The sequence below is a fragment of the Macrobrachium rosenbergii genome, chromosome 8, assembly GCF_040412425.1.
Source record: "Macrobrachium rosenbergii isolate ZJJX-2024 chromosome 8, ASM4041242v1, whole genome shotgun sequence".
NCBI classification, from domain to species: Eukaryota; Metazoa; Arthropoda; class Malacostraca; order Decapoda; family Palaemonidae; genus Macrobrachium; species Macrobrachium rosenbergii.
Window position 1 is genome coordinate 23,150,399 of NC_089748.1, and position 72,089 is coordinate 23,222,487.

The window sequence follows — 72,089 nt, forward strand, 5'->3', positions numbered from 1 at the left end:
GAGAGAAAATTGCAACAGCAGAAGCAATTTTTGCTGGTTATTTTTCGGAACATAATGTCCACTTTGTTCAAATTGATCACCTGCTTGAAGTTTGCAAAAGAGCTTTACCAGATAGTGACATCGCCAAAAGATGATTTTTAAAAGAACAAAACTTGCATACATTATTCAAGATGGCATTGCACATTATGAAAATTAGAGATAAATGACATATGTAGAAATCAAAAATTTTCATTGATAATTGATGAAAGTACAGATATTTCTGTAACCCATGTGTTAGCTGTCGTGGTTCGGTACTTTGATTTCGCCAAGATAGATGTAGCTGATGCACTTCTCGATATAATTGTTGTAGAGAATGGAAGTGCTCAAGGTCTGTTTGATGCAGTTAAAAATATGTTTGAAGAGAAAAACATTCCACTTAGCAATATCACTGGATTTGGGAGTGATGATTGCTCGACAATGCTCGGTAAAAAGGGAGGATTTCAGAAGCTACTAAAAGATGTCATTCCAGATGTTTTTGTATTAGGCTGCATGTGCCATTCTTTTGCACTCTGCGCTAGCCATGCAGTATCTGTGCTACCATCATATCTATAGTCTTTACTAAAAGATCTAACTTCTTACTTTTCTAGAAGCAGTAAACGCCAAAACGACTTTGCCATGATTCAGGATGCAGTTAAACTTGTTCATCACCAAATACCAAAACTTGCCCAAACTAGATGGCTGTCTAGAGAGAATGTTATTTCAGTAGTTTTGGAGCAATGGGAAGCACTTCTCATCTACTTTCAGTCAGAATCAAAGAATGATAATGTAGATGGTGCACAACAGATATACAAGACTCTTGTCAACCATGGCACAAAACATATGCTATGTTTCCTGCATTACGTTCTTTGTAAAGTGAATACCATGAACTTTGAATTCCAGTCTGAGCATTTTAGGCTGCATAAATTACATGCTATGTTGTCAGCAGAGTATACTAATCTTTTGAGTCTTTTTATTAAAGAAGAGTACCTAGCACAGAATAAGTTGTCTGAAATAGACCTCAGCAACAAGCACATCCATAAACAACTTCAGAGCATATATCTGGGTGGAAGAACGATGTTTCTGCTTGAAAGTGAACCATAAGAAACTCAAGTTGCAAGTGACATTTAAAATGGACTGCTTGAAATTTTTAACAGAATTATGCATTCAAATTAAACGGCGATTTCCTTTCAATGAAAATAATGTAATTGCAAGGCTGAAACTGTTGGAGCCAAAGATTGCATTAAATCATAATTCACCCTTATCCATTGCAAATCTGGCAGCTCATTTCAAGTCACTTGTCTCTGACGACAAACTGAACGACCTTGATGATGAATACAGGAGCTTCCGCATGGCAAAAGAACACCTTGACATTGATGATAACATGAAAATTCCTGAATTTTGGTACAGGTTGAGGGACATCAAAGATGGTTTGGGTCAACCCAAATATGAAAACTTATCCAAGTTCATGGCAAACCTAACTGTCTTACCCTACTCATCAGCTTGTGTAGAGAGGATTTTCTCTCAGATGAACACCATTAAAATAAAGAATACCAACAAGTTAAAATCAAATACGACTAGGGACAGAATCTTAGCTAAGCAATCAGTAACAAAATATAACAACTCATGTGTAACATGGCAACCAAAGCGAGCCCGACCACTATGTTAATAACCATACTGTTCAGGCATGGGCCAGTCAGGCAACTTTCATATTTGAATAAATACACTGTCTACTTGACCATAAGGAAAATATTCAACCTGTGCATGTTAGTTATAAGCATTTTGTACTCATCATATCAGGGAGGATTTGTTTACTTTGTCTCGGCGCTGAAATTTATAACAGCGTCATATTCTGTGCATTTGGTTACCTTCGTACTGCGCTCAGCTCAGTTCTTTTGCCAAGTACGGACGTGTGTTACCGAAACTTGTTCAAATCTGTTCAATTATGAATGCCCACGTTCTACGGACATGCTGTATTTATTTCTTTGAGAATTTTCCCCTTTTGTCCAAGAACACGCCAGAGTCGTTCACTTACGAACACTATTTACGTTCTCAGAACATCTTAAATTCTTTCATTAACTTTCTAGGACATGCCAGAGTCGTTCACTTACGAACCTTTACGTTCTAAGAGTAGGCCTAAGTCATTCACTAACGAACCTTATTTACGTTCTCAGAACATCTTAAACTCTTTCATTAACGTTCTAGGACACGCCAGAGTCGTTCACTTACGAACCTTTACGTGCTAGAGCACGACAGAGTCATTCACTTACGAACCTTATTTACATTCTTAGAAAATCCTGGAGTCGCTCCCTTGCCAACCTTTACCAATTAAGTAATAATTTTTCTTTATTTTTTACTCATTAAATGCTGTTTAATATCACTTACTTAGAAAAGAAAATTATTACTGGTGTTCACAGCATATTAAATTTGCAAAACAGAGTAAAATTCGTAAGTGATGTCTTTTGTTTCTAACTGAAGTTCATCTTTCGCAAAGATATTACATTTTGAGTTCTGAGAACCCCTTCAATTCGTTCAATTAAGAACCTTACATTCAAGAACCCATTACGCTCTTCAAGCTAATAGTTAACTTCATTTAAGAGCACGCTCTTCGAACTATTTATTAATTACGTTCAACTAAGAACCCAATAAGCTCTTCAAGCTATTAGTACTTCACTGAAGAGCACGTTCTTCAAACTATTTATTAATTACATTCAACTAAGATCCCATTAAGCTCTTCAAGCTTTTAGTACTTCATTTAAGGGCACGTTCTTCGAACTATTTATTAATTACGTTCAATTAAGAATACATTAAGCTCTTCAAGCTACTAGTTGCTGCAGTTAAGAGTACGTTCTCCAACCAGCTTACATAAGGAACTGTCCTTCAAACCTGCGAATTACGTTGAGCTGGGATAATGTAGCCTGCTCCCTGTAAAAAGAAAACTTCCCTCGACGCCTCTACAATATGGTTTCCTACTCCGACGAAACCACAGCCCTAGTCAATGACGGGAAAACCATTGGGCTCAAGGGCCAAGAACTGCTAGATTGGGTTGATAAAAAGGAGCAAGAAAGAGAGCCAGCCAGGCTAGACAGGTTAGAGCAGGAAGAACAAGAGAGGCAAGACAGGTTAGCTAAGGAAGACTGGGATCGAGCCCATGAACTCACCATGACTACCCAAGGGGTCCGTAGCCCTGCAACCACACCTTCACCGTCCTCTATCACTGCCGCCAGCTTCATGATGCCAAAAAGGAGTGACCCGGAGCCCAAGGCCTGGCTCGACCAAGTGGAAGAGGTCCTCAGGAATTTCAAGCCCCAGCCACCAGAAATCTCTATGCTGCTGTCAAAACATCTGGAGGGAAAGGGCCAAACCGCATTCCGCTCCGTCCCGTTAGCAGAACATGGAAATCTTGTGGAGGTACAGAAGGCCATAATTAAGGCATACAAGCTCACCCCTGAAAGATGGAGACAACGTTGGAGAGGACACCCAAAGGAGGCAGGTCAAACATGGGCTGACTGGGAATACCATAAGTCCCGAGCTCTCAAGTGGTGGCTAGAATCCCACAATGCTACCTCTGCAGAGGAAATAATAGAAACTTTCCAGCTCGAGAACTTCCTACACTACACCCCTCCGGCCATCGCTACCTACCTCTGCTATAAGAACCCTCTGACACTAGATGAGTGCTGCTGTTTGGCAGATCACTGGGACACTCACCATCCTACAGCCAGTTCCTGGGGCCATACGATTTGGACCTCTTCCCCTACCTCCAGTCAGCCTCTGCCCAAGAATGGGCACCCTCACAAGAAGCCCCGTGTGCAGCTATTGTAGAAAACCTGGGCACTCCACAGAACAGTGCCGCTCGAAGGCTGAGAATCAGCCAGACACTCCCGCTAAGTCCCCCAATGAGATCATGCCAAACCGAGCCATGTCTAGCTCTGGAATAAACAACAAAGGGCCTGTCCCCTCCAATGGGACAGTGCCACGCTGATATTACAGCAAAAATTATTGCACCGCCTGTCAGGTTCAAGGACATTCTGCTCTATGGGCAAAGTGCCCTAGTAAAACAAAACCAACCGTCACTGCTATGGCAGTGACAAATCCAAAAACCCTAGGCCCTCCAGCTGAAGGCCCTGTATCTGTGGCACCTCTCAGAGGTAGCTACCCTGCATGCCAGGTCACAGCATTCGATGACACTGGCATGCAAATCTCCCTCATAAGAGAAGATAAGGTCCCCTATGGGGCCACCATTGACAGACATAAACTTATTACAGAGGAGGGTATCAATCGAATGAAGATGATTCTCCCCACATTCAAGCTAAGGGTCACAAGACCTCAAAGATCAAAAATCTGTGCTCTTGCAGTAGCTTCTTACCCTCCTGGAGGCTATGACCTCCTCCTGGGACAGGACTTCCAGTCCCCTGCTAAGTTACAGAAATCCAGGGGTCCTAACCCCTCCACAACTAAATAAAAAACCAAGAGTCCTCAAGGACCCGCCTTAAACCCGCTGCCAGTGCCACCTGAGTGCCCTGAGCAGTGCCAGGCTCCAACTGTAAAGTCCCTGAAATCACAATCCAGCGCCAGTGCCCAGGCACACCCTGAATCCTACTCCAAGGGATCCCAGTCCAGGTCACCTCTCCCCCTCTGGTTTGGCACTGCTACCAGTGGTGGTGAGAGAGCCAATCCACAATATACTCGGGTCCCCTCTGGATCCCTCTGACCAAAGCAGAAGCTCACCCGAAGGTGCGGCCTCACAACCTGTGCCTGAGCTGGTCATGGCAACCTGCAAGCTTCTCATGCCCACCACAATCTCTTCTCCTCCTTCCCAGTCCTCACCAGACAAACCCATGAATATGGATTCTGCCACATCACAACTGGCCGATGAATCCAAGGAAGTGCGATGACTAGTAGTGGAGCTTGTAACGAATGCCCCTACGTCGGCTATCAAAGAAACCAGGACAGGTGACACTTCTATGTCTCCCTTGGACCTGGTTCCACCGATTCCCCTACCAAGGAGGTCCACCGAAGAAAGGTTACGGGCACAGACAAATCCAGGTAGCCCAATAAGAGCTGTTGAGTTCTCCTTGCACTAGTGCCCTCTAGCACAGTACCTCACCATTATCTTACGAAGAACTTTGGCACCTCTGTCCAGAGGAGGATGCCGGGTTTCTTCCCGTTTATTCTTCTCACAACTGTGTAATTTAATTTCTTCTTGTAATGTTTCCTTCTACTACTCTGATTGTTTCTCTCTCTCTTTTCACTCTTCTAATTTAATATTTTCCTGGCAATCTTCCCCTTCATGAACCCTTTGTATAAGCCTATAAATGGCTCCTCATCTTAATTCCCTTTCCACTTTGCCAATGCAGAGTGCAATCGCCAGATTTTTTTTTCTATACTGTAAGTCTTTTGGCATCCTATTTAATGCCTACAACTTCATGGTAACTTTTACATTGAATATAACAGAGCCTTTCGGCCTAACCGCATGAGTGCCATACCTGGCACAGTGCCATTACCATCGCCACTGGCAGTTGCTTGGGTGCCCTCTGAATGCCTTTTGTTGCCATATTTGGCTGAAGAACGAACCTACCCAACTTCCATAGGTTAGAAATATAATCCTGGTATATTAATCATAACTTTTACTTACTCTCTCATCTGACATTTATTTTTACTTGTGACTCGCAAGCCCATGTACTTCACATACTTGACTGTCCTTCATTGTACTTAGCTTCGTGCCGCAAGGCACCCGTGTTGTTAGTGCCACATCTGGCACCATGCTGACACATACAAGTATAGTGGCATCACCTAACCTAAGCCCATGAATACTTCCTTGTAATGCCTCCTCAAGGCACCCTAACAGCATGATTTTGGACTGTCAAAGTAACCTTATTAATTAAGTACAATCTAACCTGAAGTTTAACGCCGTACTAATCCTATTATTGTTCTCCGTGTTGTTACCTACATTCTTGACATATCAATTCACAGACCTTTTAATTTTGTATTTGCTATAATGCTGCTTTAACGTAATAACATGAGAGATATATGACTAACTTGCACCGTAATGTAAACTACATAAAGTCCAATTTAAAAATCAGTGATATGTACCTTGCTTTTAATTTACTTGCAGAATCAATTATTTTTCTGAAATGTAATGTTACCACAAAAGGGAAGTAGAAAGTTATCAGTCTGTTCAGTTGAGTTCACTTAGTTCTTGACATTTCCACCCAATTCAAGGTGCAACTGTCAACTTCGCAGGGGAGCTGTTAAGTGGGAAACCACTTCTGAAAGCAAACCCAAACCTCCAAACAGTTTTGCACCCCAAAATAACGTAATTTTGCACTGATACCTAACTGAGGAGGAAGTGAGAAACTCAGTCCCTATGCAAATTCCTCTCCATGCTCCCCTTTTTGGTGCATCTGTTTATCTTTTCTAAAGACCTGGTGACAGCTTGAATGACCTCTTTTCAGATAAAAGGCGAATGGATACAAAGCCTGCCAAAAATCCACCAGAAAGGCTGAGTCCCCCATAAAAACAGGCAAATATGGGTTGCCAGAAGTCACCAGGATTTGGGACAGATCCCAACACAGAAAACGAGGACAGTGACCACTGGTAGGAGCAAGAAAATAAGCCCCCGAGGTCATATAAGGCGAGAAACAGCGGCTGTTGCACTCAGAACACCCCATCACAAGACCGACACACTACCCCTTGCATGCTCCTGAGCTGACTCCTCCACGTGGTCACCTTTTGACCACCCAGTCGCATTACCCGTGCATTTTCCCATTAAACTCGTCCCTCCAGAACTGGTGAAATTCGATGAGGCCCCTTCATCGCTCCATTATAAGGTAATGTCCTAACAAGAGGTTTTTTTCAACAGTCACATATCTTTAATCTCCAACTGCACTCTCATTTTCTTTTCTGAAGTGTGAATTATCACAAAGTCCTGACTCACTTACCTCAGTGTGAATTTTAATGCTAGTATATCATACCAGAATTGAGTCACCTTGGCGCCCTCTGTGCAGCCCTTGATTCACGCGAGATCATTACAATTATCTTTGTGTACCGCTGGCATTATCAAATTGCAGACGGTACATCGGCTGTGGAAACATCGACTTGACTTGTGCTTCTTGCAGTGAAAAGGCCACTGCGATCAATTCTTCAGTGTCCCTTTCAAGAGGATTAATCATAGACTATTCAAATTTTTAACAGTGATAGCATAACTAACCACATGGCAACCCTTGTTGGATCTGCCTATCATTCCCGTCTTCTGATTGATGTGTTTAATTGTAATTATATTCCATTTAAAGTAAACCTAAGCGTTTATCTGTAAGCCCCTTGTTGAAGTATGGCCCTCAGCCCAACTGTTTTTCTATTACATTTCCTGCCTGACCTAGCAATTGCAGTCAGATTTTTTCAAGGTATACAAGCAAGCCCCCTATTCAAAGAGCTCGACCCTAGATTGGACCCCTGAACTAGGAAAATAGTAAGTAGGCCAGGTGAGAATGTAAATATATATATATATATATATATATATATATATATATATATATATATATATATATATATATATATATATATATATATATATATATATATCAAGTAAGGTGAGTCTCGACTCAGGATACAGTCTCGAAGGCGAAGGGAAAGGGCACCATTATTACAATACGTTTATTATGCCGACGTTTCACGACAATTGCTATAGTCGCATTTTCAAGGCTGCAATGATTAAAAAACTTCTTACAAAAAATCACATTAAAACATCGATATATAAATTATAAAACAAAATAAAAACGGGGGGAATAGGCACAGGACATATCTAAACCGTAGCAGTAACAAGACTAAAACAAAACAAAAGAACACAGGAAGAGCAAGAAAGGACGAGAGAAGAAAGACATAAACAAAAGGTTAAGCAATGAACAATTGAACAGGGTTGTTTGAGTATCTAGTGTTGGGACCGTCTTCTTTATAATAATAGATTCTAATATATTGAGGTCATTTTCATTTTGGGCTTGTCTATTATAGAAAAATTTTTATAATTAATATCAATTTTGCACATTTTTACATGATTTCTTATATTTGAGTGGTCTGGATTAGACAGTTTTACATCCAGTTCTAATCCAGACCACTCAAATATAAGAAATCATGTAAAAATAATGCCAAAACTATTATTAATTATAAGATTTTTCTATAATGAAACAAGCCCAAAATAAAAATGACCTCAATATATTATCTATTATTAACAAAAGACAGTCTCCCAATCTTTAGATACTCAAACAACCTGATGGATGTTCAATTTTCATTGCTAGTTTTTCTTCTCTTCCTTTTCTTAACTCTTTCCTGTGTTCGTTTGTTTTAGTCTTGTTACTGCTACAGACTAGTATGTCAGCGTGCCTATTCCCCGTTTTTATTTTGTTTTATAATTTATATATCGATGTTTTAATGTGATTTTTTGTAAGAGTTTTTAATCATTACCTGGAAATAACTATAGCTATCGTGAAATAAATAATAAACGTATTGTAATAATAATTGCCCTTTCCTTCGCCTATTGTATATTTATATATATATATATATATATATATATATATATATATATATATATATATATATATATATATATATATATATATATATATATATATATATATATATATATATATAAAGATAAAATCACAGAAAGGAAACAGAAACACTGGAGTGCTGCGAGGCCTTTCGACGCTAGGTCCTTTACTTAGCAGACTGAAGAAATATAAAAGTATGTTTACAAAGAAAGCTCATATAAATGACAGATGGGGATTATAAAGGAAACATATGTACCTGGAATCCAACAAAACTGAAGAATTAGTAGAACTGCCAAAACAGGATTAAATATTTAAGAGGTTTTTACAAAGGATTAGGAACAACCGTTCAGCAGCAGGGACAGGACAATTAAAGGATTATACAGGTTCGTGACTGACCACCTAAAAAAGTTTTGTTTTTTAGTACAACACAATAATTCTCTTCTTTTTTTAAACAATAATAACTTTTTGCAAGATGAACATTTTTACAAATAAAAAAATTATATTAAACATACGGATATATAGAAATTATATATCAAGTAGCTAACTTGTAATTAAGTCAGTGATTTTATGTTTTAGGTCATTCTTGAACATTTTCCTAATACAGGGGTCCAAATAATACATGCCAGGGCTAAGATTAAAATTACAACTGGAAGTAAGCTGGATAATGCAGACTCAATAGATTTCTTGAAGAGAAATCTTTCGATCTAACAATCACTGAACTTTCACTCCAATTTATCCTGTGAGTTTTTCACTTAAATGAATGAACATAGCATTGGATGCTTGTCAGTTTTGACTGAATACTTATGTTGCTTAATACGTACATCTAAATCTTTGCTAGATTGGCCAATATAAAAAGAGGGCAATCCAAACATGGAATTTTATATATTATGTTGTTTTTTTTCTTTAGGGCTATTTTTATTAACATTCTTTTGAGTGTGTTATTATAAGAAAAAACGAGGTTTACATTAAAAGGTTTTAACAATGATTTTATGTTTTCAAAACCACTAAAATAAGGCAAGCTAAGAATGTTCTTAGGGTTTCTTTCTTCATGTTACTTTCACTATAAAACTTTTTGTGGGCTTTGTTATAACAAATATCTAGTATTTGTGAATGATAACATAAATCTGATCCTATTTTTCTAATGTATTCAATTTCTTTATCTTCATTAGTTTTATCTTTATTTATATATTCATCACGTTCCATATTTTCGTGACTCAGTTATACATAAAGTATATATATATATATATATATATATATATATATATATATATATATATATATATATATATATATACATATATATACAGAATATTTATATATGTATGTATGTATGTATGTATGTATATGTATATATATATATATATATATATATATATATATATATATATATATATATATATATATATATATATATATATTTAACCACGTTTCAACTTTCACTTTTGAAGTCACACATGTTCTTGGTATCCAAAACAACGCCCTGAAATGGTTAACCTGTTAATCCCTTAACCAACCAGTACCCAGAACTCGAGGTCATTCTCCCCAAACGATGATATAAAAAGGTCTAAAGGCCGCATTGTAAGTCAGTATTCGCTTGATAATGCCATAAAGGCGGAACAGCTGTCGCGACAAAAATCAATAAATGGAAGAAGGAGGTCTGCGTATTTCTCATCAGAAATTGACGAACGAAAATCAGAAAAAACTCAGACGGTATGAAGACACCTGCAAGAAATTTACTGACTGCTTTCAACGAAAATTGTATGAGAGAAAGACTATGCCTAAAAAGTATACATATATATATATATATATATATATATATATATATATATATATATATATATATATATTATATATATATATATATATATATATATATATATATATATATATATATATATATATATATATTATATATATATATATATATATATATATATATTATATATATATATATATATATTATATATATATATATATATATATATATATATATATATATATATATATATATATATATATATATGTATATATATAAATTATATATTATATATATATGTGTATATATATATATGTATATATATATATGTATATATATATATATGTATATATATATATATATATATATATATATATATATATGTATATATATTACTGCACCAATCTTAGGTAATATACAGATTCGCATATATGGTATTTCCCATAAGAGCGTATTCCATTTGCCTCTTTTATTCTAGGGTCCTTTTGATTATTACCATTCTTTCTGGCATTTCTTCCCACCATCGACACTTCTTTTCCCCCCCTATAATAATTCTTTATGTTCATGTAGCTTTACCTGTTTCAGCACACACTACGTTACAGTTCGTACAATGTACACTCGGAAACCACAATCTCCGACCCACCTTAGGTCGTGCTCCGAGTTTATGAGCGGGGCCTTTTCGGACGGCGGGCAACGCCAACTATCACGGACTGAAACACACTCGAACACCTTTTGAACCCTTCCGGATTTTGCTTTGGGTGGTTTTGTTTTTTTTTTTATGATTTTACTGCATATAATGCAAAGCAGCCATGGTATGATTATATAGAAACACTGTGTTGAATTCTACAACCTGTATAATATCGAAACGAAGAAAAAATGCCGAAACTGCCGGGTCGTAGTTGGGGAAGGGTAGAATCTATGTGTTCTCTCTCTCTCTCTCTCTCTCTCTCTCTCTCTCTCTCTCTCTCTCTCTCTCTCTCTCTCATTATTTTTTTTTCTCTCTCTCTCTATGTCTGTCTCTCCTTCTCTCTCTCTCCCTCTATTTCTCTTATTCTCTCGCTCTCTCTCTCTCTCTCTCTCTGTCTCTCTCTCTCTCTCTCTCTATGTTCTTCATTGGACGGGTCGCTATCGTTCTCGGCTAGCACTCTGCTGGGCCCGCGTTCGATTCTCCGGCCGGCCAATGAAAAATTAGAGGAATTTATTTCTGGTGATAGAAATTCATTTCTCGGTAAAATGTGGTTCGGATTCCACAATAAGCTGTAGGTCCCGATGCTAGGTAACCAATTGGTTCTTAGCCACGTAAAATAAGTCTAATCCTTCGGGCCAGCCCTAGGAGAGCTGTTAATCAGCTCAGTGGCCTGGTTAACCTAAGCTATACTTCTGGTTAAACTAAGGTATACTTAACTTTTTCTCTCTCTCTCTCTCTCATCATCATCATCAGTTACCCTCTCTTTCACATCATCATTATCATCATCATCTCTCTCTAAATGACCACAAAAATGCATAACACTCATAAAATATGAGGGAGAAGACAGAGAGAGAGGCAGACAGACAGACAGGATGGCACGTCGACAAGCACACTACCTTTTCAGCAGACGTTTTAACCAAGACAAGATAAGGCAAGTCCTGCTCCTACTCATTACGTTAGCTTGGTCGGCGCTGTGATTCGTCCACTTGTGTAACGCTGCTTCAGATTTTCATTTCCACACACACACAACACAGATTCTACCCTTCCTCCCCTCCCCCACCTTTCCTAACTACAACCCGGCAGTTTCGGCATTTTTTCTTCGCTCCGGTATTATACAGGTTTTAGAATTCAACACAGTGTTGTCTATGTCTATATAACCATATCATGACTGCTTTGCATTATATGCAGCAAAATCATTAAAAAAACAAAACAAAACAAAAATACACCCAAAACAAAATCCGAAAGAGTTCAAAAGCTTTCAATCCATGATAGTTGGCGTTGCCCACCGTCCGTAAAGGCCCCGCTCATAAACTCGGAGCATACAGATAGGGTCTGTTCACGAGGTGGAGCTTAAACGTAGCCCCGCCCCTTGTGCAACGTCATCGTTGGACACGCCGGCCAGACTGTCGCCAGTCGCCTGACGCTATTCATTGTCATTGCTGTCCTATCATTTGACGAAATGAATATAGCAAGTGAATGGAGTTATGATAAAGGAGTGACACTCTGTACAAACCATACAACAATGTCCAGGTAATAATGCTAAGAGGTCTTATTGGCGAGTGGAAACAGCCTATCTTTTATGATTTTGATGAGTCAAATTTACACAATAAGTTGCTGAATATAATAGCTGAAATTGAAAATGCGGGTTATATCGTTGTTGCTATTGTTCATGACTTAGGACCTACTAATATGAGAATCTGGAAGCATTTTTGGTATAGACGCAATTAACTCAAATAGAATTTCGTTCAAGAACCCATGTGCAGATAGAGAAATATTCGTTTTGCAGATGCACCTCATATGCTCAAGTTATTAGAAACCATTTAATTGACTCAGGATTTGTTTTGTAATGGGAAGTACGTATCAGCACAGTATATTCAAGAAATGATACGGCAAACTAAAAGTGAACTTAAATTAGCTCATAAGATCTCAGAAATAAATCTTAATGTGTCAGGATCTCAAAGACAGCGCGTGTGTCTAGCAGCTAGACTTTTATAAAAATCTTGCGCTGCTTCTATTAGTTATCTAGGTGAGAATGGCATGTTAGAAGGTGATGACTGGGAACATACCTCAGACTTGTTAATGACTGGTTTGATGTTATGAACTCGTATGGAAAAATACGGAGATGTCGAGTCACGAAATGCATTTGGAGTTAAAATAGATGCACAAACTGGAATACTTGATAGGATGAGTGAAATGATGAAAACAATAAAAGTGAAAAGTGAAAACAAGAAGTCTTTACCCATTCCAAAAAGGGATAATATTATCCTGCAGAAGCATTAAAGGCTGTTTGAGATGCTGCAAAGGCTATTCCAGATAGAATACAATAACGAGACGACTCAATCAGGATTGTATTGAACATTTTTTTGGCTGCATCAGGCAAATGGCAGGGAATCAAGATCATCCAAACCCCGTCCAATTTAAGTATAGACTCAGGAAATATCTGCTTGGCAAGAATGTCTCTCTGATGAGTGAAAAGAGTAATTCTAGTAGGATTGTAGAGAATACGGAATGTTTCAAGTGGTAGTATTTCAGGTAGGCCTGATCCATGTACATCATGTAGTAGTTTCCCTCACAATTCGTGCATTGCATCAAACGCAACAGGACTATCAAATGACTCCAATCTTGCATTCGAATTATGTTTAACATCTATGCTATTCAGTGATTTTGAATTTCATAATAACGATGATGATGATGCAACAGCTTTATGTGATGATATCTGCCCTAATTTTGATAACCCCATATCAGATGTAGGTGATAAGATTGAAGAAGAATCTTTAAGATACATTGGGGGATATATGGCAAGAAAATTCATCACCAAATATCCATATCTAGGAACAAAAGATGGCACAACTACTGATAGCAACACATGGATTAAAGAGTGTCAGCCAGAGGGAATCTGTACTTTCCATCAGAACACTTCTACTCCCAACTACTTATTATGAGAAAATTATTCAAAGCTGTACATGGGAGACACTACAGGATGGCAAAGACTGCGTAGTGAATTTGGTTTCGCAGCTAAAGAAATCAGAAAAACTATCCTGCCTGATGAAATTGTGTATTCCTTTGCTAAAATTAGTATTTTCTTTAAAATCCGTCATTTAAATAAAAAACTTATCATAGAAAAAAAAGACAGTAGCACTAAGCGGAAGTTAACTAAGAAAATTAAAAAAACACTCTCTTGAAAGAATTTGATTTATTATATGTTGTACAAAAATTGTTCAAGTGAAGACTATCCTGAGTTGTTTGTTATTTGTTTCACCATTTTATTCCCTAAAGGACTAATATATTATATATATTTTTCTTATGAAGTCAAATAAATGCAAATACCTTTTTGTACTTTTTCCAGAAAATATTATAATCGTTCGATGCACCTATAATTATTATTACCTTAATGTATACAGCATGTCAAATGTCAACTTATGTGATATCGAGTATTTATGAGAAACTTTTTTGCTTGAAATGTGCTCTCTGTATCATATTCTTTATCATTTATTCCTTTGATTCCTTACATGCTTCATTCTTATACTTTTGATATTGTTTTTTTTTGTGTTTGTAATGAAGTCATGCAAATGCAACTTTTTTACACTGTCTATATCCATATTTTCTATGTATTTATTTTATAACAATTAGCATTCATAATAAGATTGAGAAAATATAATTAACCTATCATTCTAACCTTTATCATAAAACAAAACGTTTGTTTTTCAAAATAAGATATGAAAACAGTAAAAGAATCAAGTACATTTCTTAACAATTATTTATAATCTTGATGATATTACTACAGAGACAGAGAGAGAGAGAGAGAGAGAGAGAGAGAGAGAGAGAGAGATTATACGTGAAACCAAGTTGTCATGTTATAAAAATAAACATGAAGAATACACTTAACAGTATATAGGTAAGCAAATGAAAAAGTAAAGAATAAACATATAAAGCTGCAGTAGCTGTGTTGAATTTGCTATATTTTATGTGAAAATAAAACAAGGTTTGGTGACTAAATGAGAGAATTGGTATTATAAAATCATCATGCATGTAACCTCTTTGTGTAACCTCTTTACAAATTTTATCAAACACACCATTTAATGGATTAAATGTACAAAAACTAAAAGTTTCTTTAAGTAATTCAATGGATAAGCCCGGGAGCAGTCCACTTGTGACGTCACAGTACTAAGCTCCGCCCCACCGCCGAGTTGAACAGACTCGGAGCACGACCTAGGTGTGTCGAAGATTGTGGTTTCCGAGTGTACACCACTTGCACACAATCATTCAAAGCCCAGACTCTCTCTCTCTCTCTCTCTCTCTCTCTCTCTCTCTCTCTCTCTCTATGCTGCGATACAGGTAACATCTACGCAGGTACGTATGTATCCATGTACAGAAGTGCGTATTGAACAATAAATAAACTTACACATAACAGTTTCATTGAAACCCTGAAGATGAAATCCTAAGAATATAAAAGAATTTTATCTACAGTGCTAGGCCATTAGCACGTACAAGTATGCCAAAGAAACCTTTGTTTGAAAACTAATACAAAAATATGTTTAATTCAGCAAGGGCGACCATATATTCGCCTTTGAAAGAACTCGTGAGCTTCGTCAAGAATTTGATCGTCCATTTCCCGACATGAGGATAAAATATGCTGAATACAAAAATGTTCAGCATTTCTCTAAGCGCAGTAGAATTTATTTCTTCTTTAAAGTGATGGAGTACAAAAGCTGACCAAAAACCATTAGCAACCACGAAGCCTTTGTAGAGGGCAAGATCTTTTTAAAGATCTTGATAAAAATTTACAGCCACTGGAGACGGAGATAAGCAGGAAGGAATAGAGCAAATATACTGACCAGTAATCTGTCTCAAATCAAACATTTCTAATTTTGCATCCATGAAAAATGCTATCAAAGACATTTTTGCACCAGGGATTTTATCGCAAGAAAGGTAATATCAGGTGTACCAATAATTACAAAGACCATGGCTCTACCCCAAGCGCTTAAAAGAATAAAAAGCATTCAATCACAAAGCTGGCAATAAAAAATATCAATAAAGCATGCAATGTAACACTCACCACCCTCTGCACAGCGAAAAATTCGATGGCGAAGCGTTATCTGGGAAACGGTTCCAAGACAACAAAAACGCATAATGAAGCACTAATACAACGCGCACCTGCAATAATAAAAATATCTGAATTAAAAAAATCGATCTTTCAGACGTTCTGACTGTTTTGGGAGTATTATTAAACTCGTAAAATATATCGCATTAATCTTAACTGCTAACCCTTCTTACCCCAAGGTAGATTTATTCTGTAGGTCCATGACTAACCCTGGACTAGTTGTGAGTCACTGGCTATGGATGAAGTAAAGCCTGTAGGCTCAAGATACATTTTACATAGCACATTCAATAATTACCAACAATAGACATATAACATCACAACTGTATATATTCCAAAGCCAACAACTAGAACTGCCAATGGTTCCGAAAGAAGGGGAAAGTTATCAGTACACATCGGAAAAATAGGTTTCTTATACACCTACAATACAATGTCACTGGACGTAGGAAAAATAAAAAAGTCAGAAAACAATTTTCATCCAGAATTGCTTTTTGATAAATATGTTTTATTCAGCAACAGAATTCCAACGGAAATTATCCATACTGCATACGTCATTCTAAACCTACCATGAGTCTCAGAAGTTGAGTATATAAAAAAAAACAATCCATGAACGTCAAAATACCAAGTATTTGCACAGCATTAAAACACTGCTAAATTCGCATCAACAGTAACATATGACAACAACAATATTACCATTACTATTAAAAATATTGATAATAAATGTCATTATCACTAATATAAGGTAACAAGAAATTTAGGAAAATTTGATACCATGACAAAAAAACATGAAACTGAAAATAAGATAAAGAAATAAAACGCTTCGTATATTAAAATTTTGTACAAGTCTTGCTTGCAAGACTATCCAATCATTCCCTCTGTGAGACCTGAAACTTCCAGTCTGTTTATTCTGGAAACAAGTTGAAAATAAATCTTTCCTGACAGTTGCTTTCTTTGGTGATAGAATATGCTGCCAATGAAACAATAAATACAAATAAACCAACAATGGAAATATTGTATTTGAGAAAAACAAATATAATGAAAATCATGTTCATATGTATTGTACAGACAAAATGTCCTCCAGACAATTCGATTCCTACACATGCACACCTTCTTGATACGATAGCCACTATAAGCCTGGATCAAAACGTTAAACAGCAACTTGAAAACACCTAAAAGCATTTTAACACCACTACGACTAATATTCATGTAACATGGAGTATGGGTATTTTATTCAAGGACCACACTTTATGTAGGGCTAAACCAGCACAGGACGGTTTATGGTGAGCAGATTACTTGGGGTAAGAGCGAAACAATGATTACCCTGGTCAGTCATTCAATATCACTAAATATAGTATATATATATATATATATATATATATATATATATATATATATATATATATATATATATATATATATATATATATATGTATATATATATATATATATATATATATATATTGTGTGTGTGTGTGTGTGTATATATATACATATGAATGTACATACATACACATATATATATATATATATATATATATATATATATATATATATATATATATATATATATATATAATATATATATATAAAACTTACCCCCAAAAGGAATTATAGCATATAAAAAACGTAAATTATAGCAAGTTATTCCCAACGTAAAGTGAATTCCAGATATATTTAACATAACTTATGGGTTAACACCAGAGTGCACACGTAAATGAATTATATATATAATATATATGTTTCATGATATTGCCTTGTAAAATGTATATCTTTCTGTGATTTTGATATGTTAATATTCTATTTATAATGTGTTCTGTGTAGTGGTAATAATTTTTGTTACATTGTATGTAGAGTAATGTCAGATCTCAAAAGAGTTAGTGATTTTGATAACCTAACAGCATAATTGAGAATTAGTGATACGTTTTAATAATAACTTAGTATGTGATTGCACATTCTGACCCCAGCAACAAGTGTTCTGTACTCGAGATTTTGTATGTCGTGTTTTGGTTCGGTTGTCATCGCGACAGGTAATGCATTAGCAAGCGAGGGAATGGCAATTGATACGCTTTAGCAACTAGTATGTGATTGCTGATCGTGTAATATTTGTCTCATATGAGAAAAGGACGAATGATTTCACAATGTTTTGTGTACTGTTCTGAATACCAACTTTGATTCTTTGTCTTGTTTTGAAAGTGTGCCGTTTGTGACTGGCCAGCTGCCGTCTGTTTTGATCCTGTTGAGATTTCGTTAAGTGCTTTATCCCATACGATTTTCTGCTTGAATCATATGTCTTTTTGAGAGTAAATGCACATATCTCGATCAATTAAGTCATGTTTTGTAAGAGTGCATTGCCTTGATCATGTATTGTTCTGACATTGTCTGATTGTTTCGTTTCTAACTGGAATCCAAAAATTTGGTCATTCTGATTTTAGAGACTTTTCGTGTGGTACCCCTCCCCCCTCTCTCTTTCTTCAAAAGAGAGAAGTTATTAACGTAAAATATTTCTGTGGTCACTGGTATTAATTTAATTTTAGCTCTTTGAAATCTGAATGTAGGAAAAGTGTGTAATAGCACCTATCAAAAAAGTGTGTTTTGTGAATCTCAAGCAGCTCCATTTCAGGTGATTTTGCAAAAGTTTTCACAAGCTTGTGTAAGATAAAGCGAATTTTATTTATTATTACCATGGTATAATAAGGTATATGGAGAGAATTTTTGCCTTAGTGAAGTTATTATTGGTAAATCTTTTGTGTATTTTTGTGTTCTTGTATTTGCAATCTCTGAATTTTTCACATTCTATGTATTGGTGATTTAGCATTTATCTACTTATCATTTTAAATATTTCTTGATAATTTAACATTGCAAACTTGATTTAATTTTCATTTACTAAGATTTTCTTTCCAAATCTTGAGTAATTCTTAATAGCTTAAATTTTTGTTTGATTACTTTAATTTCTTGATAAATTAAAGTTTTTGTGATTTAGTTTTGTTTAATAATTTAACTCAAGAATTAATTAAATTTTGTGTTGTTTTCAAGTAATAGTAAATTTCTTCAGATTGTGAATTCTAATTATAAATTTTGAATTTAAAAATAAATTTTTGTATTTCAAATTTTTAAAAACAGTGTTTCATTTGTTGACCACCAGTGAATAGGATTAATTATGTGCATAAGGCAAAGTAATAAACATGTTTTGTTCCTTTAGTTTTGCTGAAGTGAATTAAGACCAGGGAAACAGTTAAAGTTGTTTGATGGAGTGATGCCATTTTAATCTAGTATATTTCTTATTTAACTGTTGATACCTCACACTTGTTTTGATAAGATTAGTTTGATTTTCACATGATTAATAAGCTTTTTAAGGGATCACTGTTACCATCAGAGTACTCAGTTGTAATTTTTATTGTCATGAGAGTTCAGGTATCTGGCTGAATTGAAGTAAATTTTTAATTCTGTGATTAGTTGTGTAATAACCAGGTACTTGGTACACATCGTGACAATATATATATATATATATATATATATATATATATATATATATATATATATATATATATATATATATATATCATATATATATGAAAATACCCTATATTCACTTAGAAAAATACCTAACACTATACAAAAACCAGTAAAACTTGTATAAATGAAACAAGTAATCAAATAAACCGATAAAAACGATGCAAGAGAAATAAGCAAAAAGGTTCCATCAAAGAATTTCAAAAGTACGAAAGTAAACAACGAACTTTAGCGCACATCGACTGGATTGCAAGGTGACGATAGTCAATTAATGATTAGGAATGTTCTTTTTGGTGAAATGGCATTCTCTCTCTCTCTCTCTCTCTCTCTCTCTCTCTTCTCTCTCTCTCAGCTCTCTCTCTCTCTCAGTAAGGGGGAGGGAGCAATTTATGATCCCACAACTATTAGCTAACTACGAGTTCCACCAACTTTCAATATACTTTATACACACGTGGAAATAACAAACGCGCAAAAACATAAAACATAGACACACAGAGAGAGAGAAGAGAGAGAAAGAAAAAAAAAAAAAAAACTTGGTTCAAGCAGCTTTGTCCCCAGATTTAAACTAATATCAGTTAACTGTTAACTGCATTAGTTAAAGTCTTTATATACAACAAAACCTGTTTGAAACTAATTGCCTGGTCCTATAAGTTTTCGTTGTCAGTAAATAAATAAATAATTATATAACAAATAAATAAAGCTAGAATTCACCATTAAGCCAGAAAGATCTACAGCAGACTAAAAAAAATTTTTTTTTTCCAGTACGTTGCTTTCAGTAGTATTATTTCCAGGCATTTTGGAATGCAGCAGATTATCGGTGAAGTAATTTTATTGAAAACTACGTTGTTGTTGACGCATACTGCAACGGGTGGCTTATAATCTGCCATTTTTACATTATTCAGTGAATCTTCTGTAAATATTTACAATCAGCTTTATGATTTTTACGTTGAAAATAACATTCGTTACACAATTTCCCCTTAACAATTAGCATTAATACAAAAGTAGTGAACACCTTATATGTTACTCTTGGATTATCATCGCTGACGCTATTCGTAAAATATTAAATTATAAATTGTCTCGCTTAAGTCTCTTCAAGAGCTGATAATACAGGAGGAACGTAGGGAGTGGAAGTATGGCTTTATACTGTGATGGTAGTAAGACTAAGTTGCTGACCAGGATATGTAAGGTGTGACTTGATGAAGAGAAAGTTCAAAAGAATTGTATAAAATGTATAAAAATAAATATGTGGGAATTCCTCCCATGTTACTTATAAATATACACACAACGTAGAAAATGCCTGACACAAGAGAGGTATATGTTAAATGAAAAGAACAATTTACAGTATGGGGAAATCTAAAATGTTTCCTACTCCAAACAGCAATGCTTACAGTCTTAATTGACAGGTCTTGAACCATCAGAGGCTTAACTGAAGGCTTTCTATCAATATTCGGTGTTGATCTGAATGACAATTTGTTCGATAACTACTATCTTCACAGCTTGGGGCTCCGCCCCAAAAAAAGACATATGAACGAATTCTTCGGAATCCGGACATTTCTGGCGAACAAACTCATAAAGTCTTGTCGCCAAGCAGGGATGTTCTCAAGTTTCAAGAATATCTGGCGCATTTGACACGCACACAGTTTTTCAGCAATCAGGGTGTGCGCCAGACACCAACTAAACATTCTCTCCAGGTTCTTCTGTACATGCCTTTAGCCGCACTTATTAATAAAAAAAAAATCACCGCTGTATTAATAAAAATATCTGTGACCTATATATTTTCATATATATATATATATATATATATATATATATATATATATATATATATATATATATATATATATATATATATATATATACATATACACACACACACACACACACACACACACTGTCTCCACCACATTGGTCTTCCATCTACTCTATAACAACAGAATCTAACCAACTCCATTCACTGGCATTTTCTGTTTCCCGAGCATATTCCTGAATATTCTTTGAGTGAAATCTCGTATTCCTTCCCCGTTCTAACACACTTCCCTTTCACTTTGCTCTTACTTGGTCTCATAACATCCAGCTTCCTTTAAACTGAACTGAATATAAGGTCATTCGGCGCTTAAACGGAAGTTGACAGTAAAAGGTTTGAAAGGTGTAACTGGAGGAAAACCTCCCAGTTGCACTATGAACCAGTTGTTAGGAATGGTTGGAAAGTCAGATAGAAGAAAGAGAATAAGAAAGGAAGTACAGTAAAAGGAACGAAAGGGGTTGCAGCTAGGGGCCGAAGGGACGCTGCAAAGAACCTTAAGTAACGCCTACAGTGCACCGCATGAGGTGCACTGACAGCACTACCCCACTGCGAGGCAGCTTTCTTTAAAAATATAGCTATCATGAATGTATTCTGTACGACATTTCCGCACATTTCAGACCCAAGACTTGATGCATTCTTTTTTTTTTCCTCCATTTCTGCAAAAAAAAAGCACATACCCCATTTCGGAACTTTTAAAAGCCGTGTACAGCACCGAGAATGTTTCAGGTATATTTCAGGACCCAACTAGGCTAAAACTGCAATTGCCTTGACCTCAAAAGGAGAGGGCATTTCTTTCCAACAAGTATTCACACCCTCCTCCGCCATGAGACACGGTGCTTAAGCATCCAATGCAGCAGTATTTTATACACAGACAAACGCGTTTATACAAATTATATATATATATATATATATATATATATATATATATATATATATATATATATATATATGTGTGTGTGTGTGTGTGTGTGTGTGTGTGTGTATGTGTGTATGTGTATAAATGTCTGTATTAGTATGAAATACTGCAGAAATGGATGCTAAAAGCTCTATGAACTGTGAATATGTATGTATGTATATGCTTATATATATATATATATATATATATATATATATATATATATATATATATATATATATATATATATATATATATATATATATATATGTGTGTGTGTGTGTAATATGTATATATATGTATGTATGTATATATATATATATATATATATATATATATATATATATATATATATATATATATATATATATATATATATATAATCAGTAAGCTACTAAACGTCCTTTAATATCAATTCACTCTACTCGGAAATAATATATTTTCATATATGTTACCGAAGGGGGAATTTTTTAGTTGATAATAAGTTCGTCGTCCCGTGGGGTGGATGAAGAAAAGTATATCCTAGTTTAACCAGACCACTGAGCTGATTAACAGCTCTCCTAGGGCTGGCCCGAAAGGATTAGATTTATTTTTACGTGGCTTAGAACCAATTGGTTACCTAGCAACGGGACCTACAGCTTATTGTGGAATCCGAACCACATTATAGCGAGAAAATGAATTTCTATCACCAGAAACAAATTCTCTTGTTCTTCACTGGCCGGTCGGAGATTCGAACTCGCGACCACCTGAGTGGTAGCTGAGAACGCAACCCGCTCACCCAGCGATGGATGGGTTAATGCGTCCACTGTAGTCCTGAGTTCTTGTCCTTCGCTGGTTTCGAGCCCACGGGACGACGAACTTATTATCAACTAAAAAATTCCCCTTCGGTAACATAGATGAAAATATATTATTTCCGAGGTAGAGCAATCTGGATATTAAAGGACGTTTGTAGCTTACTGATTGTATATGAATCACGGTGATGTGATAAAAAAGTCATATATATATATATATATATATATATATATATATATATATATATATATATATATTGTGTCATGAGCTAGCGCCCTCTGACTTTCCTGAAATTACTTAAACCACGATGCATGGCGGTGCAAGAGCATGAAGCGAGAAAATATAATTGTTCAATTAATATCAGCCGGATAATCTCTCAATGACCTCGGCCATTACGGGGCTATAAATTATCTGCTCTATTTTTCCCTCAAACTCTATTATGTCGTTTGTAAACAGATAATTCCCATCCTGAAACTCGTGTCGATTTCTTCGCTACTACTGCTACTGCTACTACTACTACTCTACTACTATCGGGGATGCAATATCTAAAATAATATAGCCCTACTAATATTACACCAGAACAAGAGAGTATTTCACCGGCATTACCCTAGCAATTCTGCGACTAAGAATGATGCTTTTACCAAACTTCTCAACTGAAATAATCAATTCATTTTCTAACAGATCTAAAATTATTCGTATAAGATTTCCAATTCTATCAGGTAAAGGAATCTCGTGATTATATCTATAAAGGATGACTGGGGCAACGATTTATTGCATACATCTTCTCATTTCAGACCATTATCTTCAACACACATCATAATTTTAATTCCTTAATTCAAGTGATCAAGATTTCTTTCAGATGTATATTTCCATATACACAAGAGCAATTTGAAATGGAAATAACCACTGTCTATATGTACTCACATTATTCATGGGAAATAGAAGATATGTTCTGAATAAATACTCCATTCCATTAATAACGGCGATTTATCTTTAATATCTGGAACTTTTATGAGAAATAACAGTACATTTCTAAGTAAAATAATACGACATCATGTTTAAGAGGATAAACATTACCAATACAGTTCCACTACCATGTCTCACCTGAACTAAAAAATGAAAAAAAAAGTAAAAAAATGTGCCGAAAGTGTCTTCGGCGCAATCGAGTTTTTTTAAAGGTATAATCAAGGCCGAAAATGGATCTATCTTTTGGCGGTTTCGGTATAATGCTGTATGAGCCGCGGCCCACGAAACTTTAACCACGGCCCGGTGGTGGCCTATCGTATATCACTGCCAGAAGCTGATTATGGTTCATTTTAACCTATTATAAAATAAAAACGACTGAGGGTAGAGAGCTGCAATTTGGTATGTTTGATGATTGGAAGGTGGATGATCAACATACCAATTTGTTGCCCTCAAGACTAGTTTTTAAGATCTGAGGGCGGACAGAAAAAGTGCGGACAGTAAAAAGTGCGGATAAAATAAAGTGTAGACGGACAGACAAAGCCGGCACAATAGTTTTCTTTTACAGAAAACTAAAAACTGGATAACGTCACTCAAAAAAGACTTATCACAAACTGCAGAAGGACAGAAGGAACTATAGACGCTAAAATGCACTGTATTCTAGATTCTCTTTTCATTTATAATGTAAATGAGATTCTTAAGCATTTTAAGTTCAACAGTCTATTTAACCGTGCCATATGTCTATGACTTTTAAGGATTGTCTCCTTAAAAGTCATAGACATAACAAAAACAATTCTCATCTTTTCCGAGGAAAGTTAATTACCGCAGAACTCACGAATTTATATTGGTGAATTCTGCGGTAATTAATATTTGAATCTTTCAAACTCAAAACTGAGCTTGCAAAGTGTCAGGTAACGTTTTTTCTGCAAAAATAAAAATATTAGATGGAATATCATTTTTTGTCATTACATCATTGTTTACACGTAAACGTTTTCTGTGACGGCATAATATAATTTTCATTATTTTGTTTGTGAAATGTGTTTTGTCATGTGTGTGTGTGTGTGTGTAGGGGGCACTCGGGGGGAAGACTGTTTCAGGCAATTCTTGGGTGTTTAAGCTTCATTGAAGAGTTTTACTACCACTACACAATACTGCCATTCTGTTTGATGTTACCACCACTATTTTCTTCTTCAACAACAAATAATGGGGAAATAGTGTTATCAACCATAGGCAGCAGGAAACAAAAATGAAAATGACTGAAATTCCAACGACGTTCATTTGTTCACCTGGAATGACGGTATGCTTAACGGATAATGATCAATCTCAATTAAAACTTTCCATGGAAATAGTTCTGGCTGTTAATCTCCTTGCATCGCTGAAGGAGCTGACCTAACACATCTACATAAAATTCTCTCTCTCTCTCTCTCTCTCTCTCTCTCTCTCTCTCTCTCTCTCTCTCTCTCTCTCTCTCTCTCTCTCCGAAAGAAATTAAACCGAAAGACTTCTATACTTGAATAACTGAGGTTTATTTTCTTTCCGACTAAAGTGTCTATGAGGCAGGAATAATCAAAGAAAACTTGGGTATTCAATGTACAAGAACTTCTTCGCAATTTGCTAATAGGGACCGCACTGAGCTTTAATCTCATTTTAACTTGTTTTCTGAAAAATTTACGATTGAGTAGAAGAAGAAGAAGAAGAAGAAGAAGCTGCTGAAGGAAAGACTGTGCTGGAAGCAAGAGGGGACAGAGAGTATTTCAACTATCAGGCGAAGTCATTTGTAGGGTTTACAACATGGTGCACATCGAAACAAGTAAACAATGCGCCGAAGTTTCTTCGGCGCAATCGAGTTTTCTGTACAGCGTAAATTGCTGTATGAAACTCGGCCAGCCACAGTCCATGAAACTCTCAGCCACGGCCCGGTTGTGGCCTGTGTTGTTGGCACCTACAGCGGTACCAGACGCACGATCATAGCTAACTTTAACCTTAAATAAAATAAAAACTACTGAGGCTAGAGGGCTGCAATTACGTATGGTTGATGACTGGAGGGTGGAGGATCAACATACCAATTTGCAGCCCTCTAGCCTCAGTAGTTTTTAAGATCTGAGGGCGGACAGAAAAAGTGCGGACGGACAGACAAATTGCCATCTCAGTAGTTTTCTTTTGCAGAAAACTAGAACGCAAATTGCTACTTATCTCACACAAAAATATTTAGATGTATAAAAACAGGACGCAACTGTTGTTGAAAAATAACTACAAATGATGCAGGTAACAAATAATACTTATTAATGAGACTAATACTACAACAAATACCACTAATAAACAATCTTCCATTTATGAAGATGCATGCTACCAGCATGACGGCACTGTCAGGAATATAACGGCTAATCATTAAGCGGCGAAAAAAGGCCCGGAAACGAACGAAGGAATACTAATTGTGCTTGTTTGCAATTGTAGTAACTCACAATTGATCTAATGATGTTCGAAGATCTACTGCAAAATGAATTTTAAATTATACTACTTGACGATTATAATTAACACAAAATGAAAATTTTTAAATTATAATTATTGATGACTATAATAAATCATTCAAATTATTATTAACAACATTATTGCTACAAATCCATACAAACCTCATAAAAAAAGTTGTAGCCTACACATTTTCACTGAGTAATTTTCTGCGCCATATCATGTTTACAATCATTACGCATTACTTTATAGCCTTATTCATAGTGTGTACCATTCTGTCGGAGAAAACGTTTCTTGAAGTAATGTTTGCCGATTTTGAAAAGTTTTTAAAATTAAAGAACCTTTTACCGAAAAATGTTCAACTTATCGTTTACAAATTCACTTTTGCACCGGACACATCCATCGCAGCAGTAAATTGCTGTAACTCCTCTGCAAGTGATTCGGCAGAAGTTTTTCCCCATTCGTGCGTGGTTACAAGATGCAGCATCTTCTGTCGGGTAACTTTCATAATGTTTTGTTCATTTGACAATGTAACTTTAAAATTTATTAATAAGAGTCAGCCGAGAAATCATATTGCAAAATGGTTCCTAAATGTGGATATTTTAACCACTGGTCATAAAAAAAGTGTGATTTTGACAATTAGGGCAAGATCATAAACACCGTCGAGAGATCAGGTGACCATTGGGTTAATACAATAAGCTGCATAGACTTTGGTGAAATATAAATGAAAAAATAAAAACAAGCCAGGCTCATATAAACCAGTTACTCACTTAACGAAATAATGAAAATCTTGACACCTCTATGAAGCTTAACAACACAATGGATAATACTGACAGTAATGACAATAATAAGGTGTTAATTAAATACATTAAACGGGATTTGTTCATCAAAGTATCACCTTTTATGCATATCATGTCCTCCAAACTTCAAACCATCTATTTAGTGAAGTGCAGAAATTACTATGTTCGTGATTTTTCCAGAAAATTTACCTATTCACTTTGTCAGTTAAAAGTGATTTCATCTACTAATATAAATTTTTGTTGATTCCTTTTAGAGTACAGGTAATCGGAAAACTCTGCCAGTAAAATTACACACTAAAAGCAATATTTAATATTGAGATTCTGACATAATAACTTTGTTATTTAGACAAAAAGGATCGAGATCATTAATATGAGTCACGTGATGAGATCAGTATCAGTCAAAAGTGCGCAATATCTGTGAGCAAAACGGGCGAATAATAATAATAATAATAATAATAATAATAATAATAATAATAATAATAATAATAATAATAATAATAATAATACGGTAAAAGACGTTCGCTTAGTGCTGTGCTGCTGAACATAACTGCTCAGCACAATGAATACAAATTTATATTATAAACATAGCAATTACCATTTTAATAAAACGGATTAGAAAAAATGAGAAATTACAAATAAAAAAGTATAATGCTGTTGTTGTGGAAATTATCCTTCATAATAATCATCGTTTCATTATAAAGCATGGGTGCATTAGAAAAAGAGTAAATTTCACTTAATTTTCTTTATTTTTTTTTTATTCTTTCTTCTGCACGCCATGTATCACTTACGTGTTCCCCTAAAATTTACGTTAAAAATAATACTTCTGTAGGATGTGGAAACAATCAGGTATGCCTATTTGACCAAGATCACAATTAAACGTGATTGCTGTTGGATATTAAGTTGGCCTTACCCCAGCACGGTTCTTGCTCCTGGTTCAGGCATTGCCACGGGTTGTGTTTTTTGTTTTGTACTGATATTCTCATTTCGGTTGGTTGATGCCCCTTGTGTGGGTCTCTGGATGTGGTGGGTAGGAAGGAACGTCTGTGAAATGTTCCGGGATGGTTTAAGGAGCATCATGTAATGGTTGAGGGTGTTCCTCATTGGTCGGGTTTTCTACCAGAGCCTTAAGACTGCCGGCCAATGAAGAATTAGAGGAATTTATTTCCTGATAGATTCTTTAAGAATGCCGTTCCACAATAAGCTGTGGGGGTAACCAATTTTCTTGTACGATATTAATAATCCTTATTTCTGTTGGCTAATGAAGCTTTTTGTTGACTTTTCTTGTGTCTCACGAGAAACATCTCATGACTACCTTTCTGGCGACAGTTTATAGAGCAAAGAAAACTACCTTTCTGCGAAATTAATGAGCAAAGAAAACGTTAATGACGGTGCATAATATACCTGAAATCGAACTGTCTTCCAAGAACTTCACACATATACCGCCTAGGCCATCCATGGAATAACAGGATGCTCCAGGACCAAGAGTCCATGCTGGCTTAAGCCAAGCTTCATCTCCAACAACCAATAATCCAAGGTAAATCAATCTCTAATTGTGATCATATCCTGCAGACTTGAAATGAAATTATAACTTATTATAGTTTTATTAACTTTTCTGTAGACCTTTCATCGTAAAATAAACGTAAACATGAGTATGCCCATACCGTGCAGAAGTACTATTCTTGAAATTAATATTGAGTAACTCGAGTGATTTAGACTACACAGTATAAAGCATACTAGTTAAATTTATAAACTGAAACAAATTTTGCTGTACTAAGAAAGCCATGACTTGTAGCAATAATAAGATGAGAAGGATGAATCAAAATGAGCAGTAAGTGGAATGTAATGAATTACGAAATTAGTCAGAAATTCACTAATGGCAAGCCAATTACTGCGAATAATCATTACATTTTGTGTTGAGTAGCATATATCAAATTCTCTTAAACCTTTCTATATCTCTAGTAATTAATATAAATTGTTACAACAATACAGACCTAAAATGGAAGACTACAAGAGTCGCTAACCATCACATATCACTGAAAATAGTTCGGTACCGCCAAAGGAGTTCTGTAAGTTTCTGTTATTCTTGAACTTTACTGCTATTGATCTTGAGACACGAGTAAAAACAGCATGTTTGGAATAAAGGATTTTATAAATTATTTCACGTTAAGCATCAAATGATAACTGCCACATCAAGCACGGTTTGCCCAGTAGTTACGAGAGGATAATAACTTGAGATAGAAATGAGGTTTTTGGGCATAAAAAACGGGGACCAAAGTGATGTCAATGTCTGAAGTCCAAGTACACAGTTGCATACCATTATTTTGTATATCAAGATATATAGCATGTACCATCAACAGCAGGTTTATGAAAATTAAAATAATACTTGTAAAAATATTACCATCAGGATGAGACAAAAAATTATGAAAATTACCTTGAATACTTTACGACCTTAAGCAAAATAGGAACAAATTCTTAGGTAATTCACAGAAATAGCAATGGAAGGCATTAAGTGAGAAACTTTCATTTCAAAAGACACATCTCAGATTGAAAAACTGAATTTTCAGTGCACCCTCTCAGTATGTTTCAAACACAAAATTTAATCAAAAGATTTTTTTTGTTGACCACTATTTAGGATCCGTTGCCCTTACTCCATTGTTTCGGCTATATATTCCCTAAACTGCACAGCGCCCTTTGCATAAGGCCCAATCGCCCTTACTTGGTGCATTAACGATTATGAGGTGCGTATTTCTAGAATCGTATCGAAGCATATGTTTTCATATATATTTTTTCTGCCTCCACTCCTATTAGCAAATTTTCCCTGCAGTACTTATGCTTAACACACCTTTATTTTAAATTCTCTATCTAATCCTTCCATCATATTTTTAACCAATAGCTCATCCAAGTCCAGGGTATATGCCCTTCATATTATAATCTCATCCAACTCACTAGTCTTAATTACATTTACATCCGCACTTTACCCCTTCCTCTCCAGCTCTTCTATTTGGACTTCAGCTTCAGCCAAATAATATTCAGATATACCCACAGCCACTTATCTCATCATCTCCATCAACTATGCACATCCAAAGCACACGCATGAACAAAAACACGGACTACATACATACGTACATTCACACACACGAACACAAACACGCAACACATACATACATTCACACACACACATATATATATATATATATAAATATATATATATATATATATACATATATATGTATATATATATATATATATATATAAACAAACATACACATTAATATATATATATATATATATATATATATATATATATATATATATATATATATATATATATATATATACATCCATCTTTCTCTGCAAGGTTTCGTTCGTTACGCTCAGTATATTCCAATGAATGTGTTCAAAGGAAAAACACATGAAGAAATAATCATTCCCCCATACAGTATCTTTCATTTTGCTGCTCTTATACTAAATTATATTTAGAAAGAAAGGTCATTCTTCTTTTTAAACACTTCTTTATTCCCTGCTAACATTCTCCAGCTGGGTTTTTGTTTACTTCTTAGTAGTTCATGGATTTCTTATATATACTTAATACTGTCTCTTAACTTCTCAGTGTAATAGCTATATTACTTCATCTAAACTAACTGCTTCTATTCTACGGCTTTTCATTTCAGTTGCAAAGGACGCAAAAGGTATTCTGTCACGCGTGATCATAACGCCAACTAGATCTGTTAATGTCTTTCCACTAATGCGTTTTGCTTACTCTTAAAACATATTTCTATATTCCATTTGTTTTGTCATACTTCCGACGATACATACTTCCTATTATTTCAGCTGTCAGTGCGTCCCATTCTAGAGCTGTAACTAAACTGTGTGTGTTATACAAAAATGTCATTTAATAAGTTCCTTGAATTTTGCTCAAAATATTCAACATATTTCCAAGACCGTTTCAGCTAAGCGCGTTTTATAGTACGCCATATCAAAGGATTTTCTTAGTATCTTCCAGGTAAACGGTGTTTCATTCAAAGCACTTTCTATGAGAATACTTAAATCCCTTCTTTCTTTATTCCTACCCTTCCAGCTTCCATCTCAAGTACTCACTGCAATTACACTACCTTCGCTCTAAACGGTTTTCTTATCTTTCTCTGAGACCATTCCGTTTCTGTTAAAGGGCATGTTTCTTTTCCACTTTCCAGCCGTGGAACATTTTTCGTGAGAAAAATTACTTGCTGAAGCTATAACTAGTAAACTATTATAGACAATTAATGCTATATTCTTATAAATCATTACTACCGAATCTGTTTTTGCAATGTTGCTCTCAGAGGTTTTACTGCATATTTATGTAAAAAATAAAATTTCTTACTTCTTTTTCTAGAATATTTTCTCATAACTCCATTTCATTTCTCTTTTCAGCCTACTTTAAATTCTATTCTACTGTCAGTATTCAAGGGCCTTTTTCTTTCCTCGTGTTCAGAACTGAAAGAAAAGTGATAAAATCCTCATGCGTGCATTTTTGTGGTGACATATTTGCACGAGATACAAAACTTCAGTGTTAATTTTCACTTACTCCTCTCCAAAATTATATTACTCAAAATGTCCAAGGATTAGCATTCTACATAACAGCATCCACATGAAGGGATCTGCAATAAAAATGACGCTTCTTTCATAAACAGTTGAAATTATAATCATACATTGCGAGGTTACGGTAAACTTATTTTTTTCTGACAATTTTATGAAAGTGCTCTTCAAATCCGCTTGTTCAGACGTTAACGTTTATTTAGAAATTAAAGCTCCTGATATAAAGTTCCATTATCTTCTAAACCAATATTTTTTTCAGTTTTTAGCTGGTTACACAAATATTTAAGGGTTCCAACAATCCTCTGGTCTCGGCCACTATGGTCCCAAGTTGACAATATAAACTACTAAGAGTTCAAATACTTTAAATCGTTTATCCATTTTAATTTTTGCTTACTGGTAAGGGCAACTGAAAACTCCATCTTTCTAATGATACAATAGACATCAGAAAAAGCGAAGGTTGAATAAAACAAAAAAAATATTTATAAACATATATATTTTAAAATATATACCAAAAATTAAAAAAAAAAAAAAAAATTTTTAGACACACCAGGATTTTCTTACAATCAATCATGTCTACAAAAATAAAAGCGTGGACGCCAAACATGGAAAGAAATGCTACAAGAAAAGAAATATATTTTTTTATTTCTTGTAGCATTTCCCTCCATGTTTGGAGCCCACTCTTTTATTTTTGTATACATGATTAATTTTAAGAAAATCCTGGAGTGTCTCAAAATGTTTAACTTTTTAGTGCTTTTAAATGAAAACGTTTTAAAAATTCTTTTTATGTTTTTTTTTATTTTATACTTTTTAGTTTTGACAGAAATTGTAACTGATTTATGATTTTATATAAACAAAAATGGAACGTGATATCCTGTCGAACCAAAGAAGGTTTGAAAAATCCACAGATTTCCATACAAATCCTGAGATGCCGGGAGAGGTCATTGTAGGGTCACTAGAGGTCACTGCTGACTTACTGACAATGTAATGTTGTATTGTCACTGGGATTGAGTAACCATGCAAAATTTCAAGTACATCGGACGAAGGGAACAGGTCGAAAATTGTTAAACAATTTTGACCCAAACAGACAGACAGACAGACAGACAGACAGATGGGGAAATCTAAGTTAAATAAAAGGGTGTAAAACCAGTTTAACACTAAAGCGACAAACCTTCCATAGGGAAAATGGGTATAGACAAAGAATCCCCAATCTTTTTGGTAGAAGGTAAGAGATAATCACCAGGCCATGCAATACCTCGATTACGGCTGATACCGAAAGAATATATGTCAGACGTGATAGCCTGGTAGATGTTACAATGCCACATGAGAAAGAACTATATCTTTTTCTGATCCACTGAATAAACGGCGAAAACGGTAAACAGATCTGGGACAAAGGGACAGCAGAGAGAAACAGGTTCACAGAATGAGAGAGAAGTGCCGGGTCACTCTGAATTATTTTAATTCACTGTATTGAGAACGAAGTTAAGAGGAAGAGAATCTAAACGTCCTTCAAAGAAACCACACTGAAAAAAGAAAAAGCGACAGACAAATCCACACTGAAAGAAGCGTAAAGCTTCAGCAAATGGGAAGAAGAAAGGAACATTATTCATTACAAACTGATAGAAACAATTACTTACTAAAAAAAATGTTGAAGTTACGTATCCGAATTAGTCTTTTGCTCACCATAATATAATAATAATAAATCAACAGAGGTAACTGTTAGTTGAATTTGAAAGTTAGCCAAACAAGCAAAGGCGGGAGTGAAATACCTCATTCCCTAGAAACTGCAATTTTACTAAAAGAACATATATTTCTTGCAAATTCCGAAAATCACAGGCCTGTGACTATCAATTTCTATAGAATAAATAAAAATTCTAAAACTTTTAGTAATTAAACTGACATGTGAACAGGGGAAAATGTAGAAGAATAATAATAATAATAATAATAATAATAATAATAAAACCCCAATGAAAACCAATGCCTTAGTCGAATAGTAATGATTTTACCAAATTTTCAACTCAATCTGCTCAGGCAATCGGAGGCCTTCACTGTAATTCTGCTCTGGTGTGATCAATACAGCGCAATCATAAACTATCAGAAAGTTTTTTGAAGTCTTATATTTTATTATATGTTTTGTCTAATACCAAAGGAAATCGTGGCATCTATAGCACTCTAAAGGGGATGAATTGCCTCACCCCTTAAAAGGTGCCATTTCACCCAAAAGTACTTGTATTGTGCATCCTAAAAATTAATTCTGTAACTTTATTACTTTCTGAAAATTGGAGAGAAACTACTGAAACTTTACGTTCTAAATTTTATTGTAACCTTCAAAAACCAGTCATAGTAAAAAATATCTGGAGTATATAACCAACTACCCACTGAGATACACAGACCAGTGTAACCCATTACAAAATAAAAACAAATTGGCTTTTAAAAATATCTGTCACCTTGATAGATAGGGCATGGTCAAAATTATTTTTCAAACTAGCTCCAACCGTAGCAATAAATGCCTGCCAAGGTTATTTCAAATCGGAAAAAATTAAATCACTTAATATGCACCAAGTTTCACCAAAGCAGGGAGTGATACAACGTTGAAAAATAAAATTTTAGTCGTTAAACTTATATGTGATAATCACATAAAGGTAAAGATAAAAATAGGTTGGAGACAATCACTAACCCTACAGGTACCTAACTGCGACCTGCAAATACAAGACTAACTTAAGGTATATTATAAAAATTACTCACCTTTGAAGGTACAAACCTATCATATTTCCTCAAAACAGTAAAATATAAGGTTCACTGACCATTATATAAAAATGCCATAAAAGATAATGAATAATGAAATTTACATCATAAATTACAAAAACTAAGGTAGATCACTTACCAAATTTAATATGATTTGCAGCAGGACTTCTGTTCACATAACGCAGAACTATATAATGAGCTTGACGCAAACGCAATCGACGGCAGTTATACTGTACACTCCCCCCATAACACTCCCATATAAAACTTTCAAACACGCGAAACTGCACTTGCTAGTCAAATAATTTTTTTTTATATTAGGCAGAAGATCGAGTAAACTGTGGTCTTTGTTCTCGGAAGCTGGAGATTGTGTGCTATCGTAGTACCTGTCTTGCATTTATAACTTTTTCTGAATAATCCTTCGGGTTCAACACTAATATGAATTGATCAGTGTTCATTAAGGCCTTCTCAACTGTATGGAGCAATTGATGAATAAAAATTTTTGAAGCAAAGACACCCATTTTTGTAAGTGTTCAGATGAGTTTGACTGATTTAGCAAATCACCGAAAACCAAACAATATGCCAAGGTAATAAATGTTTTAAGAGTTCTGAATGTGAAGTTTAATCGTTATATTGTCATGGCATTTACGGTGAAGTTCACCTCTGTCCTGATTGTCCCTCCTTCTATGTTAGACAACGACTATGATCTGAAAAAAAAAGTGAATGCTGTTGCGTTATCTGAATATAAAATTGGAACTATTGTCATTTATTACTGAGATTAATCCGTATTAAGATAGTAATTTAACAACACAATTTTACAATCATTATAACTTTAACATGAAATTTTTCCTCAAGAATTATAACTTGAATTTTGCCAGGACATCATCAACAAAACAGGTCCCAGAGGCATCTGACATAAAGCATAAGTGGGGGTGCTTGGGATCTCTAAAAGCAAAGGCATTCAGTCAACAATTTTCTAATCTCCTTCAGACATCATGTTGTAGAAAACAAAGAGGACGATATTGTCAAAATTTTGATACGGCAATGGGTAACCCTTTATCCCCAGGGTCAAGTAATATGTATATGAAATTTTTCGAAAGCAAAATATAAAGCAAAATCACTCCAAGTAATACAATATGGTTCAGGTATGCAGATGAAATAATGCTTGTTCGGCCAGGTAACGAAAATGTAAATAACTTCTTGACTGAGTTAGATGAAATTGTACCATCTGTAAAATTCGATATGGAACTGTAAAAGGATGGTTGCTGGTAATGGGTTTAAAAACAATGTGTACAGAAAAGCCACCAATATTTCTGCCAATGTTCATTTTTATTCCGGTCACAGCAATGAAACATGATTTTTAGAGCATTACGATTACTTAGCCCTGAATACACTCATGATGTAATAGATAAGATTAGAAATATTGGCAAGACATTGAAATCCATTAAAAGCGGCAAAAAAAAACAGGCATTTCATTTTAACAAAAAAGAAACTTACAGAAAAAACCTGCTTGTACTGACATGCAATAGTAATTTCAAAGATATTCCTCATCTGCTTAAGAATTTTGGAGCTAATATAGCATGAGTTTATTGAGAACTCGCCCGACAATACTAAAGGATTTGTGTACCAGATTCCATGTAATTCCTGTGGTAACTCTTATACAGGTGAAACTGGAAAAACAGTGGTAAAGAGAATATAACAGCATAACGTATGTGTGAGAAATGCAAATGTGAACAGTGGAATTTTTGTACATTGAAAACAAGCATAACATTAACTGGGCTTGAGCAAAATAGTTTATTGTAATAATGCACTGCAATAGAAAAATCACCATGTCTAGTTTTATAAAGGAGAGTTTCAGCAAGTACATGAGCATTTGTCATGACATGCATAAACTGGATTCATTCTTCTCAAAAGAAATATGCATGGATTTCAATGTTAAGGAAGGTACTTGAAAGACAGGGATAAGGGTAGTGGGGATATGCGTGGATTTGTAAAATCTGACCTGTAACTAATTAAGGTTGGGCACGACCTACGAAAACCTGCAGTGTGAATACTTGTTTTCCATCCGTTAGTATGTTGGTATGTACTGTCCTGCTAGCATATATATAATGAATTTCTGCCGCTTTGTGTCAGTCCTCTGACGATGGCTTACATGGCAATAAAGACGAAACTGGCCAGGAACTACAAGCTTGTTTCATTTTTACCCTGTGGTGCTTGATATTTAAAATCATGTGTAAGAGTGACTATAAGCATAGTGAAATACAAGTATTTTATACATACATATATATAAACTATATATCCTTTATATATATATATATATATGATATATAAATATATAACCTAATATATATATATATGCGATGAAACACGGTTTTTATAACTATTATCATAGCATCGGATAAAGGTAAAGTTGGCATGTATATTTATAACACTACCTAATTTTGGCAAGTATTATCTATACCTAAATTATAGTTTTGATATTTATATATAAAATATAGTCGCCGATGACGATATCATATACATATCCGATAATATACCTAAACATATGACGTCATGAGGCTCCATGCATCCACCAGGTAGGCGGTGAATGGATTTACTTAAGCATTCTAAGCTTCAATAAATTCCATAACGGCCAGCAGGATATGGAGAGAGAGTCCCCGTGAGTAGAGAGAGATACAAGAGAGAGTGGCAAGATTTAGAGAGTGAGAATAGGAAATTATTTCTAAAGTCTCGTAATCATGTGGGTCCTCGGTGGGAGAGGCAGGAATTTGGGTGAGGGAAAATCCATGAAATACAACCAGTCATTATTACCCTAACCTAAACTAGGCCGGGGCCAGTCCCTTCTCGAGCGTGACCTGGCATTTTGTAAATGAATTATGCACACCCCCTTAGACCCTTTCAACCTAATCTACTACATATTTATGATTCAGAGCGATGAAACACGGTTTTTCAAACAACAACTTTTATCAAAGCATCGGATAAAGGTGAAAGTTGGCATATCAGTATAAATTTATAACACTTGATCCTAATTTTGGTAAGTATTATCTAGTACCTAAAATCGATAGTTTTGATATTTATAGAGTAAAATGAAGTCGTTTATGACGAAAAATCAAAAAAAAAAGGATCCTAAAACAATTCGTGACCTAAACAAAACAATGATCATTGAGGCTCCACCCATCCACAATTGAGGCAATAGGCATTGAATGGATTTACTTAAGTGATTCTAGGTTTCAAAATAAATTCCATAACGGCCAGCAGGAAAACAAAACGGAATTGTCCCCGTGGTAGCAAGACTGCATTTGATGTAGATCTAACAAATGAGCTATAGACTGGTTCATTATGTGGATGAAGACCCACTGGCAAGATTTACTATAGTGTCAAGAAAATGGTAATTATTTCTAAAGTGGGTAGTTACTTGGCCAACCCAACTGTGTGGGCAGGAGCTGAAAAACTCCACAAAATAATCCATAATAATAATAATGGATAAACCAGTCATCTTTTGAATATCGCTAATAATAATATATGAAGAGGCAGACCCTGATGACCTCTTATTAAAAGCGTGACGATGAAGACATTTTGTAAATAAATTATGCACGGTGTTATGACGTTTCATTTGTATATTTAAAACATATTTATTAAAACAGTGGTTATAAGTCAATATGTTCCTATCAATCAAAATCGATTCCAATGTACTTTCTTTACCATAAATATCAGTATAAATCGTGGTTACAGAAGGTAAGAAACGATATTAAGTAGGTAAATAATAGGTCTTGATCTCAAAATCTTGATTCCTACCATTACCTGTTATTTGCAGCGTTTGGTTTTTCGTCTTGCGTACGAGAGCTGTTTAGGGTGCTGATGGATGAATAAAAAAACTCCTCGGAAGAAAAATAGCTCGTACGCTATGGGTTACATTAACTGAAATAAAAACAATGACATTGACCAGGAGACATACCGAGACAATCCCCATGAGGGAAATGAAATCATCATTCCGCATCCAGGATCGAAATTCTTCTCTTCATCCTCAGCACTGAACGCCGCTCGCACGCAAGACTTGAAACAAACATCGACTTGGCTGATAAGTTCCGTCGAAACATGCCCTGAGGCAAAATCATAATTCAGCACCGATTGACCTCCCCATAAATACCAATCCTGAATAAATGTTTCTTCAGACCTTCTAACCAAATGAGAGGATGACCAACGAGCTGGTTCATTATCGTGGATGAATTGAACCTAACACTGAACGTTATTGTAATTTTAATAAAAACTACGAATATTCCGCAAATGGAAGAATATCAAGCCAACAAGTTAGTCCTGAACAACTGCTGAGCCTGAAGGTGCGAATCATAAGGAGGATAGAAAAGAACTATATAAGATAAATAATAATAATAATAATAATAATAATAATAATAATAATTATTGAGAATGATAATGCAATCAAGGGGACGATGACAAATCCTGCTCGCCATCATTGATATCGCTGAAGCCTAGGATGGGTACTAATACCTAAGGCCAAGAAAGACAAGGTTAACCAATTGGGTGGAGTCGCCTCCCACTTGGGGTAACTACACAGGCGATGACGTATCTTAGAGGTAGGTACCTGCTCATTACGGCATTCACCTGCTGGCACAATAAGGAGGTAGACAAAGCTCTGCCTTCATGGGGGATTTTTGGGGGGAAGTAACCAGACCCTCTCTTTCTCTTGGCCTTGCTAATATCAAAATAATACTTGCAAAAATTAGGTAGGGTTATAAAATATGCACTTGCCAACTTTCTCCTTTATCTGATGCTTTGATAAAAAGATGTTGCCGAAAAACCGTGTTTCATCGGCGCTGAATCCCTTAGTAGGGCATCATAGATTGTTTAGAGTTAATAAGAAACCAAACCTAGGTTTAGGGTTGCTCCTTAGACCCACTGACTAACCTATGTTAGGCTACTGTAAATTAAAATTAAAAGGTTAGCTACTTAAGATTTCTGACTTAACCTAACTACATCTGTCCTAAACCAAGCCTACGATGCTGGGTCCTTATCTAGAGAAGGATGCTTCATCTACCCTGAGCCCCCAAAATAACCTAACCTAGGACACTGTTAATTACAATAAATAGGTTGCAGCTTAACCCTAACCTAACTTAGGCCACTGGACCCTTACCTGGCCTAACAGGTGGGTTGGGGGGGGGGTAGCAATTTGCTACCATCTATTCCCCCACCTAACCTAACCTGGGGTTGTAAACTAACCTAATTTTACCTCACTTCACCTAACCTAGGGTGCCTGGTCCACAACTGGCCCTGAATTAACATAACCTAGGTACTTACCTAATGTGTGATATCATTTTAAAAACCTTCAAAATACCCACTAAAAAAAGGAAATGCATAATTTCAAATTCTGAATACAATTATAGTTTACAGTTAAAATTTTTGATAAGGTTAAACATTCAATAAACCTTATCTTAATAAAAATCAGAACTTGCAGAAGTATGCTTTCACGGGGATGTTAGAATACTTCCTTACTACTTTACTCATTTTGTATTCCCCTCCCCCAACCCAAAAACCTCAGTTCCCTTCTATGGCCCCATCATAGTTGTAGGACATTAGGGAACCAATATCTTCAAACTACTAGGTCATAAAAATTGACTTCAAACGTTCAAAAGACACTTGTACACACACACACACACACACAAAGAAAACTACATTATCGAACCCTGGCGTTAATTGTCAGAGGATGGTATTCATACATAAATGTTATAATATATATATATATATATATATTTTAATAACTATATATATATATATAGGTATTTAGGTGTCATATATCCTTTTATATAAAAACTAAACATCAAAGATTGTAAAACATTTTAAAACCGGTTATCATAAAAATAAACATCAAAGATGGTAAAACTAAAACCGTTAACTTGATAAAGCTACTCAGTGGCAAGGACCAATACTAAAAAATGAAGTTACAGTAGGTAGATATGCTGTGTAAAAAGCTTCGGGCACGAAAAGCACAGAATTTTTGTTAACGCCGTCTGATAAACCAAAACTCCCTTATTTTTTATGGTCACCAAAATCGCCAAGACAACGTCACAAAGACCTGTCATTTCATTTGCAGGGTCTTTTAGGCATAAACTGTAGAAATGGTTGTCTTTCTTTTTTTACTTTTAGTCCCTACCTTTCGTAAATATTCAGGATAATTTTGTATAAAATTCAATACTTCAAATATTTCCCTTCATGTTATAAAATCAGTAGGTTGACAAATACATTCCTTAACGACTACGATACCCTTAAAGAATGTATTAGCTTTATTGTCCAGCAAACTGACCATATGCTGACCATTTCCCGTTTAGCATAAAAAGAAAACAAAAATTAGTTGAACTGTTTCCAAAAATGTTCTTTATTTATTGGGAGTTTTTACTGGTAGAAATTCGGCTGCAGCATAAGCATTCCACTTAGCCAAGTGTTGGCAACTCTATAATCGAGTATTAGAAATCTTTGTATACACCTTACGACGCCTAAAGTTATATTTCGATGTTTACGGATGAAATGTTGACTTTATGAACAGCGATCTGGGATGATTTTATTATATTCTTTGACAAATTACGCTGGCCTATTACGTGGATTAAAGCAAATGGGAAAGAGCTAACAAGATTTCTTTCCCATGGCTATCCTTTTTCAATATTTTACATTTTTTTTTTTTGGATATCATCATATTTCCTTAAAGGTTTGTCTACCAAGCAACTTGTTTATACTGGCCAGAGTGAAATGTTATACTGAACGAAAAGATAAGGAGTTCAAAATGATTCGCGAGCAAATGTCTTCCCGTACTGAAACGACCACGTCACTGAAAAGGTGGTTAATAAAACAAATCAGCTTTTCATTCTTGCCCATCATTTGAGAAGTCAGAACAGACATTCAAGGAAATAAAAATCGCATACTGCATTGCACCAAAGAACTTAGTGAAACTTTGGGAAAGACCATCGATCTATGTTCAGCTACTGCCCAAATATTCTACATTCAAAGCACGTGACTCCAACACGATGTATCGAACTAACCATATAACTTTACCTCTCCTATCTCTCTCTCTCTCTCTCACACACATCTATCTCTCTCTATATATATATATATATATATATATATATATATATATATATATATATATATATATAAACTAACTCTTTCTGGGTTTTTTTTGGTGTAGCCGTCAAAGGTTGTCAGGATAACTGAGCCTAGCGTGTTTTTGCGGAAAGGCAACGTATCTACATGACAATGCTAATGATTCCAACCTCATAACGCTGATAGTCCATATCTTGCTAAACTCACCAAATATTGACTGATATCTTTATTTACAAAAGCCATGACGACAATGGGGATTCATGTTTGTGGAGAATAGAGAAAATTATTGGTTGCGATGATTAGCCACAGTACAAATGGCGGCAAAACTGAACACCACTACTGTGGCCTGGTTTCCGTAATCCAACGAGCGGGACATTTACCGCCCGTTGTTTTTTTTTTCTTGTCTTCTGTTCATGTTCATGGGCGTCCTCTGAGGAGCGGGGAGACGTATCCCCCCATTTTTTTTACTCCAAGTTTTATATAACTGATGCTGGAAATGAGGCTATTAATAATATAAAATATATACGCAACACAAACAATAATAAAGAAATATATTATATAATTTTTCATTAGGTTCATGGTCAGGTTAATCGTTCATTTAAATTTTGACTAACCTATCCCATTGTTTACATACAACGTCGGCAAACGCCAACGCTTGCAGCAGCTGTCTGTGAGTTTATTATTATTTTTCCTTCATCTAAGCCTTTGATTTCCTATTTGACATTGTTTTTCTACAAATATATATATTATTATGTTTTAGAGTTGAAACTAACACAATGGTTGACCTGAAAATGGAATGGCTCTGTTTAGAAGCTACCCTATCACATGGCTAGAGGCCATAAGCGATACAATGGGGGACAAGCTTCTTCCAACTTATAAAAGATTCACCATAATTTCGGTCGGGAACAACTTTGCTAATTGATTGTTGGTATTTCACTATCATTCTGGTCTACTCCTCGTAAATATATAGTTAAAGTTAATTGTCCGGTCTAGGCGGCTAGGCCGAGTCGCTCGGTTGGTCAAGATAAGTAGTGCATTATAATGGATTTCAAGGTTTTTTTTTTGGAATCCTTTTAAACTTGTTGACTGACTAATACTTATAAATCAGTCATCTTTTTCCCTTTAATATCATCCACATATTCCTATTTACATGGCATTAATATACACCAATATTAATCGTATAATTTTCAGAATGAACCCTCCCCCTCCACTATTAGACACCAAATGAGGTCCCTGCTTATGTTTATATTAGTTGCCGTCTTTTGTTTTATGTATTTACGTTCATTTCCATTTTGCTGTTACCGAGCCAGAGGGGCGCGGTAGCAGCCTCCAGTTTTATCCAAATGGCAATCAGGCTTTCACTACCCGCCTACTGAATACAGCTTTTGTTAAATAAAAATCCGATGATATGTTAGACATTCACCGTCATATGCAAAGCTAAACTCTTCTTACCTCTCGGACGCTATGGCTCTGGAATGATGACTCTGCCCAGACTATAGTGACTGTATTATTCGTAACATTCAATGGAGGAGCTGCTAGGCCGAAACTTGAAATGAAGCAGCTGTTGAAGCTTGACTACACTCATTATACACGATTGCGATTGCACTGCACGAAATTTTCATACACCACTGACCCCCTTACAGAAATGCACGTGCTTCACGGTTCAGACCACGACTTTATACGAAAAACCTGTAAATGCACTCATTACATGACTAGTCTTTTTAGAGTCTAAACTTTGATGGTTTCCTCTGTCTCGGTGCCGAGAATGAAATGAACCGTGTGACAGTTCTCTCCGATTAAACAACTAGTTCCTGTCTCATCAAATACAGTTGCAATGAACATTTTTATTAAAACTGTATATATCCTTGTATTCAAGTTTTTTTATTTTGATATCTGTATTTTCACATAGTATTCTAGGTATTATTGATAAATATGCAATGCACTGATTCTGGCAACATTTCTAGTATTCTTCCGCTGGGTAACATTCGGCGGTACAGTGTCCTTAGTCTCCGTACCACTACCATAACACGCTTTTCAAAACCTGCTGTATATCCAGGATATGATCGTTCTTCGTGCTCTTCGGCAAGATTCATCGAAACAGACTACAATAGAACAGTGGTTGAATTATCATAACGTAAAACAACAGGCCGAGCTGATGATCGCCTCGTCTCTTGAGCGAGCGTTTGATGGTGTTATGGAAGCTTTATTGCACTATGTATGACTGTTGCCGAGTTGCTTTCTGGAGCCATCCTGAATTTCAAGAAATGGCTTATATATACTATATATGTATAATATATACATATATATATATATATATATATATATATATATATATATATATATATATATATATATATATATATATATATATATATATATATGTATATGTATGTATATACAGTATGCTACAAAAATGGGTGTGTAATTTATGCGCATACATTATATATATATATATATATATATATATATATATATATATATATATATATATATATATATATATATATATATGTATATATATATATATATATATATATATATATATATATATATATATATATATATATATATATATGAAATAATGTTATAATTTTGTCCAAGGAAACATAATACTAACGCACCTGTCCTGGAAACCAATGGAGAATTGTTGCATAGACAGTCCAGAAATAATCGAATTAATTCAATATAAAGAAGCCGTAAGCCATGCTTCATTATTGCAATCGAGCACGTAACGCAGTTTGGTAGCTCTGATGGCAAATACTAAGGTAAATTATTATTAAATAATGCAGTGCAACAGTAAACGGTGCGGTATCGAACGGGCTATATTTCGAAACACTAAACTAATTACAGGTTGACAAAGGATACGAGTGCATATCCCTGAGGCAAGTGCTGTGATAGAATTTTACTTCACCCTTGGTAAAATAACACCGTATGGGGGTAGTGCCGTCAGTGCACCTCACGGAGTGCGCTGTAGGCATTACTAAAGGTTCTTTGCGGCGCCCCTTTGGCCCCTGGCTGCAACCCTTTTCATTTCTTTTACTGTACATCCATTCACAATCTTTCTTCCACCTAGCTATCTACCCTCTCCTAACAATTATTTCATAGTGCAACTGCGAGGTTTTCCTCCTGTTACACCTTGCAAACCTACCTACTCTCAATTTACTTTCCAGCACTGAGTGACCTCATAGCTCCCAGTGCTGGGCCTCTGACTTAAACTATATTCCATTCCATTCTATCATAGTCTCGTTCAGTGTAGGAAACACCTCTCTCGAGCAGCTAAAGATTTTTTATTGTGTTGAATGCTATTGACCTCTGAACAACAGAAGGTCCTAAATTTGTAGTTCTGGCATGCGGCCATCTTCGTGGTTCTTTACGGTAGAAAAAAGTACAACATAAGATGTGGGTGATGCAGATAAGAAGAGGCTGGAGGTGGTACAAGTGTACAACTGATTCCGATTGTGTACCAACAACCATCCGGAATACCCTTTTACATTAAATTTCAAAACAGAATGTTTAAATGATGATATTTTTGAGCATTTGCGGTAGAAAAATACAACTTAAGGTGTATATAGATATATATATATATATGTATATATATATATATATATAACCATATATATATATATACATTAAAATTTCATAATGTTTAATATGATATTTTTGCATATATATATATATATATATATATATATATATATATATATATATATATATATATATATATATATATATATATATATATATATATATATATATATATATATATTGTTATATATATCCCTTGGATACTTACTTGATTCTGGGCAGCAACGGATAACCGCAGGTTGTTCCTTACATTATCAAGAAATCTACTGTATTTTATTAAACATCTGGCTAAAATGAATGATTAAGATAACTCCGTAGTCAAATAAATCAAGGGAAATACTGTGGCTTAGGGCCTTCTTCATGTGAGGGAAGATTACATAAACTCAAGGGTTCTCTTAATTAATTATATTTATATAATAAACACAGATCAGAAGAATGACGAATTACTGGGTAGGTAATAATAAATGAATGAATCCTACACAGGAGAAATAATATACGCCGATGATGTCTTCATAACAGGAAACATTGCAGAAGTGTAGAGAGGGGGTGGAATACAGCTACTGCACATGTGGTAGAGGTGAGTGGTTCTGCAGCCAAGGCCTCTCTGCAATATATGCAAGACGGTTACTTGCAAGAACAATAAGACGCTTAATGGGAACTGAGGGACTGCACAAATGGTGCCAAATAACTCAGTTCAACACTAAATGCATAATTACGTTACCACTTGATAAGTCCAACACAAATTACCAAAGGTGATCGCACAATTGAAATAGAAAATAAATCAGAGAAATAACAGGAATCATAACTGACTAAGAAACCTTATTCCGGTATATCACCTTTGTCAAGATGACAATGTCCTCATTCAACAGGGCGCCGACGCTAGAGGAGGGAATTAAGAGGATGCCACGACAAAATTATACTGGTCCGAACCTCAGGGTCGAACACGTGGAGGGTACAAGGGACAGCCAAAAGGTAAGGACATCTGTCCTCAGTGGAGTTTTGATTGCTTCTCCCTCTGAACTGCAGTTGGGGGGATTAAGCCCGGCCATCCAGATAGATGGTGCAAAAGGTCAATCTTCACCTCGTTTTCTATATCGAGCACATGGCATCCAGTCAGACCTCGTGGAGAGTTTACCATGGCTCGGGCGGTGCAGCGCCAATTTTCTCTTCTTGGCTCCTCCCTTGCCCGTTGTCTGATGCCGTCAAGAAGGCATCTTCGAAGGTCACCTGGAAACAAGGCTTTAGGCAGTCATTTAAACAGAGAGAAGGATTAAAGACTTAACCATTTTGGGAATAAAGGAGAGAGTTTATGAAGGGGCAAATGAAAACCCACAGCTCTAGTAATTAAAACAATTGAAATTAATTTAATTTCTTTCTCTGTTGCGTTACAGATGTAAAAACAGGTGAGGTTGCTTGTTAAGAAGTTCCATTCATTGCAATATATATATATATATATATATATATATATATATATATATATATATATATATATATATATATATATATATATATATATATATATATATATATATATACATACATATATATATATAAACTAGATACTAACGGCTAGGAAGCTGATAGTGCAACTAAATTAGGTCACATAAAACCTCAGTCGTCTTATGTAATAAAAAATAATTACTCAGTAAGTTTTATTTTGATCTGTTGTTATCAATGATAAAACATTATACATAATTACTTCATACAAAGTTACAGTACATAAAGCGTCATATGACAAACTTTTGCACTATACATTTCTGCAGTGAAGACTTTGGTCAAATGACTTAGCATTGCAATGCTGTAAATCTTTCCGGACTTTCTTAATCTGATGGCAATCCGTTATTTTAGATAGTTTCTCCCCCCATTTGCCTGATGTCATGATCAAAATAACCAAGTTTAAATCCTGCTCTTGCACTGTAACAAGTCGTGCTTCACTTGTTTCTCATGGATTTGTAAAAGCGTGATTGCTCTATTTTTGCAAATCAAAGTTATGTTCTGTGGAGTCACATGGAGATACGCAGACAGATAGCGAGAGAGAGAGAGAGAGAGAGAGAGAGAGAGAGAGAGAGAGAGAGAGAGAGAGAGAGAGAGAGAGAGAGAGAGAGAATCAACCTAGTATTTGATTTCGAATATTTATTTTCTGTAAGACGCAGGGAAGAAGGGAGACTTATTTCTCCTGTTTCCTCCTTGTCTTCGTCTTCATTTGATCAAAAAATATTTTTGCAGAGGAATAAAAAAAAACTTTCAAAAAACGGAGAGGGACACATCTCCCATCATAAACCAACCAAAATGTTGGTTTTAGTAATCTACTTTACACGTAAAAGGAAAAAGACTTAGAATAACTTGAGTATCATAATTCAATATATATATTTCCTTTCAAAAAAATTTTCGACAGTCAAGAGCTGTTTGAATGACAAGTGCGCTTATCGGCACTTTCCCAGACTCTTCCTCTCTTCTAGAGGAGAAATTTGCATCTGGATCACTTCCCAATGAATGTTCAGACTTCTTTTTGGCAGATGGCAGCCCATATGAGTCTGAAGCTGACTTGTCATGAGAGCCGATCGAGTGGGGATTATGAGATGATTTTCGAGTGAAGTGGTTAGCCTAGATTAGGGATTGTACGCGAGAGTGAATTTGGAACGCTTAATGGCTATCGATTTTGTTTTCTGGTGGGTTAAGAGAGATGTGCGGTTGGAAGCCGTTGAAGAATATTAATGATTACTACTTTAGTTTTGATTCACACTGGGATTAGTCACAAGAGCGCAAGATTTGCGGGGATAAGTAATCGTCCGTGCACTGTAGGCATTGCTTAACCCTAGATAGGTAATCTCGGGTGTGAGATACCTGCAATTTTTTTTTTCATTCTTTTTTTATTAACATAAGACCGAGAGATCTCTCTTTCTTTTACCTTCTGACTTGTCAAGTCCTTCTCTAACAATGGGGGTCATAGTGCATCCCGGTAACAGTTTCTCAGTTTACACCTTTAGATCCCTTCTTACTATCTTGTCCCTTTACCTAAAGTGCTGGGTTGATGGGGTTTGGTACCCCACATTACCTATTGTGCTGGGTTGATGGGGTATCTTGTATTCTATTACTTATCATGTGATCGTCTCTAACATCCCTCACTTACCCGTTTTGTGTTTGATGTCAGACCCCAGGTTAATATCATGGTTTTTTGGGGATGTGTCAGATTTTGGTTGTGTTTCTTTTTAAAGATATATAGCCAAAAAAAAATTCAATTATGAAGATGACTTTGAGGGAATTTTTCCTGATGATTTGTAAGTTATTTTTTTTCTTTTCAGTTTGAGAAAGACACCATAGTTTATGTATTCGTTTTCTCTTGAAAATCATAAACTAGTGAAATTACAATTGTTCTTGTTTTAATCCTTGAGTATTGATTATACTACCTATGTGCAGTTGTTTATAAAAAAAAAACTTTAATTGCTCCCAGTTGAGTTCATTATCCGGTGGAGTGTGGTGTTCAAACAAATGATGTAAAAGCCCCCAGTTATATGGTACCCTAATTTCTATTTTATAAACAAGGAAAATGGAGTGATTTATTGGAAAACTGTAACTGGTTATAAGAAAAAAGACTAATTAAATGAGTGAATTGACAAAAGAAAAAGTTTTGCTCTTTGAAAAGACTAATGGAAAATAAATGTTCCAAACAAAATCATTGACTTAGTGAAAAAATATGTTGATAATGACAGTATTACTTTATTTTTCAGATCCTCAAATTATAGACAAAATAAATTTTGTTTTGGTGTAAAAGTGATAATAAATTATGAGCGAAAGTAGTATTGATGATGTAGATAATGATGATGTGGAAAATCGATTAATGTTTTTTTATCATCTTGTCAAAACAGTTCAGTGGACAGATAGTGATGTTCTGACCCTCCCACACCACGAAGAAATCTTTTGAGCTTTATGTTAACGACACCACATCTGCTCCTCATGCAGGTGGTCAAGTTCCTCCACTGTTTCTGTTGCAGGCCAGTCCTCCTCCACCATAGGACTGATTTACTTTCAAATTCACCTCGAAGACCCTCTCTCAAAAATGGCCATCTCTCTGGTCGACAAGAGCTTTTCCGAAATCTGATGGAAGGATGCAACTTTGCATCACCCATACAGCAACAGTATTTTGAGACCCCAATCCAGACCAGTTGCATCGAGGATTTCTTCACAGGCCAATCTAGATGAAAATTAAATATTAACAAACACAAACGTTCTCGCATTAAAGAGGAAAAATATAAAAACAAGACGGCAACAGTGGACATCAAGCCACGTATCAAATGAGTTATCAGCATTGATTGGTATTCTGATTTTCTATATAAAGGTGATAATGATGTAACCACTAAGGAAATGTTTAGTATACATATGGACCTGCACTATACCGTGCTGCAATGTCAGAAAGGAGATTCTGCTTTCTTTATACGCTGCCTTCGGTTTGACGCACCACACGCCATAAGGGAGCAAAGAAAAGAGAACGACAAATTTGCCCCCATCAGAAAGGTATCACTTATTTATTGCCCAGTGTAAGAGTGGCTATCACCAGGAGCACATATTACAAGATGATAAATGGATTGGTACCGAACGATGTCCTTTCAGGATGTATATTTGCAATAAACCAGCAATATGGGATCAAGATAATCAGTGACTTTGCAGTCGATGGAAACTAAATACCTGCTTAGCCACCTAAAGGAAGTACACAAACCACTAAGGTGTATGTCCTTAGGCATTTTAAAACATTGCACATTGGTTGAGCCATATCTTTATACTTTGTAGAAACCAAGGAGACAACTCTGTTTTCATCTACAATCCCCCAAGGGAATGACCTTACTTCAAAACTATGGCTTGACAAAACACTGAGGCTCAACAAGCCAGATTATCACTCCAAGTGATGACTGATAAAAAGTCATCCCCAGGGTCTTAGAAGGGTTTTCTCGCCGAGCACTGACAATGTTGTCTTTCCATCCAGACAAAAATACCAAATTTGTCCCACTGATGTCAACTATTAAAAATCAGCCTGTTATAGAAACAGTTCTTTTTATTCTGAGGTGGTGATTTATCAACAAGACTAAAAAGAGACAAAACATTCGAAATCAGATGATATGCTAAATTCCAGCCAGACGAAACGATGGCCATTGTATTTTCTATGGAATGCAAATAATATCAATGCATGGATCATCTAAACAGAATGCAGAAGGACAGAGGTCAACCAGAGATGGAGCGTGATCATATACATGATGAAACTGGTTTACAGAAGACCTGATCTTCCCTTGGGCAGAGGACCGTGTCATTTCAAGACATGCATAGGAGCTTTCAGATGACAATCATGTGTACAGCATCAACCTCCCATCAGCAGCCAGCTCAGGGTAACAACTAAATGAAGAATATGCTTTGTCTAGGAAGAAGGATCTTTTGACTGCATCAGTGTCCACACTGCAATTGCTCAGTGTCTTACGGCCTGAGCACCCACACCCATCTGCTGTGACTGCATTCAGATCATAGTTAAAGTAAGTTCTGTCAAGAATTATCATTTATTCTACCTGCTAAATATGTTTTTACATGTATATAATTTTAGTTTACAGTTCTCCGAATTAATTCAAAATGGTTAGATTCAAATTAGTAAATGGTTTTTATTTATAAATAAATTTCAACAGTTAACATATTTCTGCTGAATTTTAATAACTTGAATTGTGTGTACATTGAAGCATTTGCCAATATAACTACCGTAAGTACTATTTTTATTATCATTTTTGTCCTCTAAAAATGACCAAAAATCTCAATTTTTTTATTGGTTATTTTTTGACCCTTGCTTTTTTTTTCCATTTCTGTATTTCTGCCTTTTTGTTTACAGAATCGTTGGTATTTTCTACTTTCCCAAAATGAACATTCAAGTTTTATTTTTCACTTAACATTAAAATTGGATATATGCAAATTAGTTTACTTTTTTCAAATATTTGTAAAAATATTTTTTTTTTTTGCATAAAGTTCACTTTGTTTTTACAAAAATGATTGAAAATAAGTTCATCATTTTTGCAGTGAACCATTTGCCAATAAAACTAACATAAGCGTTTTCTATCATTAAACCACAGTGCAGATGCCATACCCCAGTTTACCTATTATGATAGACGAGTTATGGATTACCTATCTAGGTTACTTTAATTCCCTTCGGCCCCTAACTGACCTTTATTTCTTTCCAGTACCTCCCCATATTATAATTCTTCCATCTGACTTCCCACCATCTCAACAATTGATAAATAGTGCAACTTCGAGTTTTCTTTGACACCTTTTGCAAACCTTTTACTGTCAGAATCTTGTTCAGCGCTGAATGACCTCATAGGTCCCATCGTTCCATCAAAAATTTTATTCTATTCTATTCTATACGTTTCCCTACTGTCCCTCACTAACCAATTTATGATTTGATTTTTGTTTAAATCAGATTCTGTTTTACCATTTTAATTTTGTTATTTTCCTTTTTAGGCATATTGTTGCCATAAAAACAATTCAGTTAAGATGACTTTGAGGGAATGTCCTTCAGGAAAACTCTCGTAAAATTTGAGAGAGCACCATATCAATGTATCCGTTTTCTATTGAAAATCATAAAAAGTGTAATCACAATAGCTAAGATAAATAGTATTGATAAACTACCTATGTGCAGTTTTATAAAAAAACTTTAATTACCACTCTTCTTTAATCAAAAAGATCGTAAACTTTCCTAGTAGGACCAAATCTATTTTGTTACTATGGAAAGGCTTTATCATAACTCGTTCAACAGTATGGACAGACGTTTACATCGCTTATACTCAGTTTTAGTGAATATCATTTTATGGTAAAATATAAAAGTTTGTCCTTGTTTTGTTTCTCAACATTTGTAGCTTTTGTTGACACATTGTTTATATAATTTTAATAAATCAAATGTGAAAATAACCAAATGGCATCTTATCATCCAACTGACAGACCAATAAAAGGATCTTGTAAGAGTAAATAAATGACAAAAGTTTTGCTCATTATATACCCGATGTGCCCAATACGAAATACCGATAAAAATTGCATTTATATAGAATGATTTCTTCATTTTTTAAGAACATCTAATGTTACAAATGACTGGTTTAACATCAAGTTGAAAATACTATTTTTGTGTACAAAAAAATCACGATTAATCATTTTTGGATCAAATTTAAACATGAGTTATAAACTACTTCCTTTACCTCATTAAAAACATCTTTTGAGCTTTATGTTTGACGTTCGCAATGCCAGATCGAAAGACTGAAAAGAATGCCAGATCAGTTTCACGGTGTCTAACCACAGTATTTGATTTATTTTTCATCTTATCCCTCTCTATTTTCTCCATATTCAGTTAATGTTGTCTTGGAACAATATACACAAGAAAAACAGTATTTCAAGATGGAAAAAACCATACCAAAGATTTCTCTATTTAAGAAAATTCAGTCAACAAAATCATAACCATTTAAAAGCAGGTTCTCACAAAGAGGAAAATGTACACACACACATTATCAATATCTTTGAAATTTTTTCAACTATGTTTGCATCCGCTAATTCTCACCTTCATATAATAGGACCCAGCTTATATATTTGACCATTCTTAAGAGATTAACGAAGGGTTATTGTTTATTAACTGATAGATACAGATGTCAATATTGACCTGAGAATCGAGATTGTATTTATATAACATGTATGCCACGTTTCGTAAATATGATATTGAAAAACTGTTTAAAATATTGATCAATAACAACTTCATACATAAAAATCATGTTTAGTAAATATTTCAGAGTAATTCCACTCAGTTTTGTTATATAACAACGACCTATATTCCATGAAATTTTTCTTAGAATGGAAGTTTGGCAAATGGATTGGTAAAGTGTCTCGAACAATGAACACAACCCTCCAACAACTCCAGTCGATGGTCAAACCTAGCCACCTAGAGACGTATAAGTGAATGCCGAATCTGCCGTACTTGTTTACCCATCGAGAGCGTGGAAATTGTACTTAGCGTCGGCATTAACCCACCTCCACCATGATAGCTGATTGGTACGTTTGGAATACATAGCTATTTTTATGAATTTTTTACCACTTCGATACCAATCCATTTATCACTTAAAGTTCCCAATTGGGCATATTCCCAAAGTAGCATGAATTGGATATCAAACGACATTTGTAGCTTATATATATATTTTTATAATATATATATATATATATATATATATATATATATATATATATATATAGCTGACCAAGCCAGCGCTTCCCAGGAAAACTCTGAATGACAGTCTACAGGTCAGGGCAGGGAAGAGGGAAGGGGAGGGGAGGGAGAGGGGGTAAGGGAAGGGGAGGGGAGGGGAGGGAGAGCAAGGGAAAGGGGGAGGGGAAGGGAAGAGAAAAAGAAGGGAAGGGGGAAAGGGAATTAGGAGGGGAAGGGGAGGGTACTTCCTCTATCAGAAGAGAGTAAAAAGCATCTCCACTGAAAAGGACAATAAATAAAAACTATTGTATTTCTACAATTCACATTTAGGTGTGTCTGTGTGTTTGTACGTGTGTGGGAGGGTAGAAGGTCTGTCTCTCGTGCATCACCATGCTATGTAGCGGAGTGTTGTTGCCAAAACACCCCATAAACATCATTTAAACTGAATTTAAAACAATATATGCCATCATGACACTACAAAGTAGTCGCTATAACGAATTCAAGGGGTAAAAACAATGACAAAATCATCGAATTAATAAGAAACTTGGCATTTGAACTAATAAAGAAAAAGGATATACCGTCATCATACATCTAACATGTCGTGTTGAGCTAGCAGCTACTACGCATGTGCGAATGGGGAAGACAACTGGCATGTGTATGTCTTCAGGGAGAAAATCTTTGAACCTGTAGGTTTGGGTTCATTGGTTTATAGCTATGAAATATGTTTTGTAATGAAGCCAAAAACATTTAATTTAGCAATACAACCAAACAGTGAGGTATATGTTTAACACTTATATGAATAATTATCATAAATTATTATCAAAATTCACGTAAATTCTGATAAACAATTTGTTATAGAGGATCTGGATTTATTGTTGTAGGTTAACCATACGTCTGACAGTGCATGGAATAAAAGGTGGAGTGTCAAGAGAAAAATGAGAATTAACCCAATAATACTGAAGGAAAAGGTGACGTAAAAACGAAATTTTCATTTGTTTAGTCTGTGTATATATGGCTGTCATGCGGTGGGGGTTTGGTTTTTTTAAAAACCTTTCCGGAGTAATGTATAGGCTGTGTGCAAAATTTTATCTGGGTCTGTTAAAGCAGTTCGGCTTTCTATAGAGGACAAACAAATATACAAAAGATTCACTTATATATATATATATATATATATATATATATATATATATATATATGTGTATATATATATATATATATATGTGTGTGTGTGTGTGTGTGTGTGTGTGAGTGTGTGAGTGTAGACACATATACATATATATGTATACAGTATGTGTATATATTTATATATATTTATATACATACATACATTTATATATGCAGTATATATGTACAGTATATATGTGTGTGTGTAGATACATATACATATATGTATATATACATATATATGCATATGTATATGTATATATATAGATAAATAGATAGATAGATAGATAGAACCTTAACATTTGTGTGTGTGTGCTACGTAGATTTATTTACTCTCTCGTACATAGATGTAAGCATCTTAGTATACAAGTGCCTCAACGATGGGGGCACATTTTCCTTTTCCCGTTTGATGCTGTGAGCCGAATGACAGCATTCCCATCGCAGTGTCGTTTTACGAGCCACCAAATGGCCTCAGCCATCGAGTTTTCTGCCTCAGATGTATGACCTTAGAGAGTGGAAGAAAAGCTATTAGTTGAGATGTTATGCAAATGCGTTGGTTCAGCTGGAGGGAAACGAATGGAAACAGGTACGTATTGAGAACAAAAAAGATTTCAGGAGAGGTGTTTGTTTTAATACATCATGAAAAGAACATTTAAAAGACAGTTCTGAATAATTAAGGGAATATGGGATTTTAATGAAGTTAGAATAGTGGTCAAACTGTCCGTAGATAGTGATTTTGATACTGGTTCGTTTGATTTTAATATATAGAAAAAAAACAGAAAACCAGATAGCTCACCAGGTAGGACCTGGTGAGCTATCTGATTCCTGTTTAGAGTAAAGCATTTCATGAAGACCTCTGAGAGTTTATAGCTACTATAAGAAGAACAAAGTTCTTTCGAAGGACGAGAACATTCAACGTATTAAGCCACGGTATATCGAGAATGAGTAACATCTCCATACATGTCAATTCCGTCGTTTGATTCCCTGTATCACCCTATGGGAAACGCCCATAAAAATTGTGAAATCTGTAGAAAACACTTATAGACATACTGAACATCACATCAAAATGAAGTAAGATATTTCCCTATAATTTACACACAACGAGGGTACATGTAATCTGGTTTTGTCTGATGTCAACATAACGTCACTGTCATAATTTTTTTTTTTTTTTTTTTTTTTGCAACAAAGAAGAAAACCCCGCTGTCAATCTTAATCATAAGGCTAATCCATAAAACATAATGTCAAAATTATTTGCAGTCAAGGGAAATAATCAGGGAAAAACATATTGCAATATGAATGTTTTCTTGTCGTATTCTGACAACTTTATATAGAGTAGGGACAAACAAAATCAAGTTAACCCGGAAATCGATAAATTTCATGTTACTACTACGACCGTGAATTTGTATATCTGTTTATATATTCAGTTATGTGTAAGTAACCGTCAAGATATTTGTTACCCTGTTTTATCAATAACTCCAAATAACACCAGTTGCCTGAAAGAATTTCAGTTCTTAACTTGAGAACTGTTCCAGATTAGCCGAGAGACTGTATAGCTTTGGAATCTGAAAACTACTGGACGACATTCGGGCTGGAAACGCGCATGACGATATTATGTCAGGTTTTGCAGAAAAGGGGGAACAAAAGGTAAGACTGCGCATGAAACGTTAACGTAAGAGATGATTGAAAGTCATATTTTTCTTGCATGATTCTCTCTTCTACCCTCAGAACTTATAACGCAATAACCCTTACTACTGTATAGTCCACTCTACATTAATTGTCCCCGTAGTGGGGTAGTGCCGTCAACGCACCTCATGCAGTGCAATGTAGGCATCACTTAAGGTTCTTTGCAGCGTTCCTTCGGCCCTAAGCTGCAACCCCTTTCATTCCTTTTACTGTACCTCCCTTCATATTCACTTTCTTCCATCTTACTTTCCACCCTTTCTTAACAATTAATTTATAGTGAAACTGCGAGGTTTTCCTCCTGTTACGCCTTTCAGTCCTTTTTACTGTTAATTTTTGTTTCAGCACTGAATGACCTCATATCTCCCAGTGCTTGGCCTTTGGCCTAAATTCTATATTCTATCTCTCTACATTATTTGTCTGCTGTACTGACTTTTATTGTGAACCTCTCTGCTTATCGGAGTCCCCATTTCATTAATTCATTTTAACGCTAAGGGATCTGCCTGTTTCAGCATGTATAACTGTCTCAAATAACCTATTGACATTGTTCTATTATCTTTTCCTTCCCTCTTCTTTTTTTCTTTCCGGCTCGTCTTTTTGTGTTGCCCACATTACTATTCAAATGATCTATTCTCAGCGACACTGTGCGTTAACCACAAAATAGCTACAATCAAATACCACAGAATATGAATCTACTTCACAGGCAAAATGCCAACCAGCCAAGTGGAAATTGGAAATTTAATATTTGATTTTCCATTAATCTAAATCATAAGAGCAAAGAAGATAACGCATAACAACGTAACAATGTCTGTTCTCTGCTTTTCTTCAAAAGCTGATATCATATTTACAACCAGTACAGTAGAAGAAAGACGAACAGGAAAATTTAGAATTCTTCAATGATCATTGTGTATAAAAATGTTATTGTTTGTTGCAGTAAAAGTCGAAATTGTTGTTGATCCGTACTCTTAGTTACAAATAGCCGAAATGCATTCTGATTGCTTTTTTTCAGATAAAAAGAATTCACAAGAAAGTCAGGCAAACCTTGTGTATTTCGTTGTTCATACATATGTGTATCGTACATCATGCACGACGTAGGTACTACATATGATGTAACTGATCAAGTCATTTATTGCTCGAATGTATTTTGTGACTTCGATCTCATCCAAGGTGAATGATCATTCAACATAGTTTGTTGTTTATACTTCAGCCATTGTTACTGCAGCTGGATATAAATTTATTCTTGCATTCTAGTCTGATAAAGTCTCTGGTCCCGAACTAAGTTATTCATTAAAGTATTTCTATCAACTAATTTTTATCTTAGCTTTGAATGACTTGGCTTCGGGCGTTTGCCAGCTTTTTTTTCCTGCAAAACGCTCATCAATTCCAAATCCTTAAATAAAGTGACATAAACTGCCAGAACAAAGGAAAATGAAAGAGTCTAAAAGAGAAGCAATGTATTTTTGCCAAAGTTCAGACGCAAAAATATTAATCGTTTAACTCGGGAAAGCTCATCAATCAAAAGAAATTAACCTGCCACTGGCGAATGGCATAAATCACTTATTAGCAAGTCTTAGCAAAGAGGGAGAGAAAGGGAGATAGAACTGAGCGGGAGGGTGAATTATGTTCACAACTTTCTCACTATTATCGAATGGTTTTGAAATGAAGAATAAGCATTTCTTCGTTTATTCCTAAAAACATTGCAGTACTGTTATAATTCTAATGGAACCAATTGCATTTTTCGCAGATTAGCATGTCTGTTAAAGTTCACACACACATTATTATATATATAATTATATATATATATATATATATATATATATATATATATATATATATATATATATATATATATATATATATATATATATACATACTATATATATATATATATATATATATATATATATATATATATATATATATATATATATATATATATATATATATATATATATATATATATATATAAATTTCTATATCTTCTCAAGCATCCCAGCCAGCAAATGCTTAATTTAAAGCTGGAAAATACAACAGTGCATTTTGGCACTGCCTGACAAGGAAAGGCAAAAAGGAATATTGGCCCCTCCCTTAATCCGTTAATCGCACTCTGTATATCCCTTTCAACTTTCTCTTCTCGAACATGTGACGCTGTGGGAAACCTTTTGTTTACAGACTCGAGGTTGTAAAGAGACTAAGTCTGGCCGGAGACAGAACAGAGCCGGCGAGGCAGATTAAGAGAAAGAACATCTAGCATAAACACATGGATCTTGAGTCATAAATGATGCATGCTCATAGGGAAACGGCACCAACTCCATCTACCTGTGGATGACCTCCTGACACCTGACTGAAGTCAAACAAGGGCCATTACACTCGCTGAAGCCACCTCTTCTACAAGGTAAAGTGATCTGTTGCAAAGGTTCTTCCGGTCATTCACAACTGTTTTAATTCTTATACTAAACTTCCTATTTCCATTTCCAAGAGCCAGTATTTCTATATCAACCTTGCCTTGTTAGGACAGTGTTACTTAAATGCCTGTGTTTAAATAATTACAAAAAATCGTGTGTTCAAGGCTTCTTTGGTACTGTCTGTGTTCACCTTGCCCTATGCATATTTTACTGTGTCCTTACTGGCTTTGAACTCGTGAGTCTCTCCGTTTACAGAGGGTTTGTTAGCCGTGGAAATCTCTCTTGACTGTGCCTGCCTTGTATCAGCAACGTCACACCGACGGATATACCTTCAAGTTTTCCCAGTGATATTTAACCTCTCAGGCCTTGCCTACCTGATTATTCCATTTCATCTTTTGGTAGTTCATTTCATGTAAATACGCGTAATTTTAAACTTACCTAACGTGTTTACTTACAAATACCTTGTGAGTAGAGCCCTCAGCTCAGTTAAATTCCCCCTTTTTTCCTTGTTTTTACGTTTTCTTGAATCAACAGCAGTCAGATTTTATACAAAAATAGAGGTAAGTTACGAAATCATTAATTTAGAATCTATAATTGGCTCATGATAAGCATTTTCCCAGGTTAAATCGTAAAATATAAATATATATATATATATATATATATATATATATATATATATATATATATATATATATATATATATATATATATATATATATATAATCATGAAGCTACAAATGTCTTTTAATATCAAATTCACACTACTTCGGGAATATCCCCTGATGGAAATTATCATCGAAGTAGAATTTATAAGTGATAAATGGATCGGTACTGCCGGGTCTCCTTCTCTCGACCCAGTTACCCTGCAACGACTCCAGTCGACAGGTCTACCCACTGAGCCATCAAGAGACGGTATGATATATTTCACGGTGTGATAAAATTTCATATATATATATATATATATATATAATATATATATATATATATATATATATATATATATATATATATATATATATATATATATATATATATATAATATTTAATCGTATAGTCTATATTAATCATATAGTCTGAAGGGAGATATGATGGTGAAATGTGAGCAATTAAGTTTTAGGAAAATGGAAGAGTGCGAAAATAAGAAAATATTGGCTAGATGGAATGAAGAAAGAGGGAAGGGTCTTAGCATCCAGAAAGCCCAAGTTTTAGGAAGACAGAGGCTAATGTCCTCTGGGTCTAATACGGTCTACTAATGTGCGTTTTTTTGAGCGGCTGATGCTGCAGAAGTTGACCGCACCGGAAGCTTATTCTAGACTCAGTTCCTGAAGGATAAGAGCAAAATTAATGTTGTCACTTTGTCCTGGATCGACCCGTAAAATTAAGGCGGAGAAGGATCTGTAATCAAATTGCCAACCTGGGGATATATACCATCCCGATCGGAGTGTACCTACTGAACACATTAAACGGGATCATTCACCCATGACACCTTCATTGACAATAAAGATGCGAATAATGAAGGAGAGGACAAATTAGGAGAGCAATTGTGGAAGCTGGATTGGAAGTGAAGGAGAGGGTGAGGGACCGGGGAGAGAAGAGATAGAGTGAGAGACTTGGGGAAATTTCCAGAATTGCTCTGAGAAATGTGATGCAAGCAGAAGGAAACACGAACGAGAGGTCACCAGGAGCAGACGTAAAGGATAATAGTGTCTGCGAGATGCAGTGACCTAAAATAGCAAAGAGAGAATAGGTAATTTTTTTTCAGTAGTTACATGTTAAGACAGCAGCAGTGAAGGTGGGATTTTAAACAGGTAACAGGGACGTTAAAGTAAACTTTTTCACTTGAGAAAGATGCTGTAGAAGTTGAGGCAAAAATATTTAAACCAGGAGACACGGAGAAGTTCACTTTTAGCTAGTCTTACTATTCCTTGATAATTAATTTATTAATCTGGATCCGCCTGACTCATTACGTCTTCTAGAGCCAAAATGATCGCTATCGATTTTAAAGATACAGGGGAATTAAATATAGGCCATTACATAAGAGATGAACTGGACAAGTCTAGTAAAACAGAATACGGAATAATAAGTCTTATTGCAAAACAGTAAAAGCTCTGAGGGGGATATATAAGAAAAAATGTTTCTTAAATGAAGATAACCAAGAGAAAATCTGTGAAAGTGACTTAGCCTTGACGTCATTTGTGAGGCTTAAAATTCCCTACAGAATGAATGTGAAAATGGCCAGCTATATCACGGTTAGTGGGGTTCTTTTGCAGCATGTTTGTGATGATTGCCGTCTTGTTTTCCTTTGAGTTTCTTTTCCTTGAATGTGTAAAGGCTTGTTTGACATAAACTCATATTACAGAGCATTTATTGGAGTCACTGCATTCAGTATTCGAAATTCCGTATCGTATAACATCGAATAAATAGAGGCTCTGTCTATGTTCAAGTCTGTTAAACTATGGACCACTTTTTTTCTGGAATTTACAACCGAGATCCTGCACTGGCGTCAACAACAACAGCTTTTCTCATCTTGGAATGTCATGTTTGGAAGAGGTAATCATCAGGATAATAAAAATAGAAAGAATTATGCCCTTGCAAAAATTCTGATCGCTGAAAGTTTCCCTGTGACATGAGCATGGCCCTTTGTTTTCACCAAGTAAAGTTTTTCTTGACCATACTTAGTTAAACATCTTTTTCGAAAAGTCTATTGGATAGAAAAGTAGTGCGCCAGGATTTTGAGACCTCTTGACAGGAAATGTACATCGGAATATAGTACAGAATTATTAACTTTAATTTGAAATGGGGACTCCTGTACTATCTCAGGTTGTAGTAAGTGAATATTTTGCTGGTGAGTGAGTGATTTCTCAGGAAAAAAAGTTACCTTGTTGAATGAGTTAACAAACGTGTTCACCATATATTCCCTTAGTTTGATAACTGAGTCCTTGTAAACTACGATGAAACTATAAAACAGTAAGTAATTCGTTGCTAGGCAAATTAAACAATATGACTGCGCATAATTAGACTGGCATTCCTCGTGTATTTTACTTACAAAATAAGAAAAGAACGAAAAATTATGATAGTACTGGTTACTATAAACATCCAATTCCATACTGAATTTATTACATAAAATAATGAAAACTTTTCTTTTGTTTTCTTGTCTAACACTCGATCATTTTTACTGACTTGTTGATTTATCAACGATTCCAACCTTAAAATCACAGAAGCGGCCTTCTTCAGTGAGAGTGATTAATATCTTCGATATTTATTGTTTGGGAGAAATTTAATGTCAAAAGTTTGCCCCGTAGGGTGCTAGTGCCATCAGTGCACATCATGTGGCGCTCTGTAGGCATTACTTAAGGTTCTATGCAGCGTCTCCCTTCGGCCCCTAACTGCAATCTCTTTCACTTCTTTTACTGTACCTCTGTTCATATTCTCTTATTTCCATCTTACTTTCCACCCTCTCCTAACAATTGTTTCCTAGTGCAACTCCTAGGTTTTCCGCCTGTTACTCCTTTCAAGCCTTTGGACTATCAATTTCCCTTTCAGCGCTGAATGACCACATAGGTCCCAGCGCTTAGAGTTGAGCCAAAATTCCATATTCCATTCAATTCCGCGCGAAATGTTTGCTCAACGCTTTGTTGATAAACCAGTATTAATGCATCAACGATCATCGATTCTGAGTCGATTGAACAAAACTGGAAATTTTGACTAGGGGTTGATTGGAAATCAATGCAAGAGAATACAAAATTATGACATGCAGTAATGTCAATAGCAACAAAGAAATGCAGCACCAACGATTTAAGAGTTAACATTCGTAAAATTGATGACGTAGGTAATTAACGCTCCTCCGGAAATATTCATAAAAACATCCTTTCGTCATAAGTATTTCTGCCGCAATGTCATTCGAATCTTGCATCGTGACAATTTGTGAGTGAAAAGTTTTGGAGCCTTTGAAATAATACCCGGCAAGAGACCAATTCCTAAGAAGATAATCTGACCCCGATGACTTGCAAATCAAGAGAATGAAAGAAGGGAGAAGAAAGGCTCTATTCTGACCTTTTCTCGATTTCAGATAAAATATGAAGATAAAAAAGAAACCGCGCTGATGAGAAAGAGTAGTGTTCGGGACTTGTTACCAAAGAGCTTCATCATCTATAATTATTTGAATCTTTCAAGAAGGTGAATTTAATCATTAGATCCTTGAACTTTTTGTCACCTCTGGATTGCCATTATCGCGGCTTCATTAAAACTGGACAATTTTTTAGGAATTCCGACGCTTGACGCAGTATTTTTTTTTATCTCTTTTTAATATTCCTGATTATTATGCGGGTTTATGCATTTATTTCTTCTTTTGTTCTGTTGTCAGATGGATTCATCCATTAAAAGCGATCACGGGGTCAAAATCCCTTCCATTTCGGTACCGCTTACAGGATAAAAACTAAAGGATTTTTCCCCACTAGGTCACAGAGACCGAAACCATTACTTATCTAAAACTAAAAAAGATTACCAGTTAATACAGATAGTTTTTATAATTTTCTGTAAAAAAAAACTATTGTGCCGGCTTTGTCTGTCTGTCCTCCCGTAGATCTTAAAAACTACTGAGGGTAGAGGGCTGCAAATAGGTATGTTGATCATCCACCCTCCAGACATCAAATATATCAAATTGCAGCCCTCTAGCCTCAATAGTTTTATTTTATTTAAGGTTAAAGTTAGCCATAATCGTGCATCTGGCAACCATATAGGACAGGGCACTACCGGCCCGTGGTTAAAGTTTCATGGGCCGCGGCTCACACAGCATTATACCGAGACCACCGAAAGATAGATCTATTTTCGATGACCTTGATTATGCGCGGTACAGAAAAATCGATTGCGTTGAGGAAACTTCGCTGTATTTTTTACTTGTACTTGGTCCAGAAATCTAAAGGTAATCAAATTTAAACGTTTATAAGAAAGTGATGCCAACGTGGGAGTGAATGACATAGAGACTAATGTTGTGTACGTCCCTCCGAGCATGGTTACACTTCTTATCATAATTATAAATTTTCCTTTTTTTCGTCAACAGCAGTCTAATTTCCAACGCTAAGCAATATGAATGTCAAATCCTCTGTTCAATGCTCACTTTTATAGCTAATATTTTTCAGTGATGTTTTCATTTGTGAAACAAAAAATTCGAATGCCATTTCCATAGCATTCGTAAACAGGCTCCGAGGTTTTCATTAACTTGTTTTCACGTTTCATACCCCTGATTCTGTACCCGATACCAGGTTGTAATCTTGATTAAATGGTGTTAATCATCAGTTCACGTAAGTCGTACTCGAAATTCTGAGAAACTATTTCCTGTTCCTGAGATAGTGTTTTTTTTTTTTTTTTTTTTTTTTTTTTTTTTTTGCAAATTTTTACTCGGTAATCTTGCAACCTTTGATTTTTTGGTTCGTGTTTAAACTAAAAATAATATTTTTTTCAAAGAATATCATATATATCGAACATATGTAATTGATTTTTCCGAGGTTTGAAGACATGGCTTTTCACTTTTGAGGTTTCTAAACATCAAACGCTGGAGAACGTACTAGTTTTCTGTCGCCTTTCAGGCAAAAATAAAAGGCCATTGATGCATTAATGTACCAAACCTAGCCTTTATCAGCTTATCTAGAGCTATTTGGCTAACACAACATTCAAACTGCATAATCCGCATCTATGGTTTTAGCGGAAATTCTATTATATTGGCGTCATCCATCCTAGACTGGGATATTGCTCTCATGTATTATGAGACCCTTCATCTTTTACCTCCTTTCTTGTTAGGTTTGAATCCAGGCTATTCATCATGATTCATTGATTTTACTTTCATTCCTTCTCGCTATCTTCCTCCTCTCCGTAGGTGCACTCTGTTTCCTCTTCCCTTTCACTCTCTTTGGCCATTATTCCTTTTCGTAAATTTCCTGTTTCTTGGTTCGGCGGGTATTTTCATACCACCGCAAACGTATAAATCCTTGACATTTATATCCTACTGTCTGCTTTTCATAATGTGAAATAATCGTGTTTCCTCCAAGATATTAGTCTCATCGTTTCCTTTGAGTTACATCACCCTTTTTCCCTCTTTCCGAGTTGGTTTACTGGAATGGATTACATAATGCATTAAGTTGCTCCGATAAGAATTTAATCTTGTTATTTTCAGTGGTGTGTGTTTGGGACATTTTGTTCAAAGTTTACTGTACATAATCTTGGATAAGACGCTGCCTAATTGAATATTTAGATAAAATTATTGACCCTTTAGTTAGTTTGTGGAGTCTGACTCCCACAGACCGTGCATGCTGTTTCCATGTACACTGAATTAGTCATTATAATTTGGCAAAACGTCTTATGGTTTATCGTTCATGGGAGCAATGGCGAAATTCTTCTTTGCAGAATTTATATGACTTACAACCCATAATATTATGAAAAGTAGGTCTCTTATTGCAGATTTTAAGGTGTTTCCCTTATACAACACGAGAATACTGCCCTTAAATGCGTCTGCTCAAGCTCTGTTTCATTTGAAAAATATCTGTGAGTCCAGAAACGTAGATAATTTTCTCTTTAGTGTTGAATGATATGTAAATGGAAAATATGAATTCCCAGTGCCATTTCCCCCAATTGTAACCTGGCAGATAATTACGAGACAGAACAAAAGTTACATTATTTTACTGAAGGCTTTTCGCTCTTGATGGCTTAACTTTTTTCATGTTGCTAATGTCCTCCATTCAGTATACTTACACTGTCAGAGCATCCAGTTTTGCCTAAGCAATGCAGAGACAAGGCCATCATTTCATAAATGGTTTGTTTAGGTGGAATAGGGTTGAGCATTTTCCGCAGGAAATTCAGTGTTAAATTTTGTCTTTGGTGCCTTGGAGTTTGTGTGAAGAGCAGCCTGGATTTCTAAGGAATTGACTTCATGCTACTCGGTTATACTTCTGAAATCTGGATGTGAAAGTATTAGCTTTACTACGTATCACAGTTATGGGGTCAGACAGCAATCTGTTCTGTGTGTGTGTGTGTGTGTGTGTTATTATTCTAAAAACAGATAATATAAAACATTTTTAATGATACCATCACCGATCTATATTCTTCAGGAATAAAAATGACAAAGAAAGTTCTATAGGAGCAATAACTCAATTTATAAACACCGGAAATGCTGGGCGCCCCCAAATGAAAATAAAGGATATAAAACGTTTACATGTTACCTGATTTCTATTCTGTTAGGAGCCATCAACGATGAAATTCAATCGTTTACGTGAGCTTTGCAGTAATCCAGCCGACAAAGGTTTTCTAAATGGGTTGGAGAGATGTCCAGCATTTCATAGGGTTACAGTTTGCTACCATTTACAATTTCATTAAAGTTTGAAGGATTTTGGATGGTATTTTAATCTCTTTGTTGATTGAAAACATTGAATGAAAGGGGGAAAAGATCATTATCCGACCATTTAATGACATCCGGCAAACAGTCTAGGTTTTGGATACGAGCATTTCGTCGGAAAAAATCGTATTTGTAAGTTATGGACTGTAAGAACATGCTCTTGTTTGTCTTACTTGAAGAAAAAGCAGAGATTGACAAGAGACTGCAGTTCTTGTTCTTTAAGTAGGAAAGGAGTCAAAGTGGGTTTTGTATAGTACTGTCACATGTTGCCTTTTTAGCTATGGTTGGTGTAAACTGCGACAGAGTGGATTTATACGAGTCCTCCCATTTAATTTTACATACAGTTGTGATATTTGGTAAAAATGTAAACTAAGTCAATGCGGGAACTTCTAATCTTGCAGACAGTGAAGCCTGTTTTGAAAACGTACGACAATTCTCGAATAACATTACCGGAACCCGTCAAATACAGCCAAACAAATTTTGTATTTTGGTAATGGCATCACGGCCTCTACAAAGGGAGAATTTTGTTCATAACCATATGTATATAGACTTTTGTCAGGTGCAGGCACCGAATCCTTTAGATCTTTTTCTTTTCAAAAAAGATAATGTTGGAAACTGTAGTTCAGTTGTTCCATGGGACTATGATATGATGCTGTGAAAATTGAAAACCATTCTTGGCCTTTTGCAGACTGGACATACGGTATTCAATTGTTCTTGTCCTTTAAAGGTCAGTGGATAAGAGATCTTTTTTGAACAGTTGTTATTCCCAATGCCAGGAAAGCATTTCTTAGTCAGAGCCAACGGAAGATTGCTTGGCTCAGGTCTCCATTAAAGACCACGTTAAAAAAACTGTTAAGGGTAAAAATTAATACAGGAAAAACTATCAGCCACCTACTTCCGGACATGATTCTAGAATGTCGGCTTCACGACTCACAAGACTAGATCAGTGTTTATAAATAGCTATTCTGTTTTACCCGTAACAGCCTGTTACACTGTGAACTTAGTATATGATCCCCACCAAACCCTCTCCCCTCTTTTTTACAAATGTCTCTGAGCCCTCACGATGTAAATACAACAAAAATAATAAAAATAAAAATCTTCCAGACATTATGTTGCAAACGCACCATCGTCTTCCTCTCCCTCTGACTTCACTTCTGAACAGTTTCTGTATTAAAAATTTGAGTTTCGCATATCTCATCCTGCCTGACTCGCCTTCATGCATGAGAAGTAGGCGACAATTTTTTCCACCATAACTTTTCGGTCGGATTGTTTCAATTAGGGAACTTCTGTTGACTGCCCCAACTTAACGACTTCGTCTGTCTTGTCCGTGGCTTTGGTAATTCGATTCTCAAAACGGTCGCGATTTCCCTTCACTGGATACATTTCCAGGCATTTAGCGTTTTCATCACGTTTTGCTATAGCTGTGTCAAGAACGTCTTTCCTTACTTACTTAACATCATCCTGATTTGTCGGACATCAGTGCCTTATAATAAATCGGGACTGTAGGTCTTCAAATTCTTAAACGAATTAAAACTTGGCTCAGTAATTTTCTGACCGTCTGTGGAATCTTCCATAGCTCTGTGATGGACACATGAAACGTTTTTTTCTGTTGCATTTCCAATTTTTTTTTCGACTTATCCTTCACTTTCTTCATAAGAGAGAGAGAGAGAGAGAGAGAGAGAGAGAGAGAGATCACTTTCTACCATGTAATTATACATTTTTAAATTGCAATAATGATCTCCATATACATCACACATGCACACTGCGTGCGTTTGTGTAAGATATTTAATTTTTTCATCTACCATCTAGCCTTTATTTTTATGTGAGTTTTATAATGCAGTATTGTAGGAATTCAGGAATCTAATGAGCTTTTTATTATGTTGTATTTTAATTTGGTTTTATTTAGAACTAATTGACAAATTCTGTTTTGTAATTCCTTTCTGAAAATAGTTCCAGTACGGTGACTGAAATAAACACAATAATTTCGATAACCCTTATGGAATGCTTCCTTAGGCAATTGCTCTTACTGAAAAGACACAGAAACATAGTCTGAATAATGTAGAGTGATAAAAGTTCATATCTATCGATATTGGAGTCTGTCTGGATTCGGTCAAAGCCAGACACAAAATCAGAAGTAGCGAGACCAGACGAAATTAATTTCGAATATGCTGGAATACGGAATGCGAATGAATTCCAGGTAACATGTAATCAGAATTTAAGTGAAATCTGAGTGAGATGAAATATACTTTGAAATATTCGTTTTAGCTAGCGTCATTGTTGGATCGGCACAGTACGGAGTCATTACTGTATGAACAGTTCAGTAATAGATTCCACATGTATTGCAGCATGTAAACGTAAATCTATGAATTTGAATGAGTCATTGGATGGTAAAAATTATAAGATATTATCAGTAGTTGGTACTTTTGGTAGTTTTTTTTTTTTCAAATGTTTTGTTTCATTGATGTTGATAGCAGGCGGAACCACATTCGGTTACGAATTTTATATATTTCAGTATTTTTATGATGTACTGTATTATGGAAGTATTTCATGTGGCGCATACAATGAATAGAAACGGTTGAACTATTATTACTTATCCGAAAGGAATAAATGGCACTGTTGTTTTGAATGCGTGCAGTGGGTTGGTGTTATCTAAAATGCTAATTGTTTATTTTCCTATTCACGCACCCAACTCCTCTCTCTCTCTCTCTCTCTCTCTCTCTCTCTCTCTCTCTCTACACACACACACACACACTGATGACATCTGTAGGCACCTGTTAAACGCAATTTTTTCTATTTTTTTAGATCGCAGTCTGAAGTTACATACGCAACAAACGGTGATAATTATGATGCAGTGAAACTTTTGTGTCACATATTCAAAATATCTGACAAAGGGGTATGAGGATGTATTGGGCAATATTTGCGTAATTATTACTTTCAAAATTGTCTTATACATGACTGTCAGACAGGCGGTTATTAGTCTACAGTGTCCATGAGGCGGCATTACTTACGACAAATTTAGCTACATAATTTTCGTCGAGGAAAAACAAACACTCTTCTTAAAAGTTCTGTTGTTTATGCATATAAACATCAAGTGATTGTTCATCAAATTCCCTCAATTTCTTAACAAATGTTAGGCCCTTGAAATGTATATTTACGTTAGGTTAATACAATTTGCTGTAAGTCATAGTAATGGCGAATGATTTGTTGAGGATATCCTACAGGAAATCGGGACTTTCCATAAACAAAACTGTTTATGGAAAGTCACGCAGTCATGCAGAGAGTGGGCTATTAATATCTGAAGATCACACATTCTGAACAATAATATTAACGTTTGAGCTATTTTCCTGTGACCTGTGATAGTCTTAACCCCAAATATAAAGTAACGGCGTTACTGTCTCCCCTACCCTCCCGATCCCCTACTTACCTATCCCGCCTCCACCCTAGGCGGACAAACAGAATTTAGGAGAAGGGTGGTGTCTCCCCTACCCTCCTGTTCCCTACCTACTCTGCCCCAACCGGGGCGGACAAACAGGTTTTTGCAGGGGTGGGTGGTTGTGTCACGCCTCCCTATTGTCATCTGGGGGGAGGACAAACAAGATCCACTCGGATTTTATTATCATATACAGTAGATGGCATTAGTGTTGCTAATAACCTGAGATAAATGTGATAATCTGCGCTTGAGTTGCATAGAAATACATTGAGGCTGTAATGAACTTCTTGGAAGCGCTGAATTCACAAAGTTTCAACCATCCGTTGACAACCAGTGTTTTTGACCCATGTAAAAAATCAGCAGGACATGCTGGCTCCAGTTTTTATAAAAGGACGATATGATCAGCTAACAAGAATACGGATCGGCCATACTCAACGTCTTCTGGTTCGAATGAATAAGTGAGGAAATAGATATTCTGGGTTATTTTAATTCTAACTGAAATCTTCTAACTTTTTCATTTAGGAACTGGGTGTTTTCAGTTAACCTAAACGCGGGTGTTTTGACGAGAGGAACGGCGAATGCTTTTCATCGACTGTGTTGTACGTCATTTAATAACTAAAATATGATTCCTCTACATTCAAAACAAAAAATTTGTAGCAAATTTCTACGGCATCACCAAGTAGTCCTTTGTGTATCCAGGACGTCATCTGTTGAAATAGACTGCCAATTGTAAATATAATCAACCTAATCAAAACATATTCGCGATGGGCACAACGATAAAATTAAATTTTGAAGTGGATGTTATCATTAAAAGGCGAATTTTCGGCTTCACATGAAAGACAGCAATTCCTGTCAGGGAATATCCAATCAGTGCAATGAAGAAGGAAGTTGGGATCTCTCAATCTGGTCTGAAAATAATTTTTTTGCTTACTTATCTGATCAAATTGTATTTAGGGTCTGTTTTTTCTAGTTCATAATTCCTTGATACTACTTAGAAGGGTGAGAGAAGCTCTTCTTGTCCATATTCTATTATTAATACTTCGATACAAATGTCTCAAGGAAGAATTGTTCTAATATCCTGGCGGTTTTCATGAAATTACTGTCAAGTAATTACACATTTCTGGATAATTCTAAAACTGGTCAACTGGACATTATTGAGGCTTATGTTGATTATGAAAACAAATAGAATAAAGTATTTACAATTGTCATGTATGTCACCGTTCGGTGATTTTAAAGAAACTTTGCCACTGGACTACTAGCTACGTGTCAGTATCGTCGTTTCTTGTTACCACTTATAAGTTGTGTGAGTTGTCAGGTTTAATTTCCTGAAATACTGTATTTCCTTAAGTTCTAGATATTTAAAAGTACTACATGAACCAGGTGAGTTCCTCTATCTTCAAGATTCGTCATCATATGGTGCCTGTCAGAGCACCATGTTTATGTTCTTCGCTGGGTGAGTTCGAATCTCCGACCGGCCAATGAAGAACAAGAGGAATTTGTTTCTGGTGATAGAAATTCATTTCTCGCTATAATGTGGTTCGGATTCCACAATAAGCTGTAGGTCCCGTTGCTAGGTAACCAATTGGTTCTTATCCACGTAAAAACAAATCTAATCCTTCGGGCCAGCCCTAGGAGAGCTGTTAATCAGCTCAGTGGTCTGGTTAAACTAAGATATACTTAACTTTTTATGTGATCATCATTATTCATGGACTTATTGGTACTGATATCCTAAAAAAAAAAAAAAATCCATGGCGTATTGCGCATCGTTTCAGAACGTTCTACACCAGATGGTCAGATTAGTTCTGATAAATTATTCTTTATTCCACCTATAAAAATATCTGGTATTCTGCTTTACTAGTTGAGAATACATTTAAGAGTTTCTAAATGACAGATTTCAACCTTGTCAGCCAATACCCAAACATAAATAATTAAAGTACACATCAAATCCTTTCGTTCACTCTAAACAGTTTAAAGTAATACGCCGTCTGCAAGAGATGAAGACTAGTTTTCAAAAGTCCTGAGACGCTGGGTTCACTATTTTTCATAAAATAAACTTCCTATAAAGATATCTGCAGGGTTCTATAGTTTCACTCGCCCACAATATACAATTTGGAAATATGTCAAAAACACTAAAAGACAGCTCGCAGTAAGAAGAGAATGAGAAAGGAATTGCCTCTTGGAAATAGTCCCCTTACAGAATGCTCTTTAAAAATTATGGGATTTTCTGATAGCCTATAAGATTATTGGGGTAATTTTTTCTCTCTATTTTGAATCATAACCAATTAAACACCTTGCTTTAAAGCTATTTGGGATTTACTGTAGGTTAGGTCGATGTTCTCCCTTACAGAAATGAGCAGGTCGATCCGTTTTAGCTCTCAGAGGTGGTACGCTGGCTTTTCCCTCAATAATTCCTCACATACGCACATGCAAGTATACATACATAAGTTTGTGTTGTATCTATGTATGTAAGTGGCTTGTGTTTGT

General features: G+C 35.3%; 1 long non-coding RNA gene across 1 annotated transcript; it reads right to left on the minus strand.

Moving 5' to 3' along the window:
* Window positions 1–15,020: 15,020 nt before the first annotated feature.
* Window positions 15,021–43,238, minus strand: LOC136841226 (uncharacterized). Its single transcript, XR_010853835.1, has 3 exons — window positions 43,204–43,238; window positions 34,787–35,351; window positions 15,021–16,156 (listed from the first exon to the last, which is right to left on the minus strand). It is a non-coding gene; the product is annotated as an uncharacterized lncRNA (long non-coding RNA).
* Window positions 43,239–72,089: the final 28,851 nt, after the last annotated feature.